At 45.6% G+C, this 63,887-nt stretch overlaps 1 protein-coding gene and 1 pseudogene across 1 annotated transcript; one reads left to right on the top strand and one right to left on the bottom strand.

Annotated features, from left to right (window-relative positions):
* Positions 1–38,140: 38,140 nt before the first annotated feature.
* Positions 38,141–40,192, bottom strand: LOC141022257 (cytochrome P450 CYP94D108-like). Its single transcript, XM_073498570.1, has one exon. The coding sequence runs from the start codon at positions 39,974–39,976 to the stop codon at positions 38,456–38,458; it is 1,521 nt and encodes a 506-aa protein (XP_073354671.1). The 5' UTR covers positions 39,977–40,192; the 3' UTR covers positions 38,141–38,455.
* An 11,160-nt stretch (positions 40,193–51,352) lies between these two features.
* On the top strand, positions 51,353–56,235 carry LOC141022453 (uncharacterized; annotated as a pseudogene).
* Positions 56,236–63,887: the final 7,652 nt, after the last annotated feature.

Below are 63,887 nucleotides of genomic sequence, written 5' to 3'. Positions count from 1 at the left end.
TAGTTCTGTGAATTCAGGGGATTGCAGCCAGGCGTCCACCGTGTAGGGCATGGTATGCTTGCTCAGGTAGCATGACGGGATGCAGAGGCTTTGAACGGAGCCCTGGTGGGAGGAGATGATGGCTCTGGGGATTTCAAAATCATTGAAGAGAGATAGCTGAGGACAGTCGAGATTAAGGGGCACGGCGCGCCATAGAGGGCGCCACCGAATTGAGAGGACTTGGGTGCGGCAGCAATCCTTGGTGGGGAGAAGCGAGATGATCTCCCCAAGGACGGCGTCCGGGAGATCGCTGATGCGGTCCACCCGAGATTCTACGGGTTCCTGGGATCCGGTGGGGGCGGGGTCGCCGCTTCTCCCCACGCGGCCGGGTGCGGGATCTACAACAGGCATCGCCGCTGGCGGGAGCCTCATCTTCATGGCGCTGGGGTCAGCTGACTCCATTTTCCTCGAGGGCGTCGCGTCGCGCTCACGGATTTGAGCAGAGTAACGAATGACGAGCCTAGTTGTAGTGCGAGCGAAGAAGGGGAGCTGGGGGTTTTCTATAGGAGTGAGGAAGAAGGGGAGCTGGGGTTTTCTGTAGGAGTGAGGTAAGCAATTTGGGGATACGAGTGGAGCGAGTTGACGTGAGGTGGGTGGGAGCGAGGAGGAAGAAGAGCACCCAGTGTGGATGGGCTGTTTTGTCTTGGGCCCAGAGAAACAATTACTACTAGTACAGTGGAGACACTCTACAGCTACCCAGAAAAACAATTACTACTAGTACAGTGGAGACACTCTACCGCTTCTGGCTCCTCCTAGGTCATTGAAACGTCTCCCTCTACTGAATGTCGTTATACTTTTGTTCACCGACATGCGGGCCATGCAGCGCGCGGGCCCAAATGCCATCCACCAAATTAGAAGGCAGTATGCAGGCAGAGAGTCACCCCGGTCGTAGCGCGGCAGTAACGAGCCATCGTATCACAAAACCCCAGCTCCCCGCAGTCTAAGTTTGACAGACGAAGCAACCATCATTTCACTCTTCGCTGAATCCCCTTCTCCCTCGGACTATCCTTCTCCCTCACCGTCTTCAAGAAAGGCAACACTCGCATCTACCACTGTTCTTCTCTCCGAACGAAGGGAAGGTAAGCGGATCCGTGATGTTGGTATATTTTCGTTCAGAGAAAAAAAGAACTTTTGCAAAGCAATAACTGATCCTCACTCTCTTTTTTGTTTCATTGTCATTGCGATTGTGTTTTCCTTTCAGTGGTCTCCTAGTATTCGTCAGTTTCATGATGGACCAAGGAGAACCAGGCAAAGATCTGCCGATATTGGAGCAGACGCGGGAGGCTGATCCCCACGAGACAGAGAGCTCCAAGAAGATGGAGGCAACCACCGAGCTGACCCCAGATACGCTCACGCCACTACTGAGATGGTCAACGCCCCGTTTGAGGTTACAGCCCCCGTGGCACTGCAGGAGCAGTTTTCCCCCTTCGAGGAAGTGTCCCCCCCTCCCCCCCCCCCCCCCGCTGAGCTGCCCAAGGTGATTTCCTTCTTTGCCGATCTCGATTGTGGTTTTTCATCTAAGTATGTGGTGATTTTTTTTAGAAAAGGAAGTATGTGGTGATTAATAATGCAAAATTTTATTAGCTTCGATGCCATGCTATACATAGTGGTTTAAATAACTTGTGTTTCTTATACTGAAAAGTAATTCAGAATTTGTTTCTGTTTCAATTAGAGCCCTAATGCAGACAAGGATTGTGTGGTTGTACATGTCACTCGCTATGAGGCGGACGACCTGAATATACGCACTGGGAAAACAGAGTTCTTAGGCTGTTGGATCCTGGAAGCCATTTGCGGTTATACCAATGAAGAGTTGTATTCCAGCCTCACTGTTGTCAGGCGTGTTGTCCAGGGTGTACTGAAGCACAAGAAGTTCAAAGCTACTCCTTCGTTTGTGAGGCATAGTGTTCTTGTCAAGCTTGCGCAGGAAGATGATGTGGCATGCCTCCACAAACAAGTTTATCAGTGGCAAGGCCACAAGGTTGTCTTCATGAAGGTTCACAGGATTGAGCTGCAGCGGGACGTCCTCGATGATGTTCATGGCAAGGTCCGTCTTGTGTCCAGCCCAAATTAGATCGAGGCATGAAATAGTTGCCCCAGCTAGTGTTTAATAGTAGTTTGGATTGTGTCTAATTATCCGAACCTTGCCTGTTATCGACCCCTCTAGGGCTAGTACTCTGTTTGAATCCGTCTATGGGAACTGTTGCTACTTTTGTGTGCCCGTGAATCATGTGAGAACCATCATAATTGTTGCCGAAACAGATGCGTCCTCACTAGTTTTTTCATGAATATGGCATGGTAAGACATAAGTTGTCACGGTTTATCATACGAGCAGTGTGTGTTTTGATGAAATAGAGCACTCGTGCGAGAACCGTGCGCCGACGTATACATAAGTACTTGTAAACACTGTTGGTGCTACCCCACTTGTAAGCAGTTGTGCAAAACACGGCACATTGGCTCAGCTCGCTTCAACACTAGGCTATCGACCAGCTAACAATCAACAATCTGCTGTCTGACATATAATCAACTATGTATCTTGTTACAGTGGTTCATGCAGTTAATTGAGGCCACAATGTAATAAATTCCAAACGTTCACACGCTAGTCCAGCGCTCATGTGGAACACTCACATTAAACTCGTCTTCATAAAAAACTTGAAAAGCATAAGTTAAGCAATTTAATACATCTCAATGATTCATAGAACATAACAAACATATACTAGTTCACAGCAAAAGACAAAGTTGTGAGAAGGTTTACAAATCAGGAAAAAACAAGCAAGGCTTCTCTGAGCAAAGGGCCTCCCGGCAGGCTTAAATTTCCTGGAGTTCACTCTGGTTTTTTCTTGTTGCCACCATTCAGGGTTAGGTTCTCTCATTCCAGAATAAGCAATTATAATTGTGGTCTCAGCTGGAATGCTGAACTGAACCATGCAGTGTACTGACCAGCTGAAATGCTTGCGCATTCCACTAAATTTAAGCACCGCTATTTGTAGAAATAAGCAAACCACAATGCCTCTTGTCCGCGCACCTATCCAAAAAACCGCCGTGCAGCCGTGCCAGCTAGTCCTTGGTCCATGGATGAACTGGTAGAAAGTGCATTCCGGACTAGGATGCAGTTGTTTTCGCTCGTCCCTGCACTGCAATCAGGAAGTAAAACATAAGAATCAGCTTCTTTTAGATTGCATTGGTCATTCTACCTTAGTTACTAGTACCAATGTAGGGATACCTTGAAGACGGGAGGTTAGACGACGGCAACGAGGGATAGCCATCTCATTTTGCGCAGTTGTACTAAAACTGAGGTGTGTGCTTTTGATTGCGCGGATAGAAATGATACGGAGACAGACATCCCTGTTTGCGCAACTATGAAATACGGTTATTTAAACAGTGACAGATATTACTACTTTCCCCCGTTTCCTCTTAGAACCAAGTCCTAGATTCATGCTACAGCTTTCCCACTTTCTTCCTTGTTTGAACCAACGCTTTGAGTCGACTGTATGAACTAGCTTTACTTCTAATAATAGTAGAAGTCTAGGTGGCTTTGGAACAGCGGACGGAAGTAGAAAAGGATCCACACGAACGGAGCTGGGGCAGTAGAGCAAGGCAGGTTCCGAAGGAATATATACCTGAGGGTCGTCAGCATGTGGTAAAGACGGCGTCGGTAATCCGCATCTTGGCCACAATACCGTAGGGAGGAAGAAGGGGTCGGCGGCCCTCCCGAGCCGGCGCTCTCTCAGAGAGAACGGCACGGCCGCCGATCGGGACGCGCGGGCAGCAATTGGTCTCCTCCCTCGCCGTCGACGACAGCATGAACGATGCACCTACACCCCTGTCCCGGTCGAGGTTGTCCGGCCGGATTTGTGACCAGCCGTGAGCTGAGAGAGAGTGTGGCCGCCTATGTGTTGCTTAGATCTGGAGAGCATGAGAGAGTGAACGAGAGGAACCCTAGTAAAGCAAGCGCTAAGGCTCCTGCTTTTATATATAGTGCAGTGATTTTGTTGTACCAGCTTCAAAAAAATGCGCTCCTACGTGTACCCGCGAGTGGGTGTGAGAGAACTAGTGCGTGCGTGCACCGCTTCTCTTTGTGAGAGTACAATATACTATGCCCAAAGAACGTTCGCCGCAAGAGTAATAGTATAAGTGTGTGACGTGTGAGCTAAAATAAAATGTGCGCGCCGTCTTTTGTTTTTTAGAAATTCTGAGGGTAGGGTGTGAAGAGCACATATGTGCGTGACGTCTACCTGCAGATAGACGGTGGGTGCGACATGCGAGTCTGCGAGAGGACTCGGGAGAGTCGTGACTCGTGAGGGTGCGTGTGCATGAGAGAGAGGGGGGCACGTATCAATGCAATGCATGTGTCCGTAAATCATTATCCGACACACGTTCGCCACAAGCCTTTTCCTGACGAACGCCGTAAGAACCGTTAGATCGGCATCCGACAGTGTCAGTTTTGCCATGTCATTTAACAGAACAGCCACTCCTCCTACACACAAATCTTCCACGTGAGTGTTAGCAACTACCGTATGCTCCCTCTGTTCCGAAATGTAGTGCATATAGCTTTATTGAAAATTCGAACCTCGCAAACTTTTACCGAGTTTTCGTGTACCAAATTGCACATGTAGAATACCATGTATATATCATTTCATTCATCTTCGAGAGGTAACTATAAAGATGGGTGAGGAGTCTACAAAGAAAGACCATCGTATCACCCGCAGCAATTTCAAGCATCCTTTAGTGTCGAGGAATATCATAGGAACTCTATATGATATGATTTTTATAGGATTTTTTCCTTTAGAGCCAATTGGTTCAGAGGAATAGATTCATATACTCCACATTTCAAAGGAAATAAACAGGATATCATTTCTATAGCTTTAGAGCCACTTGGTTCATATGAATGGATTCCTATACTCCCTTAATTTCAAAGGAAAATAAACATTAGCGTATGTTCAATAGAAAAGTTCCTATGATATGAACCAAATTACATCTCTTTTCTAATCCCTCCTCATAGGAATTGAGATATATGTCATCTCTAGATTCAATAGAAAAGTGCCTATGATGTGAACCAAATGACATCTCTTTTCCAATCCCTACTCATAGGAATTGAGATGCTCCATGTCTTCTCTTTCCCTACAACTTCCATGTATACATCTTCTATTCCTAAATAGATAGTACAACCCACTAGTAGCTTTTTTCCAAAACATGCAACTATGGCACAAGAACTATATAGTGTGCCAATAACTTTGAAAGATGGTCGCTGGATGAAGCTAACCCGACAGTGCAGAGATAGACAAATCCGAGCACTACTGGCCGTTGGATATCATCAACATTCCACCAGATCTGCCACATGTACAATTTAGAAGACTCCATGGTTGAACTTAAGCATAATGCACAAACCTCAAAACACAAGCACTTCTCCTTTGTTCTAGAATCTTCTGTATCATAATTGATTATTTTTATCTAAATGAATTGCCATTATTTGTTTTTTACTTTATGATTTACAATGCACAACCCCATGAATATTAACATTTTTATAAAACTAATTGATTTTGAATGAGATGAACTATAAGAACTAAACGAACATCTACATCATGCATATATGACTCAAAGCTTTACATGCTATAGTGTGTATTTATTCGTAATTTGGTTTCGAAATCTCATGCGTTCAATACATGTGTACCTTACTAGTTTTGAGTAGAGTAGCAAATTTCACACGGCCCCGGGTATATCAAAATGCAGGGTCCATGCATCATTGCCTTTTGGTCGAACCTACGTCCACAATTTTTTGTACGTACTATATCTCCACTGGTTCCCAAACCCAAAATGCTGCCTCGTTCCCGTAAAACCAAGCAGCCCACACATATTTAAGGCGTCGACTCGAACCCGTTTACTACGATGTGGCCCCGCACGCCGTAGTACTCCTACATACCCTACCGCCGCATTCATCATCGGTTTTCTTCAAGAGGACGAGGGAGAAGCCGATTTGTAGTGGAGGCGCTTTCAAAAAAAAAGGATCTGTAGTGGAGACCCCTACCCTAGGGTGCCCTAGGCACGCATCATTGTTTTCTCTTTTCTTTATGCTCTTGCACCCTAGAGTGAAATGATGGTTGCTTCGTCCGTCCAGCTTAATGTGGGAAAGGTGGGGCTTTGTGAGTTGACCCTTCATCGCTCATTTTCTACTACTGCGGCGCTACGACCGGTGTGCCTCCAATTCCAACCGCTGCTCCGAACTGTAATTTGGTGCATCGCACGTGGAACAAGACGGTGGATGAGCCACATGTCGGCCAAAGGGGTCTTGTTAAGTGTGTCGCCATTTCGTGTGCGGACTGACCCTGCTTGAGTTGCTACGCCAACACGACAGGAGCAGCCTACCACTTGGTTTTGCTCCTTGGTGAATCCCGACTATATTGATCTAAAAAGATACGTGCTGAACTACCCTCTCCGTCTCGGTTTTTTTATTTTTAGGCGTCTCGGTTTATAGGGCCTGCACGTAGTTCTAGGTCATCCATTTGACTAACTAAATATGAGTTACTATGTCACAAAAAGTATATCATTGGATTCTTAAGCGGATGTAGTTGTATTTAAAAGTCGAGGGCGGGGCTTTTCCTGTGCGGTAGGCGCGGCAGTTCCGCCTAGTCGGTTCGACAGAGACGCGAGAAGATGAGGGAGTAGGCTGCTGCAAACGTAGGCCTGTGTGATTTGACAGCGAGTTACTGCTGGACAGGTGGGGCCCCGTGATTTGACTTGCCATTATCATTTTAACTGCGGCGCTACGACCGGCGTCAGTCTCCCGATTCCTGACCACCTCCATACAGGTGCCTCTCCCAATGCTCCACCCTGTAGTAGAGGTTGGCTCTTGCATGAGAGCCCACTTCTCCACTTTTTCCTTGCCTCTCTTTCCTCCACATATGCAAAAATGCCATGTAAAGCACACTATTGTACTTACTTTTACTTGCTCCTACAGGTGCTTAAGCTTGCCACATAGGCATAAAGTCTGATGTGGCAAGTTAATCAAGAAGAGAGAGACTAGTTTGGTGACCCAAGGAAGAAACGGTGCTAAGCGCGTGTACCTAGGTGAAAAGACAATTTTGAGTCTATAGCTAATTAAATGAAGCAAACTGAGCAACACCATTTCATTGGAAGAGGTCACTCCTTGGCAAATGCAATAAATACTAGTATTCCCTGTGTCCCATAATATAAGAACAATTTTGGCACTACACTAGTGTCAAAAATGTTCTTATATTATGGGACGGAGGGAGTACGAAAGAAAGAGATAGAGAGGAGTGAAAAAACATTACACTTATAGCCAACCTTATAGCCAACCTTGTTGTAGTATGAGTGACTAAGTGATGACTATGTATGACATGCCAACATCAGATAGCCTAACGCACCGTGTTAAATCTCCAAGGGCGTGACCGCGCGAGCGACGCGACGGTCGTGGTAGGCGCGACCATGATACGGGCTGCTGGCAGCCCTTGGATCTGAGATCAAACGGTCGCATGCTAAGTTGCTGAAAATTTGCAGAATAACCCTCCACGATAGGATATTCACCCATAGGTCTAGAATCACGCCATGCAACCGTTCGATCTCAGATCCAAGAGCTCTCGGAAGCCCGTATCATGGGAGAATGGAAAGCCACTACCCTACCGTTCGCACGCTGGCAGTTCGCTCCTACTCGTCCCCGCACGTCCTTCAATACTACGGCGGTTCGCTCCTAGTCGTCCCGTCCAGTCACATTACGACAGTTCCACTAATCGTAACCCTCCTCCCAAATCCATGGCATCCCAAATCTCCACGATCGGCGGTGAGTACAAGGTTAGAACCATCATCGGCGATGAGTTCGACGTCATCTACACCCGTTCATCCGCGACGGTGAAAGGATACCTTTCTCGCTTCAGACGCATGTTCGAAAACTCAGATGATGAGTGGGTCGCTGGGCTAGATGTTGAGTACACCACAGTCCTGGGACGAGAGAAGGATCTAAAGGACAAAGAGAGGAAGAAGCCCGCCGTGATCCAAGTTTGCATACATAATGTTTGCTTGGTCTACCACATAAGCCATGCCGACGTTGAGTGCCAGGATTTTAAGAACTTCCTCAAGGACAGAACAGTGAAATTCGTTACTGTAGACTTTAAGAACGACAAAGAAGTCCTGGGTCGGATAGGCCTCGTTGTAGGCAACCCCTTCGACTTCCAGAAGAATCGGCTGGTGCCCTCTCGTCAGCCTTCAATGCTGACCCTGGCAGGAGCCATGGTTCATCCTTCGTACCGTAAACTGGAGAAACCTCATTACACGTTTCATCGTCATGCATGGCAGTGGAATGTACAAGATATAGACCACATCCACTACGCTGCAATGGATGGCTACCTTTGTTTCAATATCTACAACGGTTGGTTGAAGAGCAACAGCCAAGTGTGCGGTTCAAGCAAAGAAGTATCGGCCAAGAGGAAGAGGGACAAGGACGAAGTCGAGGACGTGGACGAGGATTCTGAGTAAGGTGGCAGTGTCGTTGCTCATGGTGGTTCTAAACTTCTAATGCAGTGTCTACAGGATTAGTTGCATAGTTTAATTTCAGGTGTGCTTAGTTTAATTTGAGGGGTGTGTTGTGCTGAGCCCCCAGCAGAACTATGTTATGTTTCTTCTCGTTACTTTAACTCTTCAGTATGTACATACTACTAGTATTTCTTTAATAGAATTTAGCACCCCAATTAAGCACGTACTAGCTTTTTTAATAGTACTATATGCATAATTTGGCGACGAGCGCTCTCTATATGTACCACCTTTTTTTTTCAATTTTTGCTCCATGGTGCAATCCATCGATAGTACTACTATACAAAAGTATACATTTTTTAAAAGGCTAGAGTACTGTTCATCACATATATAGCCAGTTAAATTCTCAACCTAGAACGACGTGCATGCCATGTAGTAAACCGATACGGAGGAAGTATAGTAAAAATGAGGTGATTTTACCAAGCGAACGGCGGGAGAGCATGGCCTGTCATGCGGTCCAACGTGTCATGATGTACCAAGGCGATGCGCGTGTCCCTCTTGAGGCAGAAGCAATACTACGTGGTTTGAGATGATGGCGAACCGAAGTGTGAAATAATGGTTGCTTCGTCCGTCTGGGAAGGTGCGGCATTGTGATTTGACGTCTCATTGCTCATTACTACTACTGGGCCGGTACGAGTGGGGTGCGTCCCCCCTGCTGTTCTGCACTGTTATTTGGTGCTTGACACGTCGACCCGGTTGCTATATGTCCCATATGTCGGCAACAGGAAGTACAGAATTCATGAAAGGGAGCGTCGACGGAGGAGTATACTACAGAATTCATGAAAGGGAGCGACTTAGTTTTGGAAAAATCTGTTTTTACGGAGTACGTACCCACTAGGGTTTATAGGGCTCATCTAAAAAACATTCGTTTTTCCGTTTGATAAGTCTCAATTCTACTATACTAGTAGTAGTACCATTACATGTTGGATTTCGAGGTGCGTTAGATCACCCGACGCAAGCAGTGTCAAGAGGAAACTAACCAATGCATGTACAAGTTCATGGAAATTTAGTGGTCATTCATGCATTCATTCTAATTAATGCCTCGGTAAACATAACTTCTTGAGAAAAATGAGCGTACTAATTACTTGTGCAAACTACGAAATTAATTCGACCACTCACCGTTTACCTTGGTTGGAGAGATTTTAAAATTGAGCCATAAACTAGAAAGGAGGGAGTAGTAACTTTTGTTTCGATTACTATTTGTGGCCTTGTATAGATGCAAAATGTATTTTTTTATAGTGGCCTTGTATAAGTAAATGGAGGGAGTACTAACCAAAGTACGTAGTAGGGACGAGGAGTAAACGGAGGGAGTAGTAAAATTTTCTACTCGTGCTGCAAGCCACCGCGCGCGTGGGCGAGGGAGCGGGCGTAAAGGCGTACAGTAGTAGTAGTAGTACTACTACTACTACTACTACTCGTAAGCAAGCTTCACCTCATCTTGCCAGCCACCGCGCCCGTGGGTGGGGGAGACGGCGTACTAAGCAAGCTTCTCCTCGTTCTGCGAGTTGACGGGACACATCAAAAGTACTCCAGTGTATAGAGCCTTGCCTCTAAGGTAGGCCCCACATGGTTTGCCTCTTTTTTTAATTTAACATAACGCGTCAAGTCGCAATTTGTTTGTTCACCCGTGGTAGACGATCCTCCCTCCACCAAGTGGACAACCAGTACACGTGCCCAATTACCACGTGGGCTGCCTTTTTCGTACAGAAATGAGCTCCACCGTGTACCCGCGCGGGTGTGGTTGGGAAAGAGACGGGAGTACGTGCGCCGTGCGTGCACCTCTTCTCTTCGTGCACGTCCCCCACCTACGTGGGTGTGTGTGAGAGAGATACAAACCTAGACATAATGCACCGTCCATCCCCATGCCTCCGCCCAGTCCGACCACCAGTCACCACCACGCCCCACTCCTCCTCACCTTATCTCTCATCTTTCACCCTCCATTTTTATATACAAGGGGCCACTATCAAAATTACAATTTGTAGATATACAAGGCCACTAACACTAATCGATGCAATATTAATGGTGTTTGCCTCGTGGTACTAGCAAAGGAGGACATTAATTATCCCTTGCATGCATGCGGGAGTTTGTAAAAAAATGCATCTTGATGTTCCGTGCAATGCACGGGCATCTTGCTAGTCCATGAAAACAACACATGGCAAAATTCCACGGCGAACGAGGGATTTGAATCTGTTGGGAGGGGCTATTTGGATCTTGCCCGGGGTAGCCAAAATATTGGCGACCCTTTTGTCCACCGGTGCCTTTGCCACCGGTGAACGAGGAATGGCTCGGGTGCTCATGCTGTCATGCATCCTCCAGCGCGCACGTTGGAGACGAGCTCGCACGAGCTGTGTTTTTTTGTCCCACAACGCCGCCCGAGCCGCCCGCAGACCGACCGGCGACCGCCAAATTATGCCACCCAACCGTAGCCGCACACATTATGACAGCAACTCAACCAACCAGACGAAATTCATGCAAACACGTAGACAAACTGATATTTCATATAAACAATGACGGAAATCATATAAAATATCGGATTTTCATACAAACATGACGGATTTCATTACATTCAAATGAACTACGCGGTGCTAGTTCTGGACAGCACAGGTATATAATACCTGGCCTAAATGGTTGCCCGCCGATCGATTTGTGTTCCTCATGTCCGGCAGCACGATCGCCGGACTGCCGGGAGCCCCGGAGGTATAAGCTTCAGCGCAAAGGACGACTCGCTTCCCCACTGGCCAACTGATATCATCGGCTGGTGCCGAAGATGATGGTGGCCGGCACCAGTTCGAGTTCATCACCGGCCACTACTTCGCCATGGCCGGCACCGGCTCGAGTTCATCCTAACATTCCCCTCTTCCGTGGAGCCCATGCGGGGTCGACGAAGGTCGTCCTCGCAACAAAAGGATCCGGCAAGACACCTGCTGTGTACGCCGGCGTCACCTCCGCTGTGGCCTTCATGGGACCCAAGCGGCGGCGGCCTCCCATGTTCTACTTCTCCTCGATGATGGCGGCGGACGCGGAGGCGCTGGCCACCGACTCGTCGCTCTCCGCGCACCCAGCTTCTGTCGCTGCTTGCATGGCGCGGCCGCCGGCATGGGGGTCTCGGCCACAGAAACGGGAGACGCGGTACGAGGCGGCGGCGTGGACGGCAGCAACGACGCCCGTGCGCCGCTCCTCGTCGAGCGGGCCTGGAGCGGCGAGTTGCTGAACCGCGTGCTGGCTTGGGGCGGCAACTGGCTCCGTCGGGCGAGGGGAGGGAGGTGGATCAGCGAGCTGCATAGCTCGTATCTAGCGGGCTACCCAGCCGGCTTGGATGCGGAATAACTACTTTTCGTAAGCCATTGTAAGAGTGGACAAAATGGTGGAGGAGATAGGGGAGCGGCGGAGGTGTGCGATTCTTGGCCAGCGTTTGGCCTCGTTTAAATAGGAGATTAAATAGACGGCGGACGGGAGAAGCTCGGCCGGCATTGCGTTTAACGCCGACCCGGTCATGAATGGACGTGTGTCCAGAGTGGGTTTCTCGGCTTCCACACGGGCGGGTTTCATGGAGGCGTTTGAATGCGGCACGGAGGCGTGTTCAGCCGGGCGTGCCGCGAGTGGCGCCCTCGACTCTGACCTAGGACACCGCGCCGTTCTTCCACTGACGTGTGGGCTCTTTGGGTGCATGGCCTGCATGTCAGTGACCCAACGCAGGCAGCGCACAACAGAGGAACCTTTGGTGGGCCAGGGCGGTCAGAAGCGGGCATTTCATAAACCGATGATTGTTCATTGAGTGTGATGTCATCTTTTTCATGTAGATAAGCCTACTATGTTGATAGCCCGTTCGATACATTGTGATTCATAAAGACCGTTGCAAACATCAATGTTCTGCTTATTACAGATAAGATTGATTAATACCCGTAACAATCCATGTCCTTAACAAAGGGTGCATGCACGTATAGGTTGAGCGTGTGTCTTGCGTCGTGTGTTGTGTGCATGTAGGCGTGCGAGTGTTGCGTGCGTGCAAGGGTATGTTTCAGTGTTGCATGCATGGGTGCGTACGTGCGTGTGTTTGTGAGTGCATGTGTATGTGTCAGTGTTGCACGCCAGCATGCGTGCGTGCGTACGTGTCAGTGTTGCACGCCTACATGCGTGCGTGTCTTGCGTGCGTGCATGTGTACGTGCGGGGTGAGGCTACACGTCAGTCGACTGCCTTTTTCATCTCTGGTCATTAGATTTTCCAGCCGTTGGATACGAAATCAAGGGCCTCCAGTTTATCATCAAACTCCACCCCCCTGAGCCGCCAGCCAGCACCGGTCGAACCGCCAGCCCCCACCGCCCGCGGCCGGCCCGCCCTCCTCGAAACCACACCCCACCGCCGGTCCGCCGCCGCATCGGCCATCCCTCTACCCCCCCATCGAGCTTTTTCTCCGGGGATCCCCACCCCACCGCCAAATGAACGCCCCCCGCAACCGCCGGTGACTGCCAACCAGAGGTCTCACGACTTCGAATACCCACCGACCACTAATTTATTACCATTTCTGTCCTTCATATACGCACTGACGGGTGGGCCCTATGGTAATGTGCGCTGCTGAATGTGGACCGTTTGACTGGTCAATTGATCGTGTTATCAACAAATTACGGAGCTGTATGGTGATCCAGTGACCGTATGATCACCCTAAAATGTACTCCTATTTTATTAACACAGTACAGACTCAAACTACTATTTCTTTCTTTCATATACGGGCTGACAGGTGGGCCCCACGGTTACGCGCCCCGATGGTGCAACACTAGTTGCGCCGCATGAAACGTTTGACTGGTCAATTGATTGTGTCATCAACAAAATACGGAGTTGTACGGGTGAGCCAATGACCGTATAATCATGATATGTATTTGTTTAACACGGTACAGACGCAAGGGCTCATATATACGCGCAAGCACTCACTGCCATAAGCGCACACACGCGAACCCTACCCCTATGAGCACCTTCGAGAGAGTGGGCCAGCATATATGATCTTGAGATTTTACGAAGTCACCATAGCTGCCTCGTAGTCGAGTGGAACGTCTCCTCCCACTGAACGTACATCGCCGGAAAATACTGAAATTAACACAAGATAAATGCGAGCACCGGGACTTTAACCCTGGTGGGCTCGAGAAACCACTGTCCTCTAACCATCCAACCACATGTTGGTTAGCACGACAAAATATATGTGGTGACCGTGATGAGCTTATTCTGAAGTCGAGTGACCATATCGTGCTTTCACTTCAAATACAATGACCGTAAGTGTCGTCAACAAAATACGGAGCACGCATCAAATGCAAAGTCCGTCAGTGTCATCAACAAAATATGGAGACATATCGTGAGCTAGATACCGTTGTACTATTGTATATGCTTATTTTCTTAGTGGCCGATTGCGTGTGTGGTGTGGTGGGCACATCATTTCTAGTTGTGGTGGGTCAACATGAAGACTCATGGGTCGGTTCCATCCTGTGCCACATATAGGTTGGACCGAGACGTGTTATACGAAGACCCATGTGGAGGACTCGGCGTACAACACGAAGCTACCAGAGTCGCGGAGGACTCTATCCCCACTGGTGATAAGCCGACTATATATGATTTGTAACCCTAGGCCCTTAGTATGTTATACAAGCTTGGGGGCTAGTTCGTCAATAGTATACACACACGCACAATGCCTGGTATTCACGTGTACTTTGTACACACCCCTATCACTAATATACAGTACCAGGAGTAGGCTCTTTCTTCAACTGCAAGGGTCCGATCCGAACTAGGGTAAAACTTTGCCTCGTATTACCATCCAGCCTAACAGCCAGGGGTATCCTACCGAATGATATGATGAAATCATATCTGCCAACTACTAAGAGAGAGGTGTGTCCGGGGGGGGGGGCAATGTGTGCGAGAGAGGCCTAAAGATAATGTGCGTGCGGGAGACACGTAGGCACATATATGTGCGTATAGAGGGCTAGTAGAGATCGTGCATGTGTATATATACATGTGAGAGAAATAGTGTTTTCCAACTGAGATTGGTGAAAAGAGTGGTACATAGTTGTCAGAAAGAGAGAGAGAGAGAAACAGAGAGAGCATGTGCGTGAGACACCCCGACACCCTGAGAGAGATTGTGAGCATGTGTGAAAGAGAAATGCCGATGCATATAAAGTGTGTGCACTTATGCGTTACATAGAGAGATATATAACGCGTTTGTGAGAACGGGGCGAGGCATAGTGCATCTACGTGTAAAAGGCGGTTCTACGCATTAAATTAAAATATAAATGGCATTATTATTTTTGGATGAGATCATGAATTTTGCAAATTTCGTATGGACGAAAATTGGTCTATCAGACAACCATACTCCATTGAATTCTAGCATGTGCATGTGTTTATTTCATATTATCAATCCATAGAGTGAGAGCGGTTTGAAATACAGGCAATGGATGCTTTTGCAATTCATATATAAACATTAATTAGTGCACTCCATGTTGTTAGTGTGAAGCACTTTATTCATTTGTCACTTGCATGGATACATTCCAAATTGCTAGCTACGAAATAGAATACATGTTGAATTCAACATAAAGGGGGTTTCGAAGATTCGAATTCATAGGAAGTGCATTCATCTATTTGAACCCGAGATAATGGCATTTGTAAATGAGATGTAAAAGGGGGCACCAATCCTTGTTGTGAGTTTGAACATGCTATATATATTCATACGCATATTTAACTTTTTTTTGCAACCAAGGAGATTATATCTGGAACCATGCATGAACTGAGGTAAGTTGCATATTTTTTAATATATACTCGTGTACAATGTATATTCAAATGTACCCCCTCCATTCCAAAATAATCGTAGCTTTAGGATTTTCAAGAGTAAAGATTTGTGAAGTTTGACAAATCCTGAAAGTTTAATTCAAGAGAACCGAAAACGTTAATGCTTCTGCTCCCAAATATTGAACGAAGCGCCAAATAGGCCTCTGGTCACCCGAAACCGCGCGAGACTAATGTTTTGGTGGTAGGAAATTACTGTCCTGACTCTGGCCCATGTAGCCTATCGGCCCGATGTCCAAAGGTCTAAACCGCGGTAGGTTTGTAACTTCACCAAGACGCCAGTCTCAACCGCCTCCGAGAAGCATTCATACGCCGTGGGCGCCTACCCATGCGCTCGGCCGAAATCTATCCCGCCCACATTTGGGACACCTGACATGACTGTCCTACCCCCAACCCGCAATATGTCCGAAATTTTAGATGGGGGCAAAGTTTGTAACTTTCCCCAAATTTCAAACAAGCGCATCTCAAACCGAAACATTGTTCCCCCTTAGTTCCCCGCCTCCCTCCGTTTCCCCATTCATACTCCGTGGGCACGAAAACGCCCTCTCCACCAGCCGCGAAACCCCAGCCTCCTCCGTCCTCCACCCCATAGTGGCCAATCCACCGCCGCCCTCCTCCGTCACGCTGGAGCCGGTACCCCGACGTCGTCGTCCAACGCAACCGCAACCACAACGCCCTCAAGGACTTAGCAGCTGAAGCCGAGGCAGAGCTGCCTCCACGACACCGACGCCGACGTGCGCTGTACCAGAACCACTCCGACCACGCCATCCTGCGCCTCACTGCCGCGGCTCCACTATGGCAACCATCCACCGCACCGGAGCTCTTCCCGCTACGCCGTCGTTCGCCGCCTCGGATCTGCTTCCCCGCCACTGACAGACGGCCACAGCACCACACTCAACAACTTGGTCATGGGTTCGTCCAAGGCTACACCGTCCTCCACAACTTCTGGTTTCCGGCGAACAACAAGAAGATCGTCGGAAAAACAGAAGGAGGACACAACACTGCCAGCAGAAAGAGGTACTCCTCTTCCCTTATTCGTGCAAATCTTATGTCTCCGCTCACACCGTATTCGTCCCATGAAAGAAACTAGTTGAGCGCTTCTTACTGCATCTTCTTCGTGATATTAAATGCACAAGGTTTCCTCCCTTTTACTATTTCACCTTTGCTAGAGGTCAGTAGCCCGCCTGGATTTCAATTCAGGGTCAGTCGAACCGCAATTAAAAGAAGTAGCACCCGCTTAGGCGCGCGGAGCACCTAGTCCGCCTGTTCCCCGGGGAAGCGGCGCATCGGTGTCTATCATTAGGGTGTGGGGCGCAGGAGCTGCTTGCGCCCGATCTGGAGGTCGGCGGGGCTTGAATGGATGGCAGGGGGGGTGGTGCCAAGCACGGCGGTGCGGTGAGGTCGAGGGGAGGGCGCAGGCAGGGGAGGAATACTGGGCCGATGGTCGCTGGCGTTTCGAGGAAGATCGTCAACACTGACTGGCTGGAGGTAGATGAAGGCGATCTGCCCGTTCTTTGTACATCGGACGGTGCAGAAAAAATGGAATTTTCATAGAATCCTGTAGTAATTTAGTGTGCCATGCATGTTGTAGAGCTATCATATGTCTCCCGTCATTTATTTCTCACCGACCTGCTATCTGCTACCTTTACACTATACTAATTGTGCACACACTTCACCCATACTCACACTATTGTTTTTTTATGCATGGGTATTTCAGACTCTGACGCGGTGTTGATGAATGCAGAAAAGAAAAGACAGAAGTCGCTCCGGTGTAATTCGAAGATAAGCACTAAGCGTTTCAGCGCTCTAATGGGTGCAGTGTCAGCAGTTGGAGACAGTAAACGTAGCTCTACAATTGATGATCTCAATTGCCACACACAACCATCCCAGGTGCTTTCTTTAACTTCACGCTGTCAAATGTGGTTGCATGTTGCATATGGTGTCTAGCTTGTATTGCTTCCAATTTGGTTAAATTGCATCTGCTTATTACTTTACACATTATACCTTTGATAATGACATGCCTTCCTATTTTTGATACATACTACATATGTCTATTAACCATGTTCGTACATCAAACTAATGCTCTTTTGTATCCCTCGTCAATCACTTATGATGAGACAGTCACCCGAGTGGGTTACTGTGAGACGCCCTACTCGTTTAAAGAGTGCAGTGTCATCCTCCCCACATGATTCTCAAGAAACAACAAGGCTAAATGAAGATAGTCAATGTAGCTCTCTAGTTGATCACCGCAATTCCCCCACACCACCATCGCAGGTGCTTGCTCTTACTTGGCAGTGTGATATATGGTTGCATGTTGCATATGGTGTCTACCTTGTAATGCTTCTAATTAGGGTAAATTGCATCTGCTTAGTTAACACATTATACCTGTGAATATGACATGCCTTCCTGTTTTTGGTACATGCTACGTCTTTATATTAACCATGTTCTTACATCAAACTACTTTTCTTGTGTATCCTTCATCGATCAATGCTCTTAATTTGTTAAATTGCATCTCCTTAGCTTACACATTATACATGTGAATATGACACGCCTTCCTGTTTTTGATACATACTACATCTGCCTATCACACCATGTTCTTACATCAAACTACTGTTCTTGTGTATCCTGCGTCTATCGCTTATGATGAGACAGTCGCGCGCGTGGGTTAATATGAGATGCAGTACTCTTATAAAGAATGCAATTTCATCCTCTCCACATGATTCTCAAGCAACAGCAGGCCTAAATGAATATATTAAACGTAGCTCTATACCTGAAGACCGCACTTCCCCTACACCACCATCACAGGTGCGTGCTCTAACTTCGCAGTGTGATATGTGGTTGCATGTTGCATACGGTGTCTGGCTTCTAATGCTTCTAATTAGGGTAAATTGCATCTGCTTAGTTTACACACTATACCTGTGAATATGACATGCCTTCCTATTTTTGGGAGACACTACATCTATGTGTTAACCTTATTCTTACATGAAACTATCTCTCTTTTGTATCCTGCATCAATCACTTACGATGAGTCACCTTTATTCGTTGCATATTGCATATTATTTCTAGCCTGTTGCCATGTATTGCTTCTAATTTGGTCAAATACATTTGTTAGGGCACCATTTTAATTTGGCAGAGTGATATTGGTTTCATCTTTCATATGGTTTCTAGCTTGCATCGATTCTAACAAGTTCAAGCACCTTGTGCTTAGTTTACACTTTATACATCATACATGTCAATATGTCACGCCGTCCTGTTTTTCATACATATTCCATCCTCCTATCATGTGGCTGCCTTACATGAAAGTAGTGTTCGTCAGTATCATGCATCAATGAGTTCTGAAGAGCAAATTTTATTCTTTTTTCTTGTGGATTTAACTTGACAAGGCAAAATCAAGAAAGAGGAAGGAAAAGAGTAAGGAAGGCGATGATGGTGGTCCTCTGCAGCAACGTAAACGGAGCATCTGTACCGATTTTCCTTGTACTGATAGTGCATTACAAGGTCCAAGTCTCCGCTCCCCTACTCCACCATCCAAGGTGCTTGCTCTAACTTGGCAGTGTGATATCTGGTTGCATGTTGCATATGGTGTCTAGCTCGTATTGCTCCTAATTAGTGTAAACTGCATCTGCTTAGCTTACACATGATACATGTGAATATGACACGCTTTCCTGTTTTTGGTACATACTATATCTGTCTATCACACCATGTTCTTACATGAAACTACTCTTCTTGTGTATCCTGCATCAGTCACTTATGATGGGACACCTTTAAGTTGGTAGTGTGATATTGGTTTGCGTCTTGAATATGATTTCTAGCATGTATTGCTTCTAGTTTGATGAACGCCACCTATGACAAGACAGTTTTAACTTGGCAGAGTGATATTGATTGCACCTTCCATATGGTGTCTTGCAGTGTTTCTAATTTGTTGAAGTGCCTTCTGCTTAGTTACCACATCATAGGTGTGAATATGTCAAGCCGTCCATTTTTTCGTACATATTCCATCCTCGTATCATGACTTTGCCTTTCATCAGAGTAGTGTTCGTCAGTATCATGCATGAATGAGTTCTGAAGAGCGAATGATATTCCTTTTTCTTGTCGGTATGACCTCACAATGCAAAATCAATAAAGCTGAAGGAAATTGGCAAGGCATTGGATGATGGTTGTCCTTCCGAGCAACTGAAACGGAGGTTCTCTACAGATTCTACTCCGCCATCCTCCCAACAAGATTCGCAAGACAACGCAAGGCTAGACAGTCAACGTAGCTGTGTAGATGATGAGCACATCTCCCCTACTCCACCATCACAGGTGCTTGCTCTAACTTGGCACTATTATATCTGGTTGCATGTTGCGTATGATGTCTAGCTTGTATTGCTTCTAACTTTGTTGAATTGCATCTGCTCACTTTACACATAATGCCTGTGAATATGACATGTGTTCCTGTTTCTACATCAGACTACTATTCTTGCATATCCCGCATCAGTCACTTATGATAAGGCACCTTTAAGTCGCCACTGTGATATTGGTTGTGTCTTGCATATGATTTCTAGCATGTACTGCTTCTAATTTGTTGAAACGCCATACAGTTTGAACTTGGCAGAGTGATATTGGTTGCATCTTTCATATGGTGTCTAGCTTGCAGTGCTTCTAATTTGTTGAAATGCCTTCTGCTTAGTTACCACATCATAGGTGTGAATATGTCACACCATCCTGTTGTTCATACATATTCCATCCTCGCATCATGTGTTTGCCTTTCATCCGAGTAGTGTTCGTCAGTATCATGCATGAATGAGTTCTGAAGAGTGAATTTTATTCCTTTTTCTTATCGGTTTGACTTCACAATGCAAAATCATTACAGCTGAAGGAAATTAGTCCGGCAGTGGATGATGGTGGTCCTTCGGAGCAACTCAAACAGGGGGTCTCTACAGATTCTACTCCGCCATCCTCCCAACAAGATTTGCAAGGCAACACAAGGCTGGACAGTCAACGTAGCTGTGTAGATGATGAGCACATCTCCCCTACTCCACCATCACAGGTGCTTGCTCTAACTTGACACTATTATATGTGGTTGCATGTTGCGTATGATGTCTAGCTTCTATTGCTTCTAATTTGAATTGCATCTACTTACTTTACACATAATGCCTGTGAATATGACACATGTTCCTGTTTCTAGAACATATGTGTACATGATGAGCACATCTCCCCTACTCCACAATCACAGGTGCTTGCTCTTACTTGGAACTGTTATACGTGGTTGCGTTTTCTGTATGATGTCTAGTTTGTATTGCTTCTGATTATGTTGAATTGCATCTGCGTAGCTTACAACTTATACCTGCAACGATCACTTACCCATAGGACACATTTAACTTGGGACTGTGATGTAGGTTGCATCTTGCATTGTCTTCTAGCTTGTACTGCCTCTAATTTCTTGAAATGGCACTTACGACGAGACACTTTTTACCTGATAGGGTGATATTGGTTGCATGTTCATATGGTGCCTAGCTTTCATTTCTTCTAATTTTGTTGAAATGCCTTCCGCTTACTGTTTTTTCATACATATTCCATCCTCCTATCGTACGTGTGAATATGAAACGCTGTCTTTTTTTGTATATATTCCATCCTCCTATCCTGCGCTTGCCTTACATCAAAGTAGTGTTCGTCTGTATCATGCATCAACCAGTTATGCAGAGCTAATTTTATTCATGTGGTTTTGACTTCATAAGGCAATATCAGAAAATAGGAAGGAAAAGAGTAAGTTAGGGGATGTTGGTGGTCCTCCGGACCGACGCAAACAGAGACTCTCTAGATTTGCAAATGCTACTGCTAATGAAGTTGAAGTCCCAAGGCTACATGATGAGTTCATCTCCCATACTCCACCATCGCAGGTGCTTGCTCTAAGTTGACAGTGTGATAATTGGTTTCATGTTGCATATGTTGTCTAGCCTGTATTTCTTCTATTTTGATTAAGTTGCACGTGCCGAGTTCATACGTTATACATGTGCATATGGCATGGCTTTCTGTGTCTAGAATACACTGCATCTATCTATCATACCATGTTCTTACATCAAAGTACTGTTGTTGTGTATCCCGCATCAGTCACTCATGATTGGACGCTTTTAACATGGTAGTTTGATAGTGGTTGCATCTTGCATTGATTTCTACGTTGTACTGCTTCTAATTTTTCGAACTGCCACTTATGACAAGACACTTTTAACTTGGCAGAGTAATATTGGTTGCATCTTTCATATGCTGTCTAGCTTGCATTACTTCTATTTTCTTGAAAATCCTTCTGCTTAGTTTGCACATCGTAGCTGTGAATATGCCATGTCGTCCTGTTTTTCTTACATGTTCCATCCTCATACGGTTGTCTTACATCAAAGTATTGCTTGTCTGTATCATGCATCAATGAGTTCTGAAGAGTGATTTCATTCTTTTGTGTTGTGGGTACAGCTTGACATGGCAAAGTCAAAAAAGAGCAAGGAAAATAATATAGTAGGGAGTGATGTTACTCGTCGGGTAAAACGGAAAAGGTTCTGCCGTCGAGATTCTGCTGGTACTTATAGTGCAGTAGAAGGTCCAAGTCCACCAGCTAAATCTACAAACACAGTATCACCTGCTCCACCAGCTGTAGCATCCGCTTCAACTGTACCAGCATATCAACCAGTTACTCATTCGTTTGCTCCGGAACTGGCCAGTTCCCAAGCTGCCTTCACACCTAACACTACTTCCAAAGCACTGCTGACACAACATGACTTGGCAAGATCAGATGAAGCTCATGAGCATCAACACCAAGACGGTACCTGACCGAGTCAAGTTGCAGTTGCATGCTCCTTTATATGTACTCTCACAGTTTGATGTACACTAACACTTTCCATATTCGTTGTTGAACTAGCACCAAGGCGCAAGCGGAAACAGACATCAGGGATAATGCTTGACAGATTAACAAAATCTAAAGGAGGAAGAATGGAGATCCATTTTGAGGCAGGTTTAAAAAGGCCACGTGATGCTACAGAGTCAACCAAGTTACTATCACAAGCAACCCTTGCCGTTAGGTGTCATGCACGTATCCTCCCAACGTGGATCCAGTACAGGAATGAGAAAGACAATACCCAGTTTAACACCTTCCTTGACCATTTATCCGTAAGTAATGTTATTCATCGCAATTAGTAATATTGTCTTGCTCTGTCCCATACTTTCTAGCTTCCTCCTAATAAGACTCACATTCTTTTTTCAACAGATGAGGTTCAAGTTGGATCTGAAATATGATGCAACTAAACAAGCATGCACTCATGTTTTTCAGTCTGCTCTGCGACAGTATCAGTACCACCTTAGAAAATCTCACTTTGAAGGCAAGGCTAACAATGAAATCGCCCAAACATCTCCAGTGGAATATATTACAGATGAAGACTGGACAGCCCTCGTTAAACACTGGTCTGATCCAAAGTATCAGGTAGGCTATATGTATTTGATCAGACCACATATTGAACTTGTATTTATGTATGTGCCTTACAACTGTGTCTTCTTCTAGGCTAACTGTTTGAAGAACAAAACCAACCGTTCTAAAGTGAAATTCCAACAGACAACAGGATCTCGTAGCTATATTGCACACTGCGAGGCTCTTGTAAATAGCTGCTACTTCCTTCTTCTTTTTTTGTGACATATTATCGTATCTATATTGACTTGTTCCAAATACAGAGGAAAGCCCGTGCGGACCAAAAAGAACCTGAACCGAATGCAGTGCAAATATTCAAGGATTGCCACAGCAGCAAGATGAAGGGCATGAGCACACCAGTTCAAGCCGCTGTTGTAAGTCCTTACTCCTCCTGCCTTGAACTGATTAGTACTGTTATGTGTTCATTTAACTACTTGGTTTGCAGCCAATGTCAGTTACTCTGTTCACTTTTATTCACAGTTGTCTTAACGTATCATTTCACCTTACATGGTTTGAAAGAGATGAAGGATATTCTTTTGGTCTTGATCTGTAATCTAGTTGTTATGTTCATGTGCGCACACAATGATAAAATAGCATGTTTGTTTTATATCTGTTTGCCCATGATTTGAATGATGTCATACTATGTTCATCCTACTTTAAACCATGTCTCTTTATCCTTAGATGTCAACGAATGTGAGGAAATAGACAATACAGTAGGCATGCTACATGGACATATGTTCCGAAAGTGATTTTATTATGTAGTTGGCACTACAATACATGATAATGTATTACAGTAGTTCACCAAAATAAGTTATGTATAAACGTTTAACCTACTTTGTTTGTTTTTGTCTCATTAGTAACTTATCTGGTACACTAATCTACAAGTTCAAACTTTCAGGAAGCTATGGAACAAATGATTGAACAGCCACAACCACCTGAAGGTGACGAGGCTACTACAGGCACAATGTCAGCTCTTGCTGCAGTGCGTCAGTATCTCTCCACTAACAGTGCAAAAAGCAACTTCCTGCGTAATTCTGGGTTGGTTGTCAAGGTAAACTCGTCCAAATCGCCTACTGAACAAAATCTTCCTGCTAGACAGAATGATATATCTGTGCTCCAGACATAAGTCCAATCCCTAATGGACGTTGTTTCGGAAACAAGAATAGTGGTTGAGAAATGTCGTGAAGATATGAATGGTTTTGAAACCAGACTATCAGACATTCGCTTCGTTGTTCAAGAGCAATGGCGGAAAAAAGGTGGAGATCGTGCTGCTCCATCAGATTCTACAGCCTGAAACATTAGCACTCAGGTCAAATGATCTGTGCTTCTATACATCTGATGGTGCTTTTATCTGGAAGGACTGTAAACTTTATGCCAACAGGCCTTTTGTTGTATGGTTGGAATTTATTTTGTTGTGATACAACATTTATGATGCTGCCTCAGACTGCAGTAATTACGACGCTATTTTTGTATAGTGTAGGTTTATCTTAGTAATGTATTCGGCAGAAAGCTTCGTAGGAGCCCAACATGCCAACATTCGTCGGGCCCATTCCAATTGAGCTAAAAACGATTACGGGCCGAAATTGGCATGTAGCCTACTAAAAATATCTGGGCCTAAATCAGCATAAGCTTTCATATTTTTCTGGTAGGCCTGTGCCCATAGTGGGCCTTTAACAGGCCTAAACATAATTTGGGCCCTCAGTAAAAATAGGCCGTTTACAGGTGTAAATATCTCGAGCCCATAAAAAACATGGGCCTTTAATAGACCAAAAGTGAGATTGGGCCCTGATTGTGCCAAATAACCCACTGGACTTAGCAGGCCGAAATGGTGGCCCATTTACGATGCGGATCTTTGACAGGCCGAAATTCAGACGGGCCGTAAATGCGCCAACCTAATACACGGGCCTTTAACAGGCCGGAACTTCAGTCGGGCTAGATTATCGTCATTTTTATATGGGCCGTTAATGGGCCCGATATGACGTTGGGCCACATATGGCCCATGGTTTACGTCCGGCGTTAACAGGCCGAAAATGACAACAGGGCGAAAGTGGCCCAAAGCTATAGTGGGCCTCTAACAGGCTGAATGTCAGACATGGCCGAATATGACCCAAATCCTTCACGGTCGTTTATGGGCCGAAAGTTTTGATGGCCTGTAAATGGGCCCAAATGAAGCCGGACCTTTAGCAGGCCGGAAACACATCGGGCCGTAATTCGGCCCAATTACTTAGCGGACTGTTAATGGGCTAGAAGTGACCATGGGCCGCGTTGATGACAAGTTTAGGACAGGTCGTTGGCGGGCCGATTTGACAGAGAATGTTGGGCCTTTAGCTGGGCCGGCCCATTATGGTCTGCAGAATCTTGTGGGCCTTTAGCTGGGCCGGCCCATTGTGGTCCGCAAAATCTTGTGGGACTTTAGCTGGGCTGGCCCATTATGGTCTGCAAAATCGTGTGGGCCTTTAGCTGGGCCGGCCCATTATGGTCCGCTAAATTTTGTGGGCCTTTAGCTGGGCCGGCCCATTATGGTCTGCTAAATCTTATGGGCCTTCGGTTGGGTCGGCCCATTTAAACTTTGTGGGTCACTTTTGGGCCGGTGCACGTGTCAACATATCATAGGCCCATCTCGACCGTTGGATGAGTGACACCTGTGCCAACGCGGAGCTGACGCGTGGATCCGTCAGCCAATGAGAATTTTACACGTGGAAAATCGGCATTGGTCGTGGCTGTTAACGGGTTATCGGATCCAAAATCCGACCCGATAGCTTAACGGCGTTCCGTTACGGTGGATGCCACGTGTCGGTCACCCTTGACGAAAGCACTTCTGTGACGCCCAATTTATCGTCATGGAAGTGGACATTACCGTGATGATAATTTTGGCAATGTCATGGAACACTTCTACGACAGCACAGGTATGACTATCTTGATTCTGTCATAAATTTGTCATGGATGTACATGCATGACAGAAAACGCTACCTACTGTGATAAACACGTATCATCACGGAAGTGTATTTTTTTGTAGTGAACTCTCTTCCTGTGCATCGGCATGTCATAAAAGAACAATTCATGCACACATAGTAAAGGCCAATTCATAGTATAAACAGTTTCTTGCAATTTTATCGTGTTGGAAACATAGAGAGGTGGAGATATAGTTCCTCTCTCATAATAATTGCAAGTAGGAGCAGCAAGCACATGCATATAATATTCATCAAAATCATCACGTGCAACGGTAAAAGGCAACCCATCAATATAATCCTTAATAAGTGCAAACTTCTCCGATATAGTGTAGTTTGGAGAATTCAAAAAGATAATAGGACTATCATGTGTGGGTGCAATAGCAACAATTTGATGTTTAACATAAGGAACTATAGCAAGTTCATCTCCATAAGCATAATTCATATTGGCATCTTGGCCACAAGCATAGCAAGCATCATCAAAAAGGGATATTTCAAAAGAATCAACGGGATCATAACAATCATCATAGCAATCATCCTTCGGTAAGCACGAAGGGAAATTAAACAATGTATGAGTTGAAGAGTTACTCTCATTAGAAGGTGGGCACGGGTAGCTAATCCGCTCTTCCTCCTTTTGTACTTTGCTCTCCTCCTCATCTTTTTCATCCAATGAGCCCACAGTTTCATCAATTTCTTCTTCCATAGACTCCTGCAAAATATTAGTCTCTTCTTGGACAGCGGAGTAGTCCTCAATATATGGTTCAACATAGGCATTAGAAGCATAATTATCATAGCAATATTTAAGTATGGCAAAATTTTCAGATTTGTAAAGAGTAGCATCATACGTTTCAATGAAAGAAGCAATTTCATAAGCACCCTTAAAAGCAACAAATTCTTCAATTTGTTGAACATCATAGTAATTATAAACACCCTTAGCGTACGAAGATACGATTCCATTATCAATAAACTCACATTGGTAGGGAAGGTGTTTCTTAGGGTTTTCAGAACAACAAGTAACATCATATATTTCACATAAATTCCAAGCATAGCATTGCAAACGATGAATTTGATCCAGTAAAAGTTTCCCTTTTTTAGATATGCGGTGTCGCACATAACAAGCATGCTCATCTAAAGATTTGCCCTCAACTAAGCTAGTTGGGGTTTCAGCGCGAGCACATAGGGATCGAATACGATCCAACTAATAAGCTTCAGGAGTGTGATAGATTTTGAGTGGTTCTTCAACCATTGGTTCAGTAGGTACAACTAATTTTTTTGGTATTTTGCGTTTCCTACCCATAACTAAAGATATAAAAAACAAAGAACAACAAATAAAAATTACTTAGTGATAAAGCAAACAAGCACACACGAGAATATTCACCCCACGCTATGACTCCCCGGCAACGGCGCCAGAAAAAGGTCTTGATAACCCACAAGTATAGGGGATCAATTGTAGCCTCTTTCCATAAGTAAGAGTGTCGAACCCAACGAGGAGCTAAAGGTAGAACAAATATTCCCTCAAGTTCTATCGACCACCGATACAACTCTACGCATGCTTAACGTTCGCTTTACCTGAAACAAGTATGAAACTAGAAGTGCTTTGTAGGTGTTTTTGGATAGGTTTGCAAGATAATAAAGAGAGCGTAAATAAAAACTAGGGGATGTTTAGATAAAGACACAACTAAATTAGTTTTAGTAGAGAGCTTTTTGTTACGAGAAAGTTATTTGTCCCTAGGCAATCGATAACTAGACCGGTAATCATTATTGCAATTTTATTTGAGGGAGAGGCATAAGCTAACATAGTTTCTCTACTTGGATCATATGCACTTATGATTGGAACTCTAGCAAGCATCCGCAACTACTAAACATCATTAAGGTAAAACCCAACCATAGCATTAAAGCATCAAGTCCCCTTTATCCCATACGCAAACAACCTACTTACTCGGGTCTATGCTTCTGTCACTCACGGCACCCACCATAAGCAAATCATGAACATATTGCAAACCCTACAGCGGGAATCCCTCACGCTTGCGCGACACGGAGAGCACCATAGGACAGCACCAATAATAAAGCATGCAACTCAAACCAATCTTGATCATCAAATAGCCCATATGACAAAACGGATCTACTCAAACATCATAGGATAGCCATACATCATTGGGAAATAATATATAGCGTTGAGCACCATGTTTAAGTAGAGATTACAGCGGGTAAGAGAGAGGTTACACCGCTGCATAGAGGGGGGAAGAGTTGGTGATGATGGCGGTGAAGTTGTTGGTGAAGATTGCGGTGATGATGATGGCCACGGCAGTGTTCCGGCGCCACCGGAAGAGAAGGGGAGAGGGGGCCCCTTCGTCTTCTTCTTCCTTGACCTCCTCCATAGATGGGAGAAGGGTTTCCCCTCTGGTCCTTGGCCTCCATGGTGTGGGAGGGGCGAAAGCCCCTCCAAGATTGGATCTGTCTCTATGTTTCTCTCTGTTTCTGCGTTCTGTCTCCTGCCCTTTCACCGACTCATGTATATATGGAGATCCGTAACTCTGATTGGATTGAAACCTTCGCCCAGATTTTCTCCGAAAATTAGTTTTCTTGCGTCCAAAGTATAGCAGCAACCGCCTTACGGGGGGGCCACGAGGGTCAGGGGCGCGCCCAGGGGGCCCCCTGCCTCGTGCCCCCCTCGGGCACCGTCTCGCGTTGATTCTTCTTCCGGAATTCTCCAAATATTCCAAAAATATTCTCCATCCATTTTTATCCCATTTGGATTCCGTTTGATATGGGGTTTCTGCGAAACATAAAACATGCAACAAACAGGAACTGGCACTGGGCACTGGATCAATATGTTAGTCCCAAAAATAATATAAAAAGTTACCAAGAGTATATGAAATTTGTATAATATTGGCATGGAACAATCAAAAATTATAGATACGACGGAGACGTATCAATCATCACATGTTTTTTTGATTTGAATATTTATTAACGAATCGATCTTTCTTCTTTCAGCCCTCCGGATCGAGCAAATCTGCTTCTACACACAGCAGGACAAAGCGAGGCCCGGGCAAAAAGTTGAAGGAGGGTGTAAAGTACAACATCGATTCCATCAAAGCTAATGGCGAACCCCTCATGCCTCAGAACATTGCGAACAAGTTTGTTCGTTAGTGTGGAGTTCTTGTGAAGGGCCAACTCCCGATCTCCATTCAAGAATGGAAAGAGCCAAAGGAGAAACATCCAGATGTTACTTGGGTCGACGACAGAGCAAAAAACGCTTTGGGAATCTCTCATGGAACATTTCACCCTACCAGATCATTTCACTGATGCAGATGTGCAGAAAGTCAAGGACGCTGCTCTTAGGAAGATGGCAGTTGCATTCAACACCCACAATAAAACTGTATGGGCCAACTACGTCGAAGGAGAAAAGAAGACTCCAGAATTCAAGGGAACACTGGAGAAGCAAAGATAACACTGGCCCGCTTTCATGAAATTCAAGGAATCCGAATTAGCTAAGGAACGGTCGAGAAAAAACAAGACCAATGCCGCAAAAAGACGAAGTTCCATAGGCTGGGGCTAGGTGGCTACGCAGTGGCAATGCCTAAGTGGGATAAGTTTGAGGAAGAGATGCTGGATGCAGGGGTCACTCCAGTTACTAGGAGCTGCCCCCCCAGGTGTAGAACTTGGTTCTATGCGCATGGGGGGGCGTTGGACCCGAAGACATGCCTGGTTTCCCAGAAGGCAAGTCTAAAAGGAGCCCAAGAGAAGTTACTTCAAGCAATAGAAGATGCTCGAACGGGGGTGTTCACGCTCAACAGAGAGAACGACGAGCTTACGCGCGCCGTGGGAAATCCTGAATACCCGGGAAGAACACGAGGCAAGGGCGTTATTCCCTGGTATGAGGGATTTTCAGAATGGAACGACGACTACAGGACCAGTGCAAGAAGGAAGATGGAGGAGGAGAAGAAGAGGAAGATGGAGGAGGAGCAGAGGAAGCAGGAAGCAGAACGCCTTCAAGGCCTAGAATCAGCGCACGCGGACTTGGCACTCAAATTCCAGCGGCAGCAGCAGCAGATGGACTCACTTAGCCAGGAAAGGGGGTCTCAGCAGCGGCAGCAGCTAGCGGATGATCCAACATTGGATAGCACCGTCCCATCCATGCCGAGAAGCCGCGTTGGTTCCGCCCCGGTGGACGCACTGCTGGATAGATACCCTGTGGATGACATCATGGAGAACACTAACTGTGAGCTACACTTCAAAATGAAGAACATATCCATGAAGGTGGCAGACGCCGTTGCTTGTACAAACCCCCCGAAGCAACCTTCCATTGCAACCCGATTCCAGCTGGCTATGCTCGTGTCGTGGTTGATGAGGTGGTGGACCAATATTCGGGGCTAGAGCTTGACATTCCTGGACAGCACGAGGAGCACACACTAGGAGAGGCCATACATCGTATCATCCTATGGAGAAAGGATTGCATCATCTTTCGAAGGCCACCGACACCGCGTCGTCATCCGACTCCTCCTCGATGTGAGGCCACTCCTCCTCCTCCAAGTCCGGCACATCAGCAGGCCACTCCTCCTGCTTCAAGTCTGGCACAGGGTGAGGCCACTCCTCCTGCTTCAAGTCCGACACCGCCTGAGGCCACTCCTCCTGCTTCAAGTCCGGCACAGCGTCAGGCCACTCCTCCTGCTCCAACTCAGCCATGTCAGCCGTCTCCGCTGCCTCAGCAATCGGGGAAGAGAGCCGCCGCAGCTATGGTCCGTAGCGCTACGAGTCGAGGTAGTACAGGAGGTACAGGCAGAGGCAAGCAATATAAATATGGTCCAAGCCTCGCTCCTCTTCCTCAGAGGCCTTACGACATGACCGAGGAGCAAAACGCAGCCACAGTGAAGGCCCAAGTGGACGCCCATTTTGGACTGAAACCGGCATCGCCGCCAAGGGAGAAAGTGCCTGAGGAAAAGATTGACCATTTTATTCGTATGGCTAGACCACCAGCTCCCAAGCCTGTTGACTCAGACTATGAGCGCCAAATCAGGAAGGCACATCGAGCACGAGTATAGAAGGAGTCGAGCTCGAGCCAAGCAGCTGGCAAAAAATGCAGGAAAACCGTTCCCCAGCTGGGAGAACAGGCGACGCAATCGATCCCCCCGCTTGTTGTGCCAACAACACATAAGAGTACCAGCGCCCTATATATATATATATATATATATATATATATATATATATATATATGTGGGAAAACTATTAACGTTCCCCAGCTGGGCAATCTGGTAATAACCGAGGAGCATATAATGCAGGCTGAAATGCTCGGTATGACTGTTGGACAACTCCTCTTAGAGAGGAGGAAATAAAATGGAAATATGTCCGCGGTGAACCTTTGGTCGAGCCCGAGGAGGTCAAGAACCTCCCAACGAGAATGTATAAATTGCATCAATGGTACATGAAAATTTGCAAGACCCACAATCTACAGTTCCTCATGGTGAAAGTCAAGGAAGAGGATTACTTCAATAAGCTAGTTCTGTCTATTGAGTATACAGAACTGTTTAAGTTATTCAATTATGACGCACTCGATAAATCTATCGTCAGTTGCTATTGTCTGTAAGTGATTTCTTTCTGTAATTTAAGTCTCAAGCTAGCTGTAGTGCTCTCGTTGATCATTACCTGTAATTATCCTCACTATATATTCTTTTCTGTGGTATTATGCAAGATGAAGATGTCTGAAATGAGAAAAGCTGGACGCTATGGCATTGGGTTCATTGACCCAAATACCATTAATGAAGAGACATGGTCATATGAACATTATAAACAAGAAGTAGAGAATAAGATGCTAGAGTTCTTGAAGCGTCTCATTACCAATGCAGATATACTACTTCCTTACAACTTCCAGTGAGTCACACTGTCTTGTACTACAAATTCTGTTTTTGTTACTAGCTAGATGTTAATAAGTGTATAGGGTTTAGGGTTAGTTGATGAGTGTTATGCACATGCCCGCTTAATTTATACATGCAAACGTGCGCATGCAGGTACCACTAATTAAAGTTAAAGATGAAAAAGTTGAAGTACTGGACTCACTGCTTAAAAAACCTAAAGAGTACTCAATCGTGAAGGGGATAGTCAACAGGTAATTTCAATCATTATATATATATGTCCTGATATCAACTAATTAATAACTCATTTATTCATTTTCTTTGCCGGCGGGCCGGCAGGGCTTGACAAAAGTTCATCAAAGACGTTCCAGGCCCGTTTAGAGAAAATCTGATCGACCCACGGTAATTAATTAAGTAGTACTAGCTAGCTAGCTACCATGCAATCTCTTTAATTCTAGTTTTAATAACATTAATTATGATGCTTGATTAATTATTATCTGATTGAACTCTATTCTCGTACTGGCCATGAAGCAGGAGCCAGGGAATGATTTATGTGCATACTACGTTTGCGAGAACATTTGCATGATGACGTCCGAAAGGAGCACATCTGATAGACAAATATGGGTACGTTTGCCAGAACACTATACACAATTTTTACATCATTATCGATATCTAGTCACACAAGTAATACATGCATATTGCTCTCCTTCTTAACAGTTCAATGAGGTGCGGCAGAAGCTCCTACCAATGGATCACGTACGAGCAATTGCAGAGGAAATAGCGGGATTTTTGCTCGACCAGGTCATAGATCCTAGAGGAGAATTCCATTACCCGCTATGATCGGTTCTACGAGAAATTCTATTTATATATATATCCATAATGTGTACAATAAGTAGTATCGTAAAATACCAGCAAACGAAAAAGAATTAAATGGAAAACACAAAATTAAAGGAAAAAAGAAACCCTGAACCCAAAACCCCCTAGCCTTTTAGTACCGGTTGATGTTACCAACCGGTACTAAAGGTCTCCCCGTCCCCGGCGCCGGCTCGTGCCACGTGGTGGCCCTTTAGCGGCGGTTCGTGCATAACCGGTACTAAAGGGGGGGCCTTTACTCCCCACCCTTTAGTGCCGGTTACAGAACCGGCACTAAAGGCCCTTACGAACCGGTGCTGTAGCCTGGTTCTGCACTAGTGCCGTTCAAAAATAATAACAGAGGAATATCATCTTGTGCTTATATCCTTTTCGAGCTTCGCATGCATTTAAGTAAGTATACTCACACCGTCATCCGGGGTGGCTAGCTTGCTATTGGCAATGTATAGAATTACATATCTTGCACACATGGTGCCTTTGATCGCTCAGTTCATGTTTATGTAGGGTATCATTTGCTCCCCCCAAACGGGTTCACACACAACCTCCCTTGTTTTCTCTCAAAGAAAGGATCTGAAGGAAAGAGTACTAAACATTAACAACCACTAATTTGTCTTTCTGGCCATGATGACCGATCAATAAATTGCCAAGCAGAAATAACCTTTTGGCAACACATTATGGAGCTGCAATACAAAAATTGAAAAATCAAGTAAATAGCAGCCAAGCTAGCTAATGAGAGGAAATGCCGGGAATCAAATATGATAGGTGTGGACAGGGACTTACTGATTCCGAGGGCTCACGACCCTCGTGTCGGTTGTTACACTTACTAGTAATCGTGTGCATGAAACACATGCTCAGTTTGCCAGCAATAATATTTCCAAGATTAACTGCAATTAATGCTGACTCCAAGATTATTTGTATTTAATGCAGCTAATTTTGTTTCCAAATTTTGATTAATGCAATTAACATGTTTCTAAATTATTGATGATGTGATGGATATATACATCATTGAAGCAACGTGAGACGTTGGATATAGATGGTTGCATGACTTACATCATTTGGGTTCACCAAATTCGTGCTTTCACAAGTATACTAGATAATTGTTCGTGCATTGCTACGAGGTATAAATACTCTAGTACGTTAGTCAATATTTACTTGTCCATACTAAATGTAATTATGCAAACAAATGTTACCAAATCATACCTAAATACTGTCCTACCCATCCATACATGATGGGAAAGGTAAAGAGTCCCAATGTGTGTTCGATGTTGCTATCAAGTTGCTGCTAGCCGCCGGACGGTGCGCTGTATGTCCTCCACTAGTAGAAAACAGGGCTTTGGTCCAAGGCCTGGCAAGCCCATTAGTCCCGGTTCAGTCACGAACCGGGACCCATGGGGGCACAGGTCCCGGTTCGTGAGCCCAGGGGGCGGCCGGGCCTCGTGGGGCATTGGTCCCGGTTCATCTGTCCCCTTTGGTCCTGGTTCCAGACAAGAATAGGGACCAATGGGCCTCGCTCCTGGCCCACATCCATTGGTCCCGGTTCGTGGCTGGAACCGGGACCAAAGGGGGTCCTTTGGTCCCGGTTTCAGCCACGAACCGGGACCAATGAGGTGGCTATATATACCCCTCGCCCGCGAGTAGAGCACTCCACTGCTCTGTTTTTCTGGCCAGCGAGGGGAGAGCTTTGTGGTGCTCTAGCTCACCTCCTATGAACATGAGGTGTTCGATGAAATGCCCGAGCCACACTACTTAAGCGTTCTCCTCTCCAAGCTCGACCTCCAAGCTCCATTTTCTTCGTGATTTGTCTAGGTTTAGCGGGCCGTCCATTTTCCTCCAAGCCACACTACGGCTGCTCCGGCGCGTCGTAGCACTCCGCCTCTTTTTCGCCTCGTAAGCAACAAAGGAAGACAGACGCCGCCTCTCCGGCTGCTCCGACGTCTAGCAGTACAGCCAGAGACGGGAGGCAATACAGATTCGGTCCATCTCTCAAGCCTCTAGAGAAGTTACCATACGAGAGGACCGTGGAGGAAAACGCGAAGATCTGTGAAACCCAAATGAAGGACTTCTTTGAAATGCAAAGAGCTATGAAACATCCACCTCCGGAGGAGAAGATAGATCGGGTGAAAGTTCAACGCACTATCAATGCCCTGAATCGACCACCACCGCCTCTGCCGGATGACAACCATGTCCGTTGTCTTAAAAAGACATTGCCAGAAGCGCGCCGGTCGGGAACTACTTCAAGTGACAAAAGGTTAGCACAACGAAGAGGTGGGAAAAAAATCCCCAGCTCGGAGAACAGGAGAACCAATCGTGCCCCCCGCTCAAGGTGTCTAGCGATATCGTCGCAAATCTGCCGGTGATGGTGCCCGGTACCAATCCTGGAGATTACCTGCCCGACGATGCACATTTTGGTACAATGGAGGTGGACGAATTTAGATACCAGTATGGGAAGCCTCTCGTCAAAGATGGAAGTCCTTCTCTAACAACGATGATGCGAAGATTCCATCAATGGTACATGAAAACCTGCAGCGAGTCTGGGAAGGATGCTTTGACAATGAGAATTAAAGATGACCACGACTTCATTGGACAAGATGTGTTAACTGTTGTTTTTGACTAGTTTTTCCAGCTCTACAATCTAAAGGCCCTCGACAAATCACTCATGGCTTGCTACTGTCTATAAGTACTACTTTCTGTAATTATCCTCACTATATTATGCAGATTGAAGATCGTCGAATGGAGAAAAGCACAAATCTATGACATTGGGTTCATTAACCCAAATGTCATACATGAATTTATGGTTAAACACAATGTCTCAGAAACCGAGGACAACTTGCTAAAATCGTTGCTCAAAATACTCTTTCCTTACAACTTCAAGTGAGAGTTACTTTCCTGTGCACATTCGGTTTCCCTTATTACTCGAGCTTATAGTAATGTAACTGATGAGTTATGCATGCGTGCGTAGGTTCCACTTTATTCTCCTAGATATTAAGCTTGAGCGGGGAGAAGTAACCGTCTTAGACTCCAGACGAAAAGATCCCGAGCAGTATGCGGACATGACTCGAATGCTCGAGAAGTAAGTTCAATCGATCATTATCGCACCATATCGGCAACTTTGTTCATTTCCTGATATCAAGTAATTATTTTCTTTGTCTGGCAGGGTTTGGAAAGAGTTCACCACAATTTCTCCGGGACTGCCGACCGAGCTGCGATTTAAACATCCGAAAGTAAGTACTACTACCTAGTTCCACGCATCTCCCATTGATTCTAGCTAGTTTTATCAATACCATTTAGCATGCTTGCTTATCAGTTTGATTGACCTCTATTTCTCGTAAAAGTGCTTGTGGCAGGAAGCCGGGAATGATTTATGTGGACACTGCGTTTGCGAGTACATCTACAACGTGACGGCCTCTAATAAGCGGGGCTACTCTGAAAAAGAATATGAAGTGCGTAAGCAAAAATATTCACAATTTTATTTTATTACCATCATTTGTGTTGATCAGTTTCATTCATACACATGTATTGACCCTCTTCTTCAATTTAGCTCTAGCGGATGCGGGGTGAACTCCTACCACATGGTCGCATAAAAGCAATTCAAGAGGAATTGGCGGGATTATTTCTTGACCATGTCATCAATAAAGCCGGAGAATACCATGTAGAACTTGACTTCAGATGTTAGGGATTGTATGAGATGTTATATTGTATCTAGCGATGAAGACCGGGACCTCTGCACTGGCGTCACATCGAGAGGCAGGCCGCTCATCTCTGCCGCCACCGGTGGCCGTGCATGCGCAAGAGAGCTATCTAGCTAGCTATAGCCAGATCACTTTCTGGTCTCCACAATAGAGAGCACGAGATGTGCGCCTGTTGTGCGCTGAAAATGAGCTGGGTTATTGATATGGTTGTGATGGCACTATGCCGCCGGCGTACAGCCTATATGGAGAAGACATTAGTGGCGCGTGGTTACTTCCGCACAAGAAAATGCCGAGTGGGCAGGTACCAGAAAATGCTGAGTGGGCCACATTGCTGTCCCAGGTGGGACGGAAGAAAATTTCGAATAAATGCATCGTCCTTTACTATTAGACTAGCAAAAATGCCCTTCCGTTGCGACGGGAGAAGGAAAATCATGCTCCCCTAGTTCAATCGCTCTAGACCAAATCGTACTATACCATTAAGATATTGCCTCTCTCCTTCTCTTTGTTCCTAGGAGACATGTGCACCCTGTCATTGGGACATTTCACGGAGCGTCAGCCATATAAAGCATTTATTGATAATAAATTTAAAAAGTGCATGTATAAAGTGCTACACTTTCAATCATAAAATCATGGAGTAGCTTACCTCGATGAATTCAATTTTGGTTTACTAAGTCTCTTTTTCTCCAGGAGACATGTGCATCCCTTGGGACATAGACCAATACAAGGAAAAGAGGGAAAAAGCCTATATTCACAAAAGCACTGCTTATAAATATCAAAATTACCTTTCCCGTTCATTCACCAAGTGCAAGGAGCCATTACCATCATCAGTTGAAATATTGTTGAGAGATTAAACTTACAAGGACATCGTACATTTATTTACATCAACAAAACAAATTGGTGAATAATAAACTAAGGTTTAATTAGTAGGTTACCAGATGTCCGTTAGTGACTAGGAAATTTCTTCTGACCTTGCATGCACGCCCGACCTATAAAGTTTAAAGTAAATTTTTTTATATATATACATATGGAATCATAATAAGTAGATTGCGCATGTACCTTGCCAAAACATTATTTTTCTTTGAGGAGTGTGTATAGAATAATACCTTTCTTTAGAAAGTAAAGAATAATATAAGGCCAACTGAATATCAGTTGCCAAGCTTTATCTGCTAGCAAGTGTTTCATGTTCCAACACTTCCAAAATGGCCTTAAAACACATGCATTACACACTTCTGTTTGCAAGGGCACCATCTGCGAGAGCTTACAAAGCCGTAGATTATGAAAATTATTCTGGATCTGATGGGGAACAAGTGAACGTGTTGCTGAGGAAGGCTTGGCTTCATTGCCATTGTCACCCCATGTCCTCGATCCTCTGCAGGAAGCCTATGGGAACCACGCCAATGGGTTTGTGTTGTCTCCGTCGTTGCCATGCATCCTCACGACCGAAAGGAATCGGTGGCTGCTCGCTTCCAATCCTGCAGTGAGGTCGGCCATTTGTTGCACGGTCAATGACTTGCAGCTTGCAAAAGAGACGTACACCACGCATCCATTTGGATGGATGTCATCAAGCCTCTCTAGCTAGACACGTGGGTGTGTTGGTGCTGGCTTCATTGGAGGTTGAGCACCAACGAACGAGCCCACTGGAAACACGGACAGGAAGGTGAACGGTGCAGCGACACGCAGACGGGACAAAGAGAGGCTCATGGAGATCGCGATACTCATCCGGCAAAACACCTTCGTGGAGCAGCAATTGGGGCTACATGCCGCACCAGAGAGCGAGGATGATCGGATCGATGTCGGGCGAGAAAGTGTCCATTGGATCCGTCATGAGAGAAAGTGTCGATTGTATTAAATAGATTGCTAGTATGAGAAAATATCATTAATTCTTTTCTCAATTATCATTGGTGACTTGCATAGATGTAAAACGTATATTTCATATTGGCCTTGTATAAATAAATGGAGGGAGTACAGCCGATCGATCACGTAACAACCAAGCGGTCAGCTTGATAAGCTAGGGACAAACTTTCCATCGATCATGTAACAAAACAGGAAACTGCATGGAGTGCGGCAGAGTAGCGAGCGTACGAAGACGAGACCATAAATATTACATCCTTTATTTATTGATAGGTATAGATATATTATATTTTATCGACTCACTGTCACTCACAAGGTAGTTACACAACACAACGAGCGCAGCGCCCTCAGCGCATGCAAGCATTACTACCACGTGATAGGGTGCCGTGAACATTCAGCAGCATTCCAGCAGCTTGCTGGTCGTCCTAGGCTTCCAGCCTTCTCCTTATTTGGACAGGCAAGCCACCCTTCATCCTCAGGGTTATCGAAAGCGCGTGCTCTGGCACGCCGCCGCCGGCCTTATCGGCCATGACGTCGACCACAAATTCTTCGAGAACACTGGCGACAATGGACTTCATCTGCACGTATGCCATCTCCTTCCCAAGGCACGTCCTCGGTCCGGCGTGGAACACCGTGTACAGGAACGGGCTCACCGGCCGGAAAGCCCCATCGTCGTCGAGCCACCGCTCGGGCTTGAACTCGGCGCAGTCTGTGCCCCATATCGTGGCGAGCCGCCCCATGGCGTACGCATTGTATGTGATGGACCAGCCGGCACCGACGTGCGTGCCATCAGGGAGCGTGTCATCTGCCGCACATGTCTCGGAGGAGTCAATCGCCACCGGTGGGTAGAGCCTCATCGACTCGGTGAGCGCGGCGTGCAGGTACTGCATGCTCCGGAGATCATCGAACGTGAATGGATCGCCAGGGTGGGTGCCCGTTGTGAACCGAACCGAGCGGACCTCGTCGGCGATGCGTGCGACAACGTTCGGTCGGGACGACACGAGCCAGAAGAACCACGTCAGCGCCGAGGATGTCGTCTCGCGGCCGGCGAGCAGGAAACTGAGGACGATGTCCCGGAGCGCCTCGTCGCCGTGATCGCCGCTCGCCACGAGCCTTGACAGAAGGTCGCCTCTGTTGTTATTCCCAGACGAGCTTTGACGGCGGGCGCGGACGATGTCCATGGCGAACCCATGTACGTTGGCGATGGCCTTCCTCAGGCGGCGCTCTTTGCCGACATCGAGCCACCTCTTGATCTTCCAGGTGACCTCCAGCCACCGCTTAACGGTGAGTTCTTGCGCCTCGATGAAGGCACGCATGAAGTCTGACTTGCCGTCTGTCAAGACACCGTCGTCGGCGAGGGAGCACGGGTCGTGGCCAAAGGAGATCATGCAGACGGTATCGAACGCGAATCGCTCGAGCACGTCCTGCATGTCGAGAACCTTGTGGCCGCCGCTGGCCCCCGCGCGTCGCAGCAACGGCAGCAGCCTGTTTCTGACCTCGGACTGCACGGAATCGATGACGAAACCGCGGAGCGAGTGCGTGGTGAACTCACGGCTGGCGCTCTTGCGCTGCCAGAGCCATTGCTCCCCGTCGGAGTTGAAGATGCCGTGGCCGAGGAAGTCGCCCATGACGGGGATGGTGCTGTCGCCTTTGGGGTAGTTGGCGAAATTGGTGCGCAGGACGTGCTCGACGTCGGCCGGGTTGCCCGTGATGATGCAGGTGATCATCCCGGGAATCCAGAAGCCCATCCTCCTCTCCGGGCTGCCGATGATGAGGTCGGTCGACCAGTCGAGGAAGCGGTGGCGGTTCTTGAGGAACGCGTAGAGATGGCCGAGCAGCGGGTGGCTAGTGAGGCCATGGCTGCTCGGCTTCTTCTTGGCCAGAGTACGCCGCACGATGCGGTGGGAAATGTAGAGTATGGCAGGAAGCAGCAGGAGCAGGAGCATCTTGTTCTTCTGGTGTTGAACTATGGCTATATGAGTTGGATGGATGGAGGAGTATATGTAAGGCCCCGAACCGAGAGGTGTACCTTCTTTTCCTTCCCGGGTCGTCGCTCGTTTAGGCCCTAAAGCATCAATCAATTCACTAATTCGTGATGCAAAGCGAGCTAGAAACAAAGAAAGAAGCTCAACACAGTAGCAGCTAATTAAGCTACCTTCCCCCCTAAAAAAGAACTAATTAAGCTAGTACCTAGCTGCGATCCATCCATCAATTCTATCCTCTAGCTTACGGTTTATTCTAGAGTAACCCTTTCAATCAATTATTTACTAAATCACTAATTCATTAATACTCCTTGCAAAGATATGATGTTTGTTTGTATTTAGGGTAAAAATTTGTAGACCATTTAATGTAAAATCATTATTTTATGTGATAGGATAGTTCATACCTAACATTTTAATGGCTGGCCATGGTATTTCAATACAAGTTAATATTTTATAAATCAACTTTTTGAAAAGGAATGCCGATGGCGTTTCAATAAATTATTATTTTATGCTAGAAAAAATCTTGGTGAGCGAACTTTAATACGGTTCTTTGGGTTACCAACATGATCCAGTGACTACACTAGTATTAAAAACGCTCTTATATTATAGGACGGAATGAGTATGTTATGTCAAGCTAGCCGCCACATATGACGTGTGAGTATACTTCTTATGTGCCTAGATAGAAAACGATATAAGTGCAGTTTGAAATTCCTCGATTACTTTGTTAATATGCTAGTTGTGCCGGCTTTTATTGTCTCTATGACCTGTCGTCATCCTCCATCGATTCAAGCCTCCATTTGTATTTATTATTTAGGAGTGTCTATTCCTAATCAGCTGACCTCAATTAGCTACCAGCATATTTGCGATATTGACTATTGATTATGTATTACTTAAGCCACATAGCCGCCCCCAACGTGTGAGTATGGGTATGTCTTACGTGTCTAGTTGGAAAATGTATCGGTACACTAGCATTCCTCGACTAATTCCAGTATCAACTAGTTTTGCCATATTCGCCCTACGACTGATGTAAGTCATGTATCAATTTAAGTGTTCATGTGTACTTTTTGTTTCTGAGTGTGCATTCGGAACTAAATTAACCTTAATTAGGTCATTGCATATTTGGGACTTAGACTACCGTTTTCATATTATTTCATGTCTTGAAAAGCTATAAAATAATAGAAATACATTCTGGTTTACTTAATTATTTAGTTGTGTTGGCGCTCTCTCTCTCTCCAAGTGGCTTCCCTTCGTCCTTTGCTCAGCAGCCAGGATATTTGCGGCTTTGACTACAGATTATATATTATTTCAAGCAACTTAGCCGCCCCAGAGGTGTGACTATGTGAGTATATATGTCTTACGTACGTGCCTAGCTAGAAAATGTATCGGTACAATCTAGAATTCCTCGACTAATTCCAATATCAGCTAGTTGTGCCATATTCTCCATACGACTTATGCTAGTCGTGTATCGATTTAAGTGTTGACGTGTAATTATTTTTAGTGTCCTTTCCTATCTAAATTAACCTTATAATTAGCTAGGTACTCGCATATTGGGACTTAGACTACCGTTGTTATATTATTTCAAGCAAGCTAGCCACCGGATATGAAGATATGACTGTACATACTTACATGTCATGAATAGCTATAAAATAGTATGAATACATTCTCGCTTTCCTTGATCAATTACGTAATTATCTAGTTGTGTCGGTTTTTCCTCTCTCCATGGCTTACCTTCATCATCCATGGATTCAGGTCTCCATTGGTACATATTATTTTGTGTTGTTTATTACTAATCAACTTTCTTTTTTTGCATAATGACATGGAGTCTATTACTGGATTCTAATTCCTTCTCTAATGTTTAGAGGAAATGTCTGGCATGAAATTCAATTACTTGAAGAGTGATATTTTCACAGTAGGGTTGAGTATAGAGGAGGAGCAGAGGGTAGCTCATACAACTGGGAGATAGGCAAATTTCAAAAAAAAAATTAATATCTGGGATTACCAATCAGCAAAGACAAGATCTCTTCTAATGATTTTTTTCATTAAAAGGTAGAAAAGAAGTTGGACTCCTGGCAATGCAAACATTTCTCTTATGGAGGAAGAGATATATTGATCAATGCATGTTTATCAAATGTCCGTATGTACCTTCTTGTTTGCTACACTTTGCCTGTCAAAATATAGAAAAAAGCTGATACAATAAGAAATAACTTCTACTGGGATTAAGAAGAAGAAATTTCACATGGTCAGATGGGAACACCTATGCACCCCTAAAGATTATGGTGGTGTGGGCTTCACTGATATGAGAGTCAGAAACATTTGTTTACTGTCAAAGTGGCTGGAGGAGGCATCTATGAAGTACTCCATCTCTAAACTAATATAAGTTTTTTTAGATCACTAAATCAATTTCAAGCAATATCTGATATCCTTGAAGGACTCCCAGGAATGTCGTGGGGCTGCAATGTTAGTAGTGCTACACATACAGGACACCCACGTGAGTTTCATACGTTATAGATATTCAATCATACCGGAGCCCCAGGTCGATTATTGGTTGCCAGAAGGTCTTCTCTGCTTGGCAACTCAGGCCTATTCCAATGTACAGGTGCTTAGATGGAGTGCTAGCTGCATTAAAATGTTTATAGCAACTAAAGTCCCCAACGCATATGTGCTTGGTTTGATGATACAAAGCTTCCTTCATTTAATTGTTTGACAACAAAACTCTTCCATGCATAGGTAAACTTCTCTCATTTAAGTGTTTTGCATATATCCGCGTGCTTGGTGGTTCTTTGTGGGATTACCAGACTCCTCTCTCTCTCCTCTTAACTATCTTGCCACATCAGATTTTTCGCATATGTGGCAATGCTTAGCACATGTATACGGTGAAGCACTGGAGAGGGCCTTATTGATAGGTCAACATGGCCAGAAAGACAAATTAATGGTTGTCGACGCTTTGTGCTACTGTTTCCTTTGGACCTTCTGTCACTAGTAGAAACTGGGCTCTGGTCACAGGGCAATATTCCCATTAGTCCCGGTTCAGTCACGAACCGGGACTAATGTGAGCATTGGTCCCGGTTCGTGCGGATAGGGGCCTGCGGGCCTCGTGGGGGCATTGGTCCCGGTTGGTGGGACAAACCGGGACCAATGGGCCACGCTCCTGGCCCACCACCCTTTAGTCCCGGTTCATACCACAAACCGGGACTAAAGGGCTGGTCCTAGTTGCGGCCAGTGTTTAGTCCCACCTCGCCAACCGAAGGGCGCTCACACCAGTTTATAAGTCCGTCCCTCTCTGCCTTGTTGTGCTCCTCTTAAAGTGAAAATAGATGCCCTTATACAGGGAATTTGACCTAAATTCACAGTAAATTTCATAGAAATTTATTATGAATTTAGGTTTAATTTCCTCTATAAGCGCATCTATGTTCATTTTTTTATAGTAAATAAAATAAATAAACCTTAATAAAATAAAATAAAATAAATAAACCTTAATAAAATAAAATAAAATAAACTATAGTAACTAAAATAAATAAACCTTAATAAATTAAATAAAAAAGCAGCAGTAAAATAAATAAAAATAGCAGCAGTAAAATAAATAAAAATAAAATAATTAAAGTAAAATACATAAGTAATTAGAAATAAAATAAATAAGTTTTTTGTTGTAAGTAGAAACAAAACAAAACAAATAAAGCAAAAGAGAAAACAAAAAACAGAGAAAAAAATTATGCCACCTACTGGGCCACCACGGCCTGAATACGACTTGAAACTCGTCCGTGGGCCACGATTCGGGACCGCAGAAGGCCCAGTAGGCGCCACACGCAAAGAGAATGGTTAGGCCCGAAAGCCTGCAGTTGAGAGGAGCTCGAGAGGGTGGGCGCAGCAGCGCTTATAAACCACTCTCGAGCTCTCTCAACTAGCGAGGTGGGACTAAACTTTTGACGCGGGGCAGCACAAGGCCTTTGGTCCCGGTTGGTGCCACCAACCGGGACTAAAGGGGGCATTGGTCCCGGTTCGTGGCACGAACCGGGACCAAAGGCCTTTAGTCCCGGTTGGTGCCACGAACCGGGACCAAAGAGTTCCCTATATATACCCCATCGCCACAGCAGAGCACTCCACAGTGCTCTGTTTTTTCTGGCCGACGAGGGGAGGGCATTTGGGTGCTCTAGCTCACCTCCTATGCACATGAGGTGTTCGATGAAATGTCTGAGCCACACTAGTTAATCTTTCTCCTCTCGAAACTCGACCTCCGAGCTCCATTTTCCCCGAGATTTGTCTAGGTTTAGCGGTCCGTCACGTCCCGTCCCCGTCTTCACCGCCGTCGATCGCCCGCGCCGATCTCGTCGCCAGCACCACAGTGGTGAGCCTCTTGTTCTTATCTTCTTTCTGAAAGGAAAAAATTATTACTTTAGATAGTTACTTGTCTAATTTTGTTACTTTTATTATTCCTTCTTATTACATAGTGCGATGGTTTTGGTATCTGCCCCCGTCGGCCCTCGTCCTGTCTATGATTCGGATGTGGTATATATTATCTTTTTATAACTATTTGGTTCATTTATTGTTTATGACAAATATACCGACCAACGTGACATAGATTTTATTTATCTACGAGGTGGTTGAACCGGAAATTCTAACCGACCCTATTGTCGAGAGGTTAAATTTAGTTGAAGAAGAAAACAATTACTTGAAGGAAAAAATAAAAAAAATTGAGGAGGAGAAGATGATATTGGAGTTGCATGTTGCGGATGTCGTCGATGATCACAAGATCAAGATGGATGCAATGCGCTTGAAGATTAGAAAGATTAGAAAATATGCCATTCATACCGAGGCTTGGTATCATTATGCCGTTGGATCAATTGTTACCTTGGTTGCGATTATGATCACATTTGTTTTCGCATTGAAATGTTTTACATAGTTTCAATGTATGGTTTAATTAATTAGATGCTCTGGAGAGCTATACATATGTTGTTAGATGAGAACTATGTATGTACTTTGGTTTTAATGTGATGATGAACTTCTATTAATTTGGTCACTTAATTATCTATTAATGATGTTCTGTAATGGTTTTTGACACACTTAATTATATATAATGCACGCAGATGAACCGGCAATGGATGTACGTTGACAGACACACCTCCGAGTACATTAAGGGCGTGCATGATTTTCTCGAAGTGGCTGAGGAAACAAGCAGAATGGTTTTATGTGTTGTCCATGCCCTATATGTGGGAATACGAAGTCTTACTCTGACCGGAAAATCCTTCACACCCACCTGCTTTACAAGGGTTTCATGCCACACTATAATGTTTGGACGAGGCACGAAGAAATAGGGGTTATGATGGAAGACGGCGAAGAAGAAGAGGACGATGACAACTATGTGCCCCCTGAAGACGGTGATGCTGCAACGGGGGAAGCTGCTGAAGATCAAGAGGAACCAGACGATGTGCCCAATGATGCTGCAAGGGGGGAAGCTGCTGAAGATCAAGAGGAACCAGTGCCCGATGATGATGATCTCCGCCGGGTCATTGTCGATCCAAGGACGCAATGCGAAAGTCAAAAGGAGAAGCTGAAGTTCGATCGCATGTTAGAGGATCACAAAAAAGGGTTGTACCCCAATTGCGAAGATGGCAACACAAAGCTCGGTACCGTACTGGAATTGCTGCAGTGGAAGGCAGAGAATGCTGTGCCTGACAAAGGATTTGAGAAGCTATTGAAAATATTGAAGAAGAAGTTTCCAAAGGATAACGAATTGCCCGACAGTACATACGCAGCAAAGAAGGTCGTATGCCCTCTAGGATTGGAGGTGCAGAAGATACATGCATGCCCTAATGACTGCATCCTCTACTGCGGTGCGTACAAGGATCTGAACGCATGCCCGGTATGCGGTGCATTGCGGTATAAGATCAGACAAGATGACCCTGGTGATGTTGACGGCGAGCCCCCAGGAAGAGGGTTCCTGCGAAGGTGATGTGGTATGCTCCTATAATACCACGGTTGAAACATCTGTTCAGAAACGAAGAGCATGCCAAGTTGATGCGATGGCACAGTGAGGACCGTAAGAAAGACGGGAAGTTGAGAGCACCCGCTGACTGGTCGCAGTGGAGAAAAATCGAGAGAAAGTACTGGGCTGAGTTTGCAGCTGACCCAAGGAACGTATGGTTTGGTTTAAGCGCGGATGGCATTAATCCTTTCGGGGAGCAGAGCAGCAATCACAGCACCTGGCCCGTGACTCTATGTATGTATAACCTTCCTCCTTGGATGTGCATGAAGCGGAAGTTCATTATGATGCCAGTTCTCATCCAAGGCCCTAAGCAACCCGGCAACAACATTGATGTGTACCTAAGGCCATTAGTTGAAGAACTTTTACAGCTGTGGAATGGAAACGGTGTACGTGTGTGGGATGAGCACAGACAGGAGGAATTTGACGTGCATGCATTGCTGTTTGTAACCATGAATGATTAGCATGCTCTCAGTAACCTTTCAGGACAGACAAACAAGGGATACCACGCATGCACGCACTGTTTAGCTGACATCGAAAGTATATACCTGGACAAATGCAGGAAGAATGTGTACCTGGGGCATCCTCGATTTCTTCCGACCAACCATCAATGTCGAAAGAAAGGCAAGCATTTCAAAGGCGAGGCAAATCACCGGAAGAAGCCCGCCATGCGTACCGGTGATCACGTACTTGCTATGGTCAATGATTTACATGTAATCTTTGGAAAGGGTCCCGGCGGACTAGCTGTTCCGAATGACGCTGAGGGACACGCACCCATGTGGAAGAAGAAATCTATATTTTGGGACCTACCCTACTGGAAAGAGCTAGAGGTCCGCTCTTCAATCGATGTGATGCACGTGACGAAGAACCTTTGCGTGAACCTGCTAGGCTTCTTGGGCGTGTATGGGAAGACAAAAGATACACCTGAGGCACGGGAGGACCTGCAACGTTTGCACAAAAAAGACGCCATGCCTCCGAAGCAGTATGAAGGTCGTGCCAGCTACGCTCTTACGAAAGAAGAGAAAGAAATCTTCTTTGAATGCCTGCTCAGTATGAAGGTCCCGACTGGCTTCTCGTCGAATATAAAGGGAATAATAAATATGCCAAAAAAAAGTTCGAAAACCTAAAGTCTCATGACTGCCACGTGATTATGACGCAACTGCTTCCGGTTGCATTGAGGGGGCTTCTACAGGAAAACGTCCGATTAGCCATTGTGAAGCTATGTGCATTCCTCAATGCAATCTCTCAGAAGGTGATCGATCCAGAAATCATACCAAGGCTAAGGAGTGATGTGGCGCAATGTCTTGTCAGTTTCGAGCTGGTATTCCCACCATCCTTCTTCAATATCATGACGCACGTCCTACATCTAGTCGACGAGATTGTCATTCTGGGGCCCGTATTTCTACACAATATGTTCCCCTTTGAGAGGTTCATGGGAGTCCTAAAGAAATATGTCCTTAACCGCGCTAGGCCAGAAGGAAGCATCTCCATGGGCCATCAAACAGAGGATGTCATTGGGTTTTGTGTTGAATTCATTCCTGGCCTTAAGAAGATAGGTCTCCCTAAATCGCGGTATGAGGGGAGACTGACTGGAAAAGGCACGCTTGGAGGGGACTCAATAATATGCAGGGACGGATATTCTTGGTCTCAAGCACACTACACAGTTCTACAGAACTCTACCTTGGTGACCCCGTATGTCGATGAACACAAGAACAGTCTGCGCTCCAAACACCTGGAGCAGTGTGACGACTGGATTACATGTGAACACATCAGGACTTTTAGCAGTTGGTTGGAAACACGTCTCAGAGGTGACACCACTGTTTGCGATGAGTTGTACTCGTTGTCCAGGGGACCATCTTCGACTGTATTGACTTACAAAGGATACGAGATAAATGGGAATACATTTTACACGATCGCCCAAGATCAAAAGAGCACCAACCAAAACAGCGGTGTCCGCTTTGATGCAGCAACCGAGAGGGGAAAGGACACATATTATGGTTACATAATGGACATATGGGAACTTGACTATGGACATGATTTTAAGGTCCCTTTGTTTAAGTGCAAATGGGTCAATCTGTCAGGAGCCGTGGTATAGGTAGACCCACAGTACGGAATGACAACAGTGGATCTGAACAATCTTGGGTACACTGACGAACCATTCGTCCTAGCCAATGATGTGGCACAGGTTATCTATGTGAAGGACATGTCTACCAGACCGAGGAAAAGAAAAGATAAGGAAGCGAATACATCATACGATGAGCCAAAGCGCCACATAGTTCTTTCAGGAAAAAGCGACATTGAGGGAGTGGAGGGAAAGACAAACATGTCTGAAGATTATGAAAAGTTTCATGAAATTCCTTCCTTCAAAGTCAAGGCTGACCCAAGCATCCTGATAAACGATGAAGATTATCCATGGTTACGGCGCATAAGCAAATGACACAAGCGAAGAAAAAGTGAAGACTTTCTCCCGCAACTATTATGATGATACCATGCCAACTTTGTAACAGACGAGTATGATACCATTGTCCGTTTTGTACACGAAGTGCATCTAGTAATGAGGCTGTGGCCCCACGAGCACCTTTAGTACCGGTTCGTGGCTAGAGTTTCTTACTAAGCAGTTTTTTAGTCCCACTCGCTAGCTGAGAGGCACTAGGAGCGGTTTATAAGCCCTGAGTGCAGAGATGATGAAGAAGAGGCACAATGCTCACGTTGCTTAGCTTTAAGCCTTGAGGAATAAGGTAGACTGCATGGAGCTATGTGCAGTGCAGTCTACACTATTCTGAAAGGCTTGAAGCAAATCAACGAGCATTGCGCCTCTTTTTTATTTTTAATAACTTATTACAACTCCGGACATGTGTTCCGACAAAATAAAATAAACTTTAATAAAATTTATGAAACTAAAATTAACAAAGTATTTTCTGTTCAAAAAATTATAAGAAACCTCTATTATTATTGAAACTAAAATCATATAAAATTGATGCAACTAAAATTATCGAAGTATTTTCTGTTCAAAATCATTAAAAGCAAAAAGAATTTTCATAAAGAACTTTTTTTGATAGAAACATTAATAGCAAAAAGAATTATCATAAAGTAAAATAAGTAAGTAATTAGAAACAAAATAAAATAAAATAAATAAGTTTTTTGTTGTAAGTAGAAACAAAACAAAATAAATAAAGCAAAAAAGAAAACAAAAAAACTAAATACAGTAAAATGAATTTTCACAAAAAACTTTTTTTGATAGAAACTTTAATAGCGAAAAGAATTATCATAAAGTAAAATAAATAAGTAATTAGAAACAAAATAAAATAAAATAAATAAGTTTTTTGTTGTAAGTAGAAACAAAACAAAATAAATAAAGCAAAAAAGAAAACAAAAAAACTAAATACAGCAAAAAAAATTGTTGGGGCGTTGACCGCTGGGCCCTCCAACCCTCGGGTTTGCAAATACAGGCCCAGAAGGGCTAGAGGGCTCAACGGGCAGCGCGCCAAAGTTAGGCCTAGAAGCCTGCTATAGAGAGGAGTTCGATACAGCAGCCGCAGCGGGGCTTATAAACCACTCCGAGCCCTTCTCAACTAGCGAGGTGGGACTAAACTTTTGGCCGCGACGCGGGCAGCAAGAGGCCTTTGGTCCCGGTTGGTGCCACCAACCGGGACTAAAGGGGGCATTGGTCCCGGTTCGTGGCACCAACCGGGACCAATGCCCCCCCTTTAGTCCCGGTTGGTGCCACCAACCGGGACCAAAGGCCGCCGCTTTCCGCCCTTTGCGCTGCTGAAAAGAGGTCTTTGGTCCCGGTTGGTGGCACCAACCGGGACTAATGCCTACCTTTAGTCCCGGTTGGTGCCACGAACCGGGACTAAAGGCTTTGCTATATAAGTTCACACTTAGGAAATTTTCAGAGTTACCTAGCAGTTGCCGCCCCGACGACGCCGACGCCGCCAGGCTGCCCCGACGCTGCCCGCTGCCCCGACGGCGCCAGGCTGCCCCGACGCCGCCCGCCGCCCCCGCCGTCGCCGTCGCCCTTGCCCGTGCCCGTTGTCGCCGTCGCCGTTGCCCGCGCCCTCGCCGTCAGCCGCGCCCCTGCCCCAATGCGCGCCGCCCCGGCCCGTCCCTGTCGTCGCCGTCGCCCTGCCCCGCCCTTCGCCGCCGACGCCTCTGCCCCTGCCCCGACCACGCCGCCGTCGCCTCTGCCCCTGCCCCGACGCGCCGCCGTCGCCTTGGTCAGGGCCGGCACTGGCCCCTAATTCCTCCATTTTTTTCTGCACATTTATATGCTTAATTATATGTATATGTATGAGTATATGTATGTGTGTATATCTGTTTATATGTCCTTTTTTTAGATCTTTTTTTTGCATTTTCTCTGTGTATATGTATGTATATATGTTCTCTGTGTATATATATGTTCATGTATATATGCAAAAGATAGATTTTTAGAAAAGTTAGGATTTTTTCTGTTCATAGATTTTTTTGGTGATATTAATTATTGTAGAATATGCAAATGTTTGTATATTCATATGAACAATGCATTAGGCAAAACCTTTACTTTTTTCAAAATTTTTTATTTGAACATTTTTTTATGAATGAGAGGAAAAAGGAAAATAAGAAGAGGAAGAAAGGAGAAGAAGAGGAGAAATAAATAAGAAGAGGAAAAAAGAAGAAAAAGAAGAGGAGAAGAAGAAAGGAATAGAAGAGAAGAAGAAAAAATAGAAAAAATTCTATTTTTTCTTCTTCTCTCCTCTATTCCTTTCTTCTTCTCCTCTTTTTTTTTTCTTCTTTTTTTCTCGATCTTCTCCTCTATTCCTTTTCTTCTTCTCCTCTTTTTGTTTCTTCTTCGTTTTCTTAAGTTTTATCGGGCCTGTCGTCGTCGATATACCCCTCTCCCGATAACTTCAACACGAGGGGGGGTCGATATACCCCCTCCCCGATAATATTAGTTTCCCATGTACGTTCATTGTCGTTGTCGATATAACCCCCTCCCAATAACTTCAACACGTGGGGGGGGGGGTCGATATACCCCCTCCCCGATAACATTATTTTCCCATGTATGTATGTCATCGTTGTCGGTATATATAACTCCCTCCCAGATAACTTCGACATGATGGACGGTCGATATTTATACCCCCTCTCGACCATGATAACTTATACCACGGGAGCACCCCCCGGCCCTCTCGCTCGACCAAAACTCTCGATCACACCCAAACCGTAGAAAAAAAGGTGTCGGTCTCCTACCCCCTCCTGCCGCGCCCCTACCCTTGAAGCGTTGCTGAGGCCACCCCAAACCCGGAATAAGCTAGGTCTACGTTTGCACTAACCACTTGCTGTCATGTTTGTGTAATAATTGCCATGTTGTAATATTTGCAGAAACAATGGAGCATGAACGAGACGAGCAAGCAGAAGAGGTGTTGGGGGACATAATCTTAGCCGGAGGTCATATATTGTCGTATCTTAATGACAATGATGTTCTGGAAGAACAGGGTGAAGAAGCAGGCTACGGTGATCGAAGAGTGGAGGAGGAAATACATGATTATGATGGCTCCGGTGACCCAAAGGTGGTGCAAGAAGAAGCCCGTGGTGACGGCTCCGGTGACCGAACAGAGTCCGGCCAGGTAAATATATTAGTTAAGCCTTTGCTGACTAGCTATTTGATGCATTCATTGTTTTGGTATGTACACATATTAATTAACACTGGTCTTTCTTCTTTTTTCTAGCCCTCTGGATCGAGCACAACTGCGGTAAAGAGACGAGGCCCGAAGAGAAAGTTGCGCTCGGATGAAAGGTTTGAGATCACAGCAATCGCGCGCGACGGCCAACCGATTGAACCCATCCGGACAAAGGATGCATTTGCTGCTCAGTGCGGGGTTCTAGTTAGGGACAAGATCCCGATCAGCATCCACCAATGGTATAAGCCTAAGAAGGAAGACCCTGAGGTGTCTTATGTCAATGATATGCAGAAAGATGATCTTTGGACTGAGCTGAAGGCAAATTTCACCCTACCGCCAGAGGAGGATCCGGAGAAGCCAGTTAAAGAGCAATTAATCAAGTCTCATGCTCTTAAGAAGATGGCAGACCTATTCAGGAGGTGGAAGAATGAGCTGAAAACGTTTGTCGACAAAGAAGAGACACCCGAATTCATCGGCCGGTATGAGAAGATCAGAGATCACTGGCCCGCATTTGTGGCCCACAAGACATCGGAAAAGAGTAAGAAGATGTCAGCGACAAACAAGAAGAATGCTGCGAAGAAGAAGCTTCACCATCGCACGGGGTCAGGTGGCTACCTCAAAGCCCATCCTAAGTGGGCCAAGGCTGAGAATGATCTGCTTGAAAAAGGGATCGAACCACAGACAATGAACTAGACAGACCATTGCCGGACTTGGTTCTTCGGGGCTGGCGGAACCTTGGACCCTGTATCAGGGAGGTGCGTTTGGACGAACAAGCTTTTGAGAATACCAGTCAAGAAGATTCAGCAATATATCGATGCAGCGCAGGAAGGGACGTTCGTTCCAGACAAAGAGAACGACGAGCTCACAATGGCCCTCGGGAATCCTGAGCACCCTGGACGGACACGAGGCACGCCAGGCTCCGTTCCGTGGAAGGCTGGTTTTCCGGACGCAGGCGGTTACAAAAGCCAGGAGAGGAGGAAGAAAATGGAGCAGACCCAAATTCAGAAGCTGCACGAAAGGGTTCAAGCGCTAGAGGAACGAGACAGCAATCGACATGCCGAAACTACCCCCGAAGCTACCCCGCCATCTCAGCGGAGAAGCAGCATGGCTTCCACCGAGCTGCTTCAGCTGGAGCATGTCTTGACGGCTCCTGCTAGCTACCCCGTGGATGCTATCACGGAGTCTCAACATTGCCCCTTATGGCGCAATGGCAGAACTTCAAAGTCAAGGTGGCTGTTGGCTCTGTTTTACCTCCTGAACCCGGCGCAACCTACCATTGCCGGCCGATTCCAGAAGGATATGCTAGGGTGATGGTGGATGAAATAACGGAGGGATTTGAGGACCTCCAGCTTGACCACCCTACCGGTGAAGGGGAGACTCGGCTGGGTTTAGCTCTGAACACTCCGTGCCTATGGCGGAAGGAGCTCATCAACCTTCCGAACTGGACGGCTCCGGCGAGTAAGGGCAGTCCGCCTCCTCCTCCGCCTCCTCCTCCGCCTCCTCCTCCGGCGAGTGATCAGGGCACTCAGCCTCCTTCTCCGGCGCATGGCGGCACTCCGCCTCCTCCTCCGCCTCCTCCTCCGGCGAGTGATCAGGGCACTGAGCCTCCTTCTTCGACGCGTGGCGGCACTCCGCCTCCTTCTCCGTCTGCGCCGGCGCACCAGAGCAGCCAGCCTCCTCCTTCTCCGCCTCGTTAGCAAGGGCGGAAGAGACCCGCCGCCGCTGCGGCTGCTTCGGCGCGTCGTAGTCCTTCTCCTCCGCCTCGTAAGCAAGGAAAGAAGACAGCCGCAGCCGCTCCGTCTGCTGCCGGCGTCTAGCAGTACAGCTGCCAGAGGTGGGAGGCAATACGGATTCGGTCCTTCTCTGAAGACTCCAGAGAAGTTACCATACGAGAGGACCGAGGAGGAAACCAGGAAGATCGTGCGAGCCGAAGTGACAAACTTCTTTGAAGGGGTGAAAGCAAAGAAACATCCACCTCCGGAGGAGAAGGTAGATCCGGTGAAAGCAAAGCGCACTCTGGCTGCCCTGACAAAACCACCAAAGTCTCCGCCGAGAGGCAACTATGAGCGCATTCTTGCAAAGACATATGCTGAAGCGGAGCGGTCGGGAAGTACTGTCAGTGATCAAAGGTTAAAAGAACGACGAGCTGGGAAAAAAATTGCCCATCTTGGCGAACAAGCGAACCAATCATGCCCCCCGCTCAAGGTGTCAAAAGACATCGTCGCTAATGATCCGAGGATGGTGCCCGGTTATAGCAATCTTGGAGATTACCTGCCCGACGATGTAAATTATGAAATCATAGAGGTGGACGGGAAGCCTCTCGTCAAAGATGAAACATCTCTAACAACGATGATGCGAAGATTACATGATTGGTACATGAAAACCTGCAGAGAGTCTGATGGGACGAGTACTTTGATGCTGAGAGTTAAACCGGAGCATGACCTCGTTGGAATTGAACTGCTGAATGTTCCATTTGAGGATTTCTTCCAGTTTTACAATCAAAAGGACCTTGATAAAACAATGATCACTTGCTACTGTCTGTAAGTAGTACTAGTTCTGTCATTAAGTCTCTCTATATAGGTCAACTCTTTCATTGCATGTATTTATAATTATCCTCACTATATTATGCAGATTGAAGATCGCCGAATTGAAGAAAAGACAAATCGGTGATATTGGGTTCATTAACACAAATCTCATAGATGCGTATACGGTTGAAAAATATCCCAAAGAAGCCGAGGCCAACTTGCTACAATCGTTGGTATTAAATCAAAACAAAGATATAATACTCTTTCCTTACAACTTCAAGTGAGTGTTACTGTCTTGTGCATATTCGGTTTCCCTTATTAGTCCAGGTTATGGTAATGTAATTGATGACTTATGCATGCATGCACAGCTTCCACTATATTCTCTTAGAGATTAAGCTTGAGCAGGGAGTAGTAACCGTCTTAGACTCGAGACGAAAAGATCCCCAGGACTATGCGAACATGACTCAAATGCTCGAGAAGTAAGTTAAATCGATCATTATCCACCATATCAGCAACTTTGTTCATTTCCTGATATCAAGTAATTGTTTTCTTTGTCTGGCAGGGTTTGGAGAAAATTCACCACAAAAGCTCCGGGACTGCCGAAGAAGCTGCAATTTAAACACCCGAAAGTAAGTACTATAGTAGCATGTTCCGCGCATCTCCTAGTGATTCAAGTGCTAGTTTCATCAATACCATTTAGCATGCTTGCGTATCAGTTTGATTGACCTCTATTTCTTGTAAAGTGGTTGTGGCAGGAACCCAGGAATAATTACTGTGGATACTACGTTTGCGAGTCCATCCGCTACACGACCTGTGAGCGGGGCTACACTGAAGAACAATATGAAGTGCGTAAGCAATAATATTCACAATTTTATTTTATTACCATCATTTGTGTTGAGTTTCATTTATACATATATATATGTATTGACCCCCTTCTTCAAATTAAATGTTTCGGAAGCGGGATGAACTCCTAGCACCAGATCGTACGCGAGGAATTCAAGAGGAATTGACGGCATTCTTCCTTGACCACGTGACCGCTGAAAACGGAGAATACTATATGGACCCTGTGTTCTTACAATTTAATTAGGAGATTGTATTGTAAGAGATAATTATTGTATATATGTAGCCGGTAGTGTCGGATAGATATACGAGAACTTGTTGTTCGACCAATCTCTCGGAGAAGGAGAGGTGGTCGATATCACTTCTCTCTGTATGCATATGTTCATGACGATCTTCTGTTTCCTTCATTTGATTACTAGCTAGCGTGTCTAGTCCTCTCCATACGTATATAGTACGTAGCGTCGACCAAGCACGGAGATAAGAGAGGACACTTCTCTCTATTAATTAGCTAGCTAACACAATATATGAAACACCTAAATTAACCCCCCACGCCCCCCCCTTTCAAAAAAAAAACAAAAACCCCAGCCCCTGAAATGCTGACGCGTGGATGCCTATTGGTCCCGGTTGGTGACACCAACCGGAACAAAAGGCCCTGCCTATTGGTCCCGGTTGGTGGCACCAACCGGGACCAAAGGCCCCCTGCCTGGGCTGGCAGCAGCGGCCACGTGGAGGACCTTCTGTCCCGGTTCGTGTAAGAACCGGGACTAAAGGGTTAGGGCTTTAGTAACGACCCTTTAGTCCCGGTTCGAAAACCGGGACAAAAGGCCTTTACAAACCGGGGTAAAAGCCCCTTTTCCTGCTAGTGATCTCCAGAAGGAATACGAGGGAGGCTGCTTGTGAACTGGTCAAGAGGGAGCTAATCAAACACTACTTAAACATGAACTGAGCGATCAAAGGCGCCGGCTGGTGTGCATGTGGTGCAATTGTATATATTGCCATTAGCAACTAGCAGGCCCGGATGACGGTGTCAGTATGGGTAATTACATGCCTGTCTAGCTAGAAAATGGTATAGATAAAGTCTGAGATTCCTCGATTACTTGCTTAATAAGCTATTTGTGTGCGTAATATATATATATTATGTCAAGCAAGCTAAATGCCCCACATGACAGTTGTGAGTGTATGTCTTACCGCGCGTAGATTGAAAACAATATAAGTGCAGTTTAACATTCCTTGACTTTTCCATAATATGCTAGTTGTGTCAGCTTTTATTCTTAGTACGACTTGTCTTTGTCGGACATCGGTTCAAAGTCTCCACTTTACTTATTATTTTGGACTGTCCATTCCTAATCAACGTCTCCTTAGTTAGGTACTTGAAGATTTGCAGTGTCGACTACCGATTATATAATACTATTCATCAACTCATGCAGTTGCACGGGCTATAAATTTGTGTATATCATTATGATGAAAATTCATATTATTGATAATAATTGAATGAACTTTGTGAAGAAGAAAAACAAAGATATGTCTACATGAACATTATTCATTCTTATAGTTTCCCTTATATTATGGAAGTCCACGAATTCCCTCATGTCTATTGAAAATTCAATTACTCATAATATACATGCTGATATTTTAAACACCTAACCAAGCTGTATATATATATATATATATATATATATATATATATATATATATATATATATATATATATATATATATATATATATATATATATAATTGTGCACGGGGCTCTTCTTTTGGACCCTATACTTGTGCACGGGCAGTCAGAGCCGCGTGCCACGGCCACACCTTGCAGGGCAGAAGAGGGAAGCCGAAGAGAAGCCGAAGCGCAAGACAACCGAGGCAACGCCAAGACCAGAAACACAGGAGAGCAAAGGGGCAAGGTGGACTCCCCCGGCAAGAGCCTTGCCGGGGCGGCCTCCGCGGCCCCGGCAAGAGCCTTGCCGGGGCAACTTGCCTGATGCCAGTAGAGCAGGCCACCCTTGAGCCCGTGGGTTCAACACCAGCCAACCAACTACATTGGAACCAGGGCTCGGGATGCGCCTCTGTGGTGGCATGCAAATCTTCGTCAAGATCATAAACATGTAAGATCAGATGAGGACCAGAAGACGGCGACCCTCGGCGAGATGCCAGCCGAGGGAATCCACAAGAGCCCCGGCAAGCGCCTTGCCGAGGACGACTGCAACGCCACGGCAAGACCCTTGCCGGCCCCCGGCAAGGCCCTTGTCGAGGACATCGGCGGGGCCACAGCCAGGCCCGCGTCGACCAAGACTCCGCCGCCGTTCGCATGCAGCTGCCAGCCCAACCAGCTGGGTAGGCACCTGTGTGGCAACATGCGGCTTCCAGGCCAACTCAGCAAGCACCTGCGTGGTGGCATGCAGATCTTTGTGAAGGCTCCACCACCGCGCCACCTCAGCAGCCTGCCTGCCTACATGGCACCGCACGCATCGCTAGCCTAGGCGCGTGTCGAAGCGAGGCGGAGCGGCGACGGACGGGACGGGCCTCGTTCCCATCCCTAATAAAGCTAATGGACACCTAAGTAGCGCATTTAATGTGCTTTGTCTTGTAACGCCGGGCGATAAGCTCGCGCACTGTAGACCTTTCCACCTCATGTGTGCCACTGTGGCGACCCCGTTTGCCTATAAAAGGAGGCCCGAGGCGACCAGGAGAGGGATTCGGCTCTTTTGGGCAAGTTACACCCCGTAGCTAGCTCAAGAACACAAGAGCACTCAATACATCCACCAAAGCAGGACTAGGGTATTATGCATCCTCGCGGCCCGAACCTGGGTAAACGATCTGTGTGCTTCCTGTTAGACCTGCTCTTCTCACAACCCCGCGCCCCGTCAACCGTAGTAGGGATTCCTGTGATCCCATAGGTGTCGTTTTCCTCGACATCTTTGGCGCGCCAGGTGGGGGGTGCGCAGATGTGGAAATCTGGTCTGATCGGAGTAGCGGCTCCATCGTGGCCGTCGTTCGAAGGAGGGAGACGACCAAGCTTGGCGGCACCATCTGCAAATGCGATGGACACCCATGCAACGACAGAAAAGCTAAGTCACGCCAAACTTTAAATATTTCCTTTTTATATAAGGTTATTATCCTCGAAGGTCCTGCCCTATGTATGGAAAACCTGCACGCAAGGGGGCCCTTCCGCGATTGGCAGCGCCCTTACTCTGTTTCGAGTCCGCTCAACAGCTTAAGCGGCCGCGTCGAGAACGGCACGGTAGCCTTCCGCAATTGGCAACGCTTTCGTTTCTGACTCGAGTCAAGCTCGACAGTTCGAGCGGCCGCATTGAGAGCGGTAAGGTGGTTCGCCTGGCAGCAAGCACACCCGACAGGCCATTGGGGATCCGTCCCCGAGGAGCCGCCCTGGGTTTACGCGCCGGCAAGCCTGCCCGATTAGCGTAGGGTGAACATACAAAGGGGGGATTGAACAGGAAAGTAACATGCATAATATCAGAAGTACTGCAGAGTTATATTACATCCATTGTTGCTGCGGTTCTAACTAAAGATAGAAATTGTCTTGGTCATGAATATGCAGCAGTGATGAGAAACGGGGTGCCTAATCCCGAACGCTGGCCCTCCACCCTCTCGATTCCGTCGATGCAGCTGACGATGGGCATGATACGCTCCTTGAGCGCCGCGAGGTTAGCACCCTCCCGCAAGCTCTCCAGCGCGGCGTCGCAGTCGACGTCGGGGTTCCAGTACGCCACCTTGGTGAGGACCTTGGTCATGGCACCCCGGCAAAGCCTCCGGGACACGTCGGCCAGAGAGGCCGCCCGATTGGAGTGCAGCTGCTCCAGGGCCCCGAGGTCACCCTCGAAGAATAGGGTCAGCCTGGCGTTGGAGGTCGTGCTGCGAAACGGGGCGTACCTCACGTTTGGCATACCCACGGTGGCCAGCTGCGTGGTGATCCTGCCGGCAACGTCCTCGAGGCGGCTGATCCAGTGATTCTCGCCATCCACAAAATCCTTGTGGTTGGCGGCTTCGTTCTTCTGCTGCGGCTTCTCGGCCTCCAGATCCTTGGCCAGGGTCTCCTCCCGAGACCTGGCCTCTGAGAGCATCTCCTCAAGGCCCTCTAGCTTCAGCTTCAGGTCTTTGATGGAGTTGTTGGCCTCCGAGAGCTCCTCGGCCCTACTAACGGCCGCGTCCTGCGCCTCTGTCAGGGCGCCGTTGAGCGTGTCCTTCTACTTGGACAGCTTCAGGGCCTGGTCCTTCAACTCGTCTCGCTCCACCTCTAGCTCCTTCACCCTGCCTGCGTGAACTAGAGCCTGGGCATCGAGCGCCTCTCTGTGCCTCTGCTCCAGCTCTTGGGTCCGCTGCACGATGAGCTTCTCCACCTCCTCGTCCTTGCCGCGGAGCGTTGCGGCAAGCTTCTCCTCACGCGCGGCAAGGTCCTCCTCCTAGGAGTTCAGCGTGGCCTGGTGCTGGGTCCGAGCGGCCTCAGTTGCGGCGGCCAAGCTCTGCGCCGTCTCCTGGGCCTTCTCGATGTCGGGCCGCTTCATGGTGAGCTCCACGTCGTGCTTGGCCAGCTCACCCTGGGCGACCTTCATCTCCTCACAAGCCTGGCGGAACCAAGTCTGCGTCTCGGCAGCGCGCACCTTGAGGTCTGATACGTCTCCAACGTATCTATAATTTTTGATTGCTCCATGCTATATTATCTTCTGTTTTGGACATTATTGGGCTTTATTATTCACTTTTATATTATTTTTGGGACTAACCTATTAACCGGAGGCCCGGCCCAGAATTGCTGTTTTTTGCCTATTTCAGTGTTTCGCAGAAAAAGAATATCAAACGGAGCCAAAAACCTAATTCCACCGCCGCAACCTTCTATACCCACGAGATCCCATCTTGGGGCCTGTTCCGGAGCTCCGCCGGAGGGGCATCCATCACGGAGGGCTTCTACATCAACACCATAGCCTCTCCGATGAAGTGTGAGTAGTTTACCTCAGACCTTCGGGTCCATAGTTATTAGCTAGATGGCTTCTTCTCTCTTTTTTGATCTCAATACAATGTTCTCCCCCTCTCTCATGGAGATCTATTCGATGTAATCTTCTTTTGTGGTGTGTTTGTTGAGACCGATGAATTGTGGGTTTATGATCAAGTTTATCTATGAACAATATTTCAATCTTCTGAATTCTTTTATGTATGATTGGTTATCTTTGCAAGTCTATTCGAATTATCAGTTTGGTTTGGCCTACTAGATTGATCTTTCTTGCAATGGGAGAAGTGCTTAGCTTTGGGTTCAATCTTGCGGTGTCCTTTCCCAGTGACAGTAGGGGCAGCAAGGCACGTATTGTATTGTTGCCATCGAGGATAACAAGATGGGGTTTTTATCATATTGCATGAATTTATCCCTCTACATCATGTCATCTTGCTTAAGGCGTTACTCTGTTCTTATGAACTTAATACTCTAGATGCACGCTGGATAGCGGTTGATGTGTGGAGTAATAGTAGTAGATGCAGGCAGGAGTCGGTCTACTTGTCTCGGACGTGATGCCTATATACATGATCATACCTAGATATTCTCATAACTATGCTCAATTCAGTCAATTGCTCAACAGTAATTTGTTCACCCACCGTAAAATACTTATGCTCTTGAGAGAAGCCACTAGTGAAACCTATGGCCCCCGGGTCTATCTTCATCATATTAATCTTCCAACACTCAGTTATTTCCGTTGCCTTTTACTTTGCTTTTATTTTACTTTGCATCTCTATCATAAAAATACCAAAAATATTATCCTATCATATCTATCAGATCTCACTCTCGTAAGTGACCGTGTAGGGATTGATAACCCCTTATCGCGTTTGTTGCGAGGATTTATTTGTTTGTGTAGGTGCGAGGGACTCGCGCGTAGCCTCCTACTGGATTGATACCTTGGTTCTCAAAAATTGAGGGAAATACTTACGCTACTTTGCTGCATCACCCTTTCCTCTTCAAGGGAAAACCAACGTAGTGCTCAAGAGGTAGCAAGAAGGATTTCTGGCGCCGTTGCCAGGGAGGTCTACGCAAAAGTCAACATACCAAGTACCCATCACAAACCCTTATCTCCCGCATTACATTATTTGCCATTTGCCTCTCGTTTTCCTGTCCCCCACTTCACCCTTGCCGTTTTATTCGTCCTCTCTTTTTCGTTTGCCTCTTTTTGCCCGTCTCTTGTTTGCTCGTGTGTTGGATTGCTTATTTGTCACGATGGCTCAAGATAATACCAAATTATGTGACTTTACCAATGCCAACAATAATGATTTCCTTAGCACTCCAATTGCTCCTCTTACCAATACTGAATCTTGTGAAATCAATGTTGCTTTGTTGAATCTTGTCATGAAAGATCAATTCGCCGGCCTTCCTAGTGAAGATGCCGCTACTCATCTAAATAGCTTCGTTGATTTGTGTGATATGCAAAAGAAGAAAGATGTTGACAATGATATTGTTAAATTAAAGCTATTTCCTTTTTCGCTTAGAGATCGTGCTAAAGCTTGGTTTTTGTCTTTGCCTAAAAATAGTATTGATTCTTGGAATAAGTGCAAAGATGCTTTTATCTCTAAGTATTTTCCTCCCGCTAAGATTATCTCTCTTAGAAACGATATTATGAATTTTAAGCAACTTGATCATGAACATGTTGCACAAGCTTGGGAGAGGGTGAAATTAATGATACGTAATTGCCCTACTCATGGTTTGAATTTGTGGATGATTATATAAAAAATTTATGTCGGATTGAATTTTGCTTCTAGAAATCTTTTAGATTCGGCCGCGGGAGGCACTTTTATGGAAACCACTTTAGGAGAAGCTACTAAACTCCTAGATAATATTATGGTTAATTATTCTCAATGGCACACTGAAAGATCTACTAATAAAAAAGTGCATGCGATAGAAGAAATTAATGTTTTGAGTGGAAAGATGGATGAACTTATGAAATTATTTGCTACTAAGAGTGTTTCTTCTGATCCCAATGATATGCCTTTGTCTACTTTGATTGAGAATAATAATGAATCTATTGATGTGAATTTTGTTGGTAGGAATAATTTTGGTAACAACGCGTATAGAGGAAACTTTAATCCTAGGCCTTATCCTAGCAATTCCTCTAATAATTATGGTAATTCCTACAACAATTCTTATGGAAATTTTAATAAGATGCCCTCTGAATTTGAGACTAGTGTAAAAGAGTTTATGAATTCACAAAATAATTTCAATGCTTTGCTTGAAGAGAAATTGCTTAAAGTTGATGAATTGGCTAGGAACGTTGATAGAATTTCTCTTGATGTTGATTCTTTAAAACTTAGATCTATCCCTCCTAAGCATGATATCAATGAGTCTCTCAAAGCCATGATAATTTCCATTGATGAGTGCAAAGAAAGAACCGCTAGGATGCGTGCTAAGAAAGATTGCTTTATGAAAGCGTGTTCTTCTAGTCCTTATGAAAAGAAAGATGAAGATCTAAAAGTTATTGATGTGTCCCCTATTAAATCTTTGTTTTGCAAGGGACTGAATATGATCCACCTTTACCTAGAAGGCGTTCCAAAAATTCAGAGTTTTTAGATCTTGATGCTAAAATTGATAAAAGTGGGATTGAAGAGATCAAAACATTAGATGTTAATGAACCCACTATTTTGGATTCCAAGGAATTTAATTATGATATTTGTTCTTTGATAGATTGTATTTCCTTGTTGCAATCCGTGCTAAATTCTCCTCATCCCTATAGTCAAAATAAAGCTTTTACCAAACATATCGTTGATGCTTTGATGCAATCTTGTGAAGAAAAACTTGAGTTGGAAGTTTCTATCCCTAGAAAACTTTATGATGATTGGGAACCTACTATTAAAACCAAGATTAAAGATTATGAATGCTATGCTTTGTGTGATTTGGGTGCTAGTGTTTCCACGATTCCGAAAACTTTGTGTGATTTGCTAGGTTTCCATGATTTTGATGATTGCTCTTTAAATTTGCACCTTGCGGATTCCACTATTAAGAAACCTATGGGAAGAATTAATGATGTTATTATTGTTGCAAATAGGAACTATGTGCCCGTAGATTTTATCGTTCTTGACATAGATTGCAATCCTTCATGTCCTATTATTCTTGGTAGACCTTTCCTTAGAACGACTGGTGCAATTATTGATATGAAGGAAGGGAATATTAGATTCCAATTTCCATTAAAGAAAGGCATGGAACACTTCCCTAGAAAGAAAATAAAATTACCATATGAATCTATCATGAGAGCCACTTATGGATTGCCTACCAAAGATGGCAATACCTAGATCTATCCTTGCTTTATGCCTAGCTAGGGGCGTTAAACGATAGCGCTTGTTGGGAGGCAACCAAATTTTATTTTTAGTTTTTTGATTTTTGCTTATGTTTAGGAATAAATATTTGTTCTAGCCTCTGGTTAGATGTGTTTTTATGTTTTAATTAGTGTTTGTGCCAAGTTAAACCTATAGGATCTTCTTGGATGGTAGTTATTTGATCTCGCACAAAATTCCAGAAACTTTCTGTTCACGAAAACAATTGTTAAAAATCACCCGAACGTGATAAAATATTGATTCCAATTGATGCTGATCAATAAACAAATTGCCTAGGTCTTACTATTTTGTCTGATTGTTTGGAGTTCCAGAAGTTTGCGTTAGTTACAGATTACTACAGACTGTTCTGTTTTTGACAGATTCTGTTTTTCGTGTGTTGTTTGCTTATTTTGATGAATCTATGGCTAGTAAAAGAGTTTATAAACCATAGAGAAGTTGGAATACAGTAGGTTTAACACCAATATAAATAAAGAATGAGTTCATTACAGTACCTTGAAGTGGTCTTTTGTTTTCTTTCGCTAACGGAGCTCACGAGATTTTCTGCTAAGTTTTGTGTTGTG

The sequence above is a fragment of the Aegilops tauschii genome, chromosome 5 (assembly GCF_002575655.3).
Source record: "Aegilops tauschii subsp. strangulata cultivar AL8/78 chromosome 5, Aet v6.0, whole genome shotgun sequence".
Classification (NCBI taxonomy): Eukaryota; Viridiplantae; Streptophyta; class Magnoliopsida; order Poales; family Poaceae; genus Aegilops; species Aegilops tauschii.
This window is presented reverse-complemented; position numbering and strand designations above follow the sequence as displayed.

Coding starts and splice junctions, on each gene's coding strand:
- LOC141022257 (XM_073498570.1), bottom strand. CDS start 39,976: ATGCTCCTGCTCCTGCTGCTTCCTGCCATACTCTACATTTCCCACCGC.